The following is a 72,089-nucleotide window of genomic DNA, read 5'->3' as shown; positions in this document are numbered from 1 at the left end:
TGACAAGTGCCTTTACCCACCAAGCCATCTCACCAGCCCATGGTTTCCTACTTAACAATAAAACAGTGGACAAATCTGTGATGCTCACAGAAGTGGTCCTGTAGTAGCATGGAGGCCAGAAGGCGAGAAGTTGGAGTGTGCCGTGGTGAGGTTGCTGTGTGACCACAGCATCATGCTGTCGCTGGAAGGTAGTGCCCAGGTGAGGTACAATGTATAGTGTAAAAATAAAATAATTACATATGCACATTCATGCACGCATGCACATGAGTGCGCTTGCACACATACACACACACACACACACACACACACACGGGGTGACAGAATTTTAACTAATAAGCCAACAAAACAGGTGGATGAGAATACAAAAAACGCAGGAAAAAGAAGGGATCTATAAAAAAAATACTAAAATAAGTAAGACCAGAGTAGTAATGCATTCTTATAATCCTGATAGTTAACAGGCAGAGACAGGAGCATCACAGGTGTAAGTGGAACCCGGACTACACATTGAGACCTTATATCAAAACTTGAGATGGGAGGAGGGGAAGCATGGTGTAGGAGGTCCTTCTGTCTTTGTGTTGCTTTCATTGGTTAATAAAGAAACTGCTTTGGGCCTGGTGATAGGGCAGAACTTAGGGAGGTGGGAAGAAGGAACTGAATTCTGGGAGGAAGAAAGCAGAGTCAGGGAGACACCATGGATCCTCCGCCTGAGACGGATGCAGGTTAGAATCTTTCCCCATAAGCCACTGCTACATGGTGATATACAGATTACTAGAAATGAGTTAAATCAAGATGTGAGAGTTAGCCAATAAAAGGCTAATGGGTCAAACAGTGATTTAATTAATATTGTTTCTGTGTGGTTATTTTGGGTGTAAGCTAGCCAGGCAGCCGGGATAAACAAGCAGGCCCACACCTTACAACAGAAGCAGAGAGGAGAAAGGAGGGAGAAAGGGGTAGGAAGGGGAATAAAAGAGGGGAGAGTTGAAAGAGAAGAAGAAAATTAAGAAAATGTTTGAATAAGCAAACAAAGAGCAAAGGGAAGCTTTAAATCCAATTGTATAAATAGCTCCATTAAATATAAAAAGATGTGAATAATACTAATTAGAGGCCAGGATTGGCTGGTTGGAGAAGGAAGGAAGCAGGAAGGGAACAAAAGAGAGGAAAGAAGGAAAGGCAGAGGAGGGAGGAGACACAGAAACCCACTGTAAACATGCAAGCAAATTATCAGTAAAAAGATACCATGAATATACGCTATGCTCAGACAGAGAGAGTGGTTTTGTTTTTAAAGAAAGGTTACCATATTTGGGGTTCACTTACGATCCAAAAAGGGAGAATCTGGAATGTTTGCTGGGAGTCCAGTGGAAAAGAATGGTGATTCTCTTGAAGACCAAACACAGGCAGTGTGGCTGGGTTTTCTGAGGCTCCAGCCAACAGTCTTAGTCATCTGCAGCACACAAGAGTGCGCGCAACCAGTCAGTGCCTTGTGGAGAACCCAACACTGAGTGTGGCTTAAATACACCATCCCTAAATACACCATCCCTAGCAAACGAATGGGCAGCCGCCCTCTGTGCTGCCTCGTGGGGTCATCTAGGAACAGAGAGCCCCCACTGAGAAAATGTCCCCACCAGATCGACCTATGTTGCATTTTCTTGATTGGTGGTTCATGTGGGGTACCCAGGTAACTGTGGGTGGTGCCACCTCTGGGCAATGGGTCCCAGGTGCTATATATAAGAAAGCAAACCGAGCCAGCAAGAAAGAACAAGCCAGTCGGTGACATTCCGCGTGGTCTCTTCATCGCCTCCTGCCTCCAGGCTTCTACCATTGAGTTCCTGCCTTGAAATCCCCTGACAAGGAACTGTGATGTGAGACAAAATCAACCCTTTCTTCCCCAAGTTGATTTTGTCATGGTCTTTTATCATAGCAACAGAAACCCTAACTAAGACAGCTACCATGCCATGCCCACAACACAGATTCACAATGTTATTGCTTTAAGCCACTGAGCTTTGGGGTGATTCCTCCACTCCCACCCCCAATAATTTATACTGCATAGATTTATAGCACACAGCTCAAAACCGGGTAAGGAAATGAACAGTTAAATGAGGAAATGGAGGTAAATAAGGCTTAAGTAGTTGTCCCTCAGCAGTCCCCCACCAAATCTTTAATATAATTCAAATTGAAAATTCTCTGTCATGTTCTCTAATTACCCTCTTTAAACGCCAGGCTACAGGATATGGTGTGGTAAGACTGCCTGGGCTTAAATCCCAGGGGTGGCATCTTGTTCTGGGGGACAAGCAGCTTCCCGATACCAAGCAGGGACTGCATTAAAGGATCACAAACACACGTCGTTGTCACAGCTCCTGGAACCTAGTAAATAGGTGTTACATGTAGGGTTAGCGCAGTTATCATTGTACTTTAGACACCAGCGTCAACGCCCTGGCTTTGTGACCTGTGTGTTCATTTACTCTGGTGATTCTGTCATGCATGTCTGTCACCACTCCTTGCCACCCCGTTCACACATGTAATGCCTGACACAGTTTTAACACAGAAACTGCGGTGGAGCTAAAGACAGGTGCCTTCAGCAAGACTTAGAGTGAGATCCAGAGCAGCATGTCATCCAGACAGCACGGTGCAGGAAGGAAGGCCTGTAAGCAGGCCTGCGGGTCATCCGTTCCTTCAAATGGGAGCTTGCTGTAAATGTAGAAGGCAAGAGGTGGCGTTCTAGAAACACGCATCACCAGACAAGCCTGCTGCTCCCTCCTTACCCAGGGTTACTTCCTTCTACTTCTCACTTATTACTCTAAAAGTGATTACGGGTATGAGAAATTTTCAAAGATAAGGCGATCTGGTCTGTGATGGCACACACTGTCCAATCCAGCATTGGGAGGCAGAGGCAGGTGCGTTTCTGTGAGGTTGAAATCAGCCTTCTCTATGTTGAGAGTTCCAGGCCAGCCAGGACTACAGAGCCAATAAATAAATAAATAAATAAATAAATAAAACTAAAGATGAGTATTTTATTCCTTCCAAACCTTCCTCACTCACTGATCAGCCCAGCAGAGGCAGGGTTTGTGCCTACCAGGAAGAGAAAATGGTGGGGTTTGTGTCGTGGTGTAGTTTCATCGTTCCGGAAACCATGGAATACACATACATTTAGATTGAGCATGGAATGAAATCTGTGTGACTCTGGTGCCTCTGCATGTGGAGCAGATGCTCTTGTATTCGCATTGCGCTACATAAAGATGAACTGCACATCTCCTGCCAGCAGCTAAAGGTCTTAAATCTTTCTCTACTTAGAATGGAATCAAACAACATTGTTCCGAAGCACTGTGGCAAGTCAGAAAAGGCTGGCAACAAGGGAGGAAATAATATTTCAGTGTCTACCTTTGAAGAGATGATTCTTCTGGTTTTTGAACAGAGTCCCACATTTTATTTTGTCCTGGCTCCCACACATTAAATGGCCCTGAGAAATGAAGTCTATTCTGTAATGATGAAATAATTGCCATAACTGTAATTCTTAAGAAACCACACATTCAAAGGATGCATGAGGAGCTGGAAAGATGGCTCAGAGGTTAAGAGCACTGCCTGCTCTTCCAGAGGTCCTGAGTTCAATTCCCAGCAACCACATTGTGGCTTACAACCATCTATAATGAGATCTGGCACCCTCTTCTTGCCTGAAGGCTACATGGAGGCAGAGCACTGTACACATAATAAATAAATAAGTCTTAAAAAAAGAATGCTTTTAGAAATAGTTGCTCCAATTGAAATAAAAAGTTACAGACTAGAGAGCTGCAGACCCACCTAGGACCATTTGCTGTGAGACCTCCTCTAATATGGAGGGGGTTAGATAAGTGGACTGGGTGTGTACACACACCTTCAATCCCAGCACTCTGGAGGCAGAGACGGGCAAGTTGGAGGCCAGCCTGGCCCACATAGCAAGGTCTAGGCCAGCCAGAGTTACATAATGAGACCTTTACCAAAACGTAATTAATTAATTTAAAAAGTTTAAAGCTATGAGCATGTGACTCTAGTATCTTGATGTCATCCAGTAAGCCATGAATGATGGCACACACAAGTTAGCTCGGTGCTTCGAAGGCAGAGACAGGCAGAGCCTTGCACTTGGTGGCCAGCCAGCCCACCCCAATCAGTGAGCTTCAGGTCTTGGCAAAAGATCCCATGTCAAAATAAAAAATATATGAAAACCACCAAGGTTTGTAACTACCAAGGAATGATATGTAAGGTTAACGGGTTGACCACACAGGTGCATATAACATGCATGCATCTTCATACACATGAACACACACGCCCCCCCCCCCCACACACACACCATGTAGCAAATCCAGTGTTGAATGTGAAGGAGACACCCGCACGACAGGGGTTCCCTCCCGCACCCCAGATTCAGCACAAGCCACACCCAAACACCTGTTTTCACAGAGAGCTCCTTTACTAATCAGGAAGAAGCTGAAGCAGCCGCTGTGTGACTCGGGAAGAAAATGGCCTTGCAGGCGTAATGTTTAAGAGGGGACAAGGGGGAGGTCTGTGTTAGAAGGGGCTACGACATGGTGGCATATTTTAATCGGGCATGTTAATTAAGTGAACCAAAAGGGGCTTTTGATAGCTGGGCTTTGAGAGCGGAACTTTGGTAGCTGGACCTGGGTAGTCAACCTCAAGAGGAGGAAGTGGCCAAATAAGGGGCTAGACCTTAGGGGCTAGCTTTAGGAATGTAAGCTAATGTTTTAGCAAGGGGACAGAAGGCCAGGTCTGCCAGAGCCTGGCTTGCCACGTCACATTCTAGCTGGCCAGAGTCCCTTCAGAATGCACCTGGTTTGTTCAGAAGGAGTGGGCTTTCTATTGCCACTGGCACCATCTGAGTCAGACGAAGCTGATTAGCAGTTCATCTGTTGTTACAGGAAGCAAAGCCGGAAACAGTTCCAACACAGCGACTCCTTTGAGCCTTGCTTCCTGGCTCTGCAGGGGCTACTTCCTCTCTGCTGTGTACTCCCTCTGAAGACAGCTCTGTCATCTGCCTCTCTGCGGAATGCAACCCAAGCTCCTGAAATAACACATCACTTCCATCCAGTTCTTATCATGCAGCACTGAAAGAAGTGTCTATAATTATGATATTACACTTCAAGATCATGACAGATTGAAATTGTCAAGTACTGTGAACCTAGACATCAAGGTGCCACAGAGAGAACAGCAACCTACAAACATGTAGGAGCTACAATCCTCTTCCCTCAAGTTAAAAAACAGAAGATACTTTGCCAAGTCAAATAAGTGTACCCAAGCAATTTATCTGAGGTGTCTAGAGCCTGGGATTTTGATCAGTTCTTACAAGGCTCTGAACTCACGGGGGCAGAATTAAACCGTGTATACAAATCCCTTGATTCCTGGTTGAGAGCCCTTTGACACTCCAGTAAAACACTCTCTGTGAAAGGATTCCTCAAGTGACCATTTCCAAAGGAGAGTCCGGGTCACTGAAAAGAAAGTTCTGGAGTCTTCCTCTCATGAACTGAATGTGAAATGAAGCAGCTCTTTGCCTCAGAAGAAGGTCAAACTGGTACGGCTAGCCACAGAATCTGAGAACTGGAGGTGGCGGCACACACCTGTAATCCCAGCACTAGGAAGTGGAGGTCAGGAGTTCAAGGTCATTATGCTGGTTTGAAAGAAAAAGGTCCCCAAAGGGAATGGCACTATTAGAAGGTGTGGCCTTGTTGGAGTAGGTGTGGTCTTGCTGGAGGAAGTGCGCCACTGTGGGGGCGGGCTTTGAGGTGTTTTTCCTAAGCTTCACTCTGTGTGACAGTCAGTTGACTTCCTGTTGCCTTCTGGTCAAGATGTAGCACTCTCAGCTCCAGCACTGTATCTACCTGCACTCTGCCATGTCCCCCTTGTTAAACCTCTGAACTGTAAGCAAGTCATCCCAATTAAATGTTTTCTTTATAAGAATTGCCGTGGTCATGATGTCTCTTCACAGCCATAAAAACCAAACTAAGACAACCCTCCTTGGCTATATAGCAAGTTCTAGACTCTGTCTAAATAAATAAACCAACCAACCAACCAACAGGCAAATAAATAAACAGACAAACGAATGTTGGGGAGAGATGGCTCAACAGTTAAGCAGGCCAGGTACTCTTCCAGAGGACCCAGATTCAATTCTTAACACCAACACACCCACACATTAGGTCACAAACATCTGTAATTCCAATTCTAGGGGATCTCATGCCCTCTTCTGACGTCTGTAGGCACCAGGCACACATGTGGCACCCAGACACACACACAGGCCAAACGCCCATACCCATAACAATAGAAACAAATAAATCACCACTTTGGGTCTCTGTTCATGCTTTGATCTCTCAGCCCACCTCCCAGCTATCTTTCCCACAAGCATGGCATCTCAGTTGCCCTCAGAGCACCTGTAACTGCCCACGCAGGCCCATCATGAGGTCAAGCATATTCAGATTTCTCCCAGGTATGGGAGGGGGCGACCAGCATCCCCTCATCTGAATTCTAGCCACTCACTCATTCCTGACATCTCCTCCTTGAGTTGTGTGTAATCTTACTCCAGTTTCAGCTTCTTGCTTCGGGTGCTTCAACCGTAAGGTTGACCTGGGTAGGGACTCCTTTGATTTGGCTCTTGTGAGTTGTCACCATGTGGGGTGGAGTGTTTGGTTAACACCGTTGCCTGAGAGTCGTTCATGCTCTCCTAAGCAACCCAACAACCTCTAGTTGGACTCGGATAGGATCCTTTCTGTGGTGTGTTAGTGTCCTACCTGGAGGAATAGGCATGGCTGTGCATCGCCCAGGAAAAGGAACACATGTCAGCCTTGTGGCAATGCAGGATAACCTTCATTTTCAGCTTTCTAAGCTTGACAAATTATACCAGAACTAGAACTAGCAAGTCCCTTTCTTCATGGTACTTCCGACATCTTATGCTCAGTTAAGTGGTATGCAGCAAACCCTAGCATGGGCATGTGTGTTCAGTCTTCTGGATGAAAACTTGACCTTCGTTGTGAGTTGGCTCTACAATGAGTATTCGCAGTACGGCTAGTCATGTCCTAATTCCCATCCAACCTCTGAGCTAAGAGCAAAGGTATTTACAGCAAAGCCAGGAAGACACACAATGGGGTAGCCAATAATTAGATTTTCTCCTCTGTGAGCAAAACCTGACAGAGACAAATTAGTGGGGGGGGTATTTATTTATTTTGTATCACAGCCTTAGAGGTGTGAGTCCGCTGTGGCAGGTTGGACATGGTGGGGCAGAGCACTCCACCAGTCGCCAGGAAGCAGAAAAGGAGAATTCCCTTTCATCTTCTCGGAACCTTGCAGCGATGGCATGGTGCTATCCACGTGCAGAGTAGATGTTTCCTACTCAGTTAATCCTTGCTGGAAACACCCTCACTGACACTCCCCGAAGTGTCCCTCCCAATTTCCTAGGTGGCTCTAAATCGAGCTGCATTGACTAGGAAATTAATTTCGCAAGGCTTCCCCTCTTTCTGACACTTCCGATTAGACGTTATCCAGCTGTTGATAGCCTCATTCTCGCCACTGGGTATAAAGCCCCGGTTTTCAGTCAAGCATCTGGTTCTCGTACATCTGTCTCCATTGTCTTTAGGAAACCTTTACAACAATCCTGAACAAAATCCCCTTTATTATTTTAACAAGTGTCACAAGTTCGCTTTTCTTTTCCTAAAAAATTAATTGGTAGTGATTTTTCTTTTTAATTTTTAAAGTTTTACTTCCACAGAATGTTGTACTGCAGATGCCGTTCCCACCCTGTCCTCTCCGTTTCTATCTGGAACCGTCCCTAGCCAGCTCTTCTCAGGGTCATTTCCCACCCCCACTAGTCCCTCTAAGATCCATGACCTCTTCTTTTTAAAGTATTATTGTTTAATACACATGTGTGGGGGTGAGTGGGTGGATGTGTGTGGCGTATAAATACAACCTGCTGAGTCCACTGAATGTGTTTGGGGATTGTGTAACCTGCCAGGCACTCGTTCCTAGGGAAGAAGGGTGGAGTCTCCTTTGTGCCACCACGAACTGCCTGTAGCTCTCGTCTAGGTGTGGCCCTTGTAAGATTTCCTCCATCTCTGCCCCTCTTTAAGAGTGGCCCCTGAGCCTTAGGTTCAGGGTTGTACTATAAATGTCACAATGGGCATGGGTGACTGGTGAGATCATGGACTCGTTAGGAGACCCTACTACTCCCTCTTTCCTAAACCATGTGATTCCCAACTGCATCCTAAATTCTTTCACATTGCTTTCAAAAGCATCAACTCCTGGGAATCCTTTTACCTCTTAATCAAGACTTAGAGTAACGGTTTTTAGACTAATTTGTTACATTATCATGGTCAGTTGTGAATTAAGAGGCGAATGATTTCAAACAAATAATTCCTATGTTTTTGTACTTTGTGAATGGTTTACCTTAAACGCTGAATTGGAAAGGATCCAAGGTCATCCCTCCAATGCCATTTTGAGTCAGATGGTTTGGGCTGCCCTCTTGAATGACAAAGAAACGCACAGGCCTGTCCTCTGTACTCAGGTTCTGCGTGCAAGTGTGAATTGGGAATACCCCTTTGAGGAGCCGTATCTGTCCTGAACATACACGGGCTTTTTCTTGCACTGTTTGCTAAACAATATAGGTCAGTAACTAGTTGTATAGTGTTTACATTGGGATGATTATTAGAAGTGATCTAGCAATGATTGCAAGTACCCAGGAAGCTATGTATTAAGCTATATGTCCATACTGCTCCATTTTAGACAAAGGAGTTGAGTGTTGAGATTTTCGTGTTCATGAAGAGTAGTAGGTTTTGGATAGGAAGAAATTGTTGTAGTTATGAAAGACAGTAAATACTGCCTACCGCCGTTCAGTGTTGATGCATGCCGTTAATCCCAGCACTTGGGAGGCAGAAGCAGGCAAATCTCTGTGAGTTTGAGGTCAGCCTGGTCTACAGGTTCCAGGACAGCCAAGATTGTTACACAGAGAAACCCTGTCTCAAAAGAAGAAATAAGTGTTCCATCTGACTAAAGGAAATAAAAACAGGCTCTCCAATCTCTTCTAAGTAACCAAGGAGTATGCAGCTTTTAGCCATATTCAGCACTAACTAACTACACCTAAAAATATCTACAAAAGTCAGGTGGTGGTGGTGGCACAGGCCTTTAACCCTGCACTTGGAAGACAGAGACAGGCAGATAGATCTCTGTGAGTTCAAGGCCAGCCTGGTCTACAAATCGTTTCCAGAACAGCCAGGGCTACAGAGAAACCCTGTCTCAAAAAAAAAAAAAACAAAAAAAAAAACAAAAAAAAAAACAAATATATATCCAGAATGTAAAGCTTATGTTCTACGCTCTTTATCAATAGAGATTTAAGTGTTATTTTAAAATAGAAACGGCTGAGTTGAGTCTGTTGTTACTCACTAGGAAGGGTGCAATTTAAAGACCAATGTTGACAGCTTCATAGGTATACTCAGGTCAGATATGAATACGTGTGATTCCTCTAAACTGTTTGCTTGGCTTCTCCACCCACTATTCTCCACTCTGGTCCCCAGAGATACTATGAACTGGGGGTCCCTAACTACATGAGACACTTGAACCCTTGAAAGCACACGAGACATCATAAAATGTGCATTCTTGTGACGAGGTGGTTGAGAAAGATAACAGTTGATTAATTTGCTTAAATAAAGCTAAAAAGTTTACCTAACTTGGAGCCCACCTTTCACAGACTGGGACTACAAAAGGACCATCAGAGCTGAAAGGAGGGCTGTCGGGAGAAGTAGGAAAGAAGGCAAGAGAAGAAATATACAGACACAGATACGGCTTTACATCACTGCAATATGAATGTTGTAAAAGGCCAAGGGACACTGTAGGTGGGTCCCCTCTGTACCCCATACCCATGCTTCCCAGCAACAATCCAGACTGATGAATTCTGGGCATTTGTTCAAATTGTTGTCCTCCCCAGGAGCATGCCCCTCCCGCATTTTAAATAAAAGACATGAATTGAAGGCACCAGGTCAACTGGAAGACTATTTGAGACTTGGGCTTTGTGTCGACCCTCGGAGAGGCACCCCCAAACGCAGCCAACCTCAGCACTACTGCCCGCCTTCCTCCCACCTCAGCTTCCTTAGCTTTGTCTGGGGTAAGAATTCCTAGGATCTCTGTCTCTATCTCCATCCATCACTAGATGAAGGTTCTATGATGATATGCAAGATATTCGTCAGTATTGCTCTAGGATAGGGTCATTTCAGGTTCCCTATCCTCAACTGCCCAAGGAACTAACTGGGGACCTCGGCTTGGGCACCTGGGAGCCCCTCTAGGGTCAGGTCTCTTGCCAACCCTAAAGTGGCTCCCTTAACTAAGAATTGTGGTTCCGTGTTCCCCTGTCCAACCTTCCTTTATCCCAATCCTCCTGTTTTCCCAAGGCCCGACCTCCTTCCCTTCTAACTTTTCTCTCCCCATCTCCCCTTACCCCCATCCCACCCCACCCCCAAGATCCCAATTTTCTCCCCGGAAATTTTGTCTACTTCCCTTAGCCAAGAGGATAACTATATGTTTTTCCTTGGGTTCCCCTTCTTACTTAGCTTCTTTAGATTCACCTATTGTAGACTCCGTGACCCTTATTTATGGCTAGAAACCAATTATGAGTGAGTACATCCCATGTTCATCTTTTTGGGTCTGGGATACCTTACTCAGGATAGTGTTTTCTATTTCCATCCATTTGCATGCAAAATTCGAGAAGTCATTGTTTTTTACCGCAGCATAGTACTCTAATGTATAGATATTCCATACTTTCTTCATCCATTCTTCCATTGAAGGGCATCTAGGTTGTTTCCAGGTTCTGGCTATTACAAATAATACTGCTATGAACATAGTTGAACAAATGCTTTTGTCATATGATAGGGCATCTCTTGGGTATATTCCCAAGAGTGGTATTGCTGGGTCCAGGGGTAGGTTGATCCCGAATTTCCTGAGAAACCGAAACACTGACTTCCATAGTGGTTGCACAAGATTGCATTCCCACCAGCAATGGATGAGGGTACCCCTTCCTCCACAGCCTCTCCAGCAAAGGTTATTGTTGGTGTTTTTGACTTTAGCCATTCTGACAGGTGTAAGATGATATCTCAAAGTTGTTTTGATTTGCATTTCCCCTTCATCTGGTGATGGATGGAGATAGAGACAGAGACCCACACTGGAGCACTGGACTGAGCTCCCAAGGTCCCAATGAGGAGCAGAAGGAGGGAGAACATGAGCAAAGAAGTCGGGACCACGAGGGGTGCACCCACCCACTGAGACAGTGGAGCTGATCTATTGGGAGCTCACCAAGACCAGCTGGACTGTGACTGAAAAAGCATGGGATAAAACTGGACTCTCTGAACATGGCGAACAATGAGGGCTGATGAGACGCAAAGGACAATGGCACGGGGGTTTGATCCTACGTAATGCGATGGCTTTGTGGGAGCCTAGCCAGTTTGGATGTTCACCTTCCTAGATATGGACGGAGGGGGGAGGTCCTAGGTCTTACCACAGGGCAGAAAACCCTGACTGCTCTTTGGACTGGAGAGGGAGGGAGAAAGGAGTGGGGGGAGGGGGAGAAGGGTGGGAGGAGGGGGCGTAGGGTGGGAGGAGGGGGAGGGAAATGGGAGGCTGGGAGGAGGTGGAAACTTGTTTTTTTTTTTTTTATTTTCTCCTTTTCTCAATAAAAAAAAAAAAAGAATTCCTAGGAACAACTGCAGAAGATCTCAGGCTTCAGGGCTAACTAATGGCGTCTCTGGGACGAATCCCTCCCTAGAGTGAGGTCTGGGCCCACATCTGCTCTGGGATCCGCCCTGCCAGCCGGCTCAGGGAGTGCCATTTAAAACCTGTCCATCTCTGAAGACAGCATCTCCTCTCTGGCCAGCTGAGCCTGAGGAAGCAGGATGTTAAAGACAGAAGTGTCCTTTCTCCTGACACATGCCGAGCAGCGGGGAATGCTTGCCTTCCAGGGAAGAGGCCATGGAAGTGAGCAATGAATAACGCTGTGACCTGGCGAGCGGCAGCTTGGCAGCAACGTCTCTAAGAACACCCGGTATGGGCGTTGCCCAGAGCTGCAGCTAACACTGTTACTGCATCGACTCGGATCTCATTTCCTCCAGTGCTTTATTCTATAATTTGCTCAAACTTTTTTTTTTTTTTTAACAAAAGGAAAGTAATTTCGCATTCAGGAAGCACTATCGATCCAGGCTAATTTGGTCCATAAGGGGCCATTTCAACAGACTGTCAGGTTGCCATAGTAACATCCTGTTTTATTTATAGTAACAAATTCAAGGTATGGCTAGGAGACAACACATCTCAGTGCTGTTGTTTATGAGCTGTGCTCTGAGAAGATATGTGTTTGGGGGAAACCTTGGACGGTGGGAGGTGAACTGGGGGGCTCCGGCTTCCACGACCATTACAATTGGAACAGCCTTGACTTGATCTCTTACATTCTGTTACATTAAAATAAAAAATAATAATAATAAGTAAGACCAGAGAACTGTCTTTAAAAGCAAAGCATCAGGAATGAGAAAACTGGGTCCTAGAACCCACCCCCATTCCAAACAGGCAGAATCTAACGTTCATAGAGTTTCCTGGGATTAATGATTTAATTAATTAAAGATCCCATTGCATTCATATGCGGACCTAAGGAAGGCTTCTGCAGCATCCTAAACACCAGCTCTGGGTTGGCCTTGGCCACACAGTTGATTTCCACTTGCATCTAGACATGGTTTCTGTCCTAACCTGATTCCTAGCCTTCTCCCAGTGATACATGGAGAACCCTTCCTGGCCAGTGTTATGATTTATGGAGCAGGTGAGCCAAGGCTGCGGCGGGTGGGAAAAAGACAGATGCGCTTTGCAGAGAGAGCTTGGATACAGAGTTTATTAGTGGGTATTGGGAAGGGTATAAAGTATAAGGATAATGGGGTTATGGAGGGGAGAGAGAAAGAGGAAGAGAGAGATAGAGGGACAGACAGAGAGAGGAAAGAGGAAGAAGGAGAAGGGAGAGGTTGAGGCTGCCTCTTCAGAAGGACAGACAGAGAGAGAAAGAGGTCCCCTTGCATGCAGGAAAGGGGTAATTGGGAGTGAGCATGATCTTCTAGTGACCCTAACATGGGAGTCTTGAAATAAAGTAACACCATTTATTTATTCTACTGTAACCTAATCTCATGTGCATTGACCCCTAAGAATTGTGAACTTTTCCAAAGAAATCTCATCCTGACTCTTGGCTGAGCATATTATGACAGCCACGAGTCATCCCATGGTCCTCAACCATCACTGAGGGATAAGGCACTTCCCCACTGCTCAGCAATCTGAAAGAGGTCTCAGACAGGCTGGATTTTAAATTGCTTCCTTTAGAAGTCCTCATATATTCCTCTAGGAAGACATGGCAATCCCTCCTCAGAAAAACAGGCACTCAAGGGTTTTCAAAGGAGAGATTTATACAGGAAGCTGTTAAAATTGTTAGAAGGACGAAGAAAGCAAAGGCCAAGGAAAGATACCGCATGCTTCCAAGAAATCTAGAACTGCAAAATGACAGCTGATGATCTCAGCTTCCTCCAACAGTAAAAGAGGCCAATTGCAGGAGGGCACGTAGATGTTACTGCAGTGATCCCATATCTGCCACTGATCAAAGCCTGTATGCTTGGTGCCAGTCCCATGGGAGCAAGAACTTCTATTTTCTTCTTCCTTTGTTGCGTGAGTTGCTTTCATTGGGAAACTGCAAAACAGAGCTCTGATGCCAAGGGATTCTGGGGAGCATAATTCCAAGGTTGCTAGTCTCTGTAGTGCAAGAGAAAAAAACAGATGGAGCTTGAGATGAAATGGCTGCCAAAACAATAATTCCTATTTCAAGTTGAATTATATGCTCCTGGAGGACATGTTCAACATCTAAGCGCCTATGAAGTTATTTGGAAGTAAGCATCTCGAAGATATGATCAAGTTTAAGTGAAGTCATAATGATTTGGAGTGGACTCAGCTCAATGATTGGTGGTGTTACTCAAAAAAGAAATCCAATCATAGACCCAGAAGAAAATAAAAAGCGCCAACAGAGGCAAGGGTTAGGTGATCATCCCCAAGGCTCCAAAGGCTGAAGATCAGAAGCAAACACCAGAAACGAGAAAATCAAGGAAGGATTCTCTTTTAGAGCCATCAGTGGAGGCATAGCCCTGTTGACACCTTGGTTTTAGATGTCCAGCCTCCGGAACTGTAAAATCACTTTCTGTTGTTTTAATCCACCAGTATACAGTAGGTTGTCAGTTGGGAAACTGCTATACCACCACCACATTCACACATAAACATATACATGCACATGGACACACACCACACACCCACACACGCACACCCACACCCACACACACACACACACATGCGCACACACACACACACCCTTTGAAGTCTAATGGCCTGGTAAACCACTATTTTGAATATGAGTGTATTTGGGAACAGAGGTTGGTAGTTGGAAAATGAAGAAATGAATAGCTATGGGTTTGGATAGAGGGTCTCTACGTGTAGAAGAAAGGTGGTTTCGTATAAACAGGTCAGCACAGGATAAAAACTCTTCCAGAACAGCTATTGCCCAAGCTGGACACAACTACCTAAAAATAAACCTGGACCCACCAGGTATGGAAAGCGTGTGACCTTCTCAGCCTTGGTAATTGCTTAAGGAGCTGTGACTCTCAAACACAAATTGGCACACGGTATTTTTCATTGATTTGCTTGGTGAATAACTATGCTGATTTTACATGGCAGCTACAAAATCCATTTCTAAAATAGCAAGACTGGGCTTCTAAAAGCATATCCAATTACCAAGTTCATAGTGTTCTTGGATCAAAATGGCATTGATGGGGAAGAAGAGCCCATATCCTCTTTCTCATCTGTTCTGCAATTTGTGGGTCTGTGAGCTATTTTCACCTACTCAGACAGCTCCTGCCCAGAATATTTGGGTGTATTGTTTGCTTCAAGGCCATACTTTTCTTAGACAGGGTTTCTAAAATCCAACAGAAAGGCTTGGGAGTGGACAAGCAGGTGAAAAGAGATGGTGTTTATCTGGGTATACAGAAGGGTATAAGAGGTCAAATGATGTTACAAACCTACAAGTCCTGTGAGCTTTGTTGTAGTGCTGGGAATTGAACTCGTGGTCTGATGCTTGCAGAGAGCCTGTTGTAGCACTGAGCTATGCCCCCCAACCAAAGTACCATGATTCTTAAAACCCTGGTGCTGAACAAAACCATGTTCCTGAACTGGAATCAAGAAACTACAGTGTCTTCATTTCCCTAGGCAGCTTTTCTCCAAAAAAAGTGAATTTCAGAAACTACAAAGCGCAATAAGAAGAGCTCCTGTCCTGGTTGTCAGAGCCTAAACTAGAGTTGTGATTTGGCCATCAGAAGGAGCACCAAGAAGTAGAAGTATAAGCTGTCAGTCTGGCCTGGTTCCAAAGGTAAACCTACTTAGAGGTAGGGGACTTGAACTATGGATGCCAGGCTCCTTTCATGATGGCTAGGGTGTCTGTTGGGGGATAACAACCATTTCTTTTTTTGCCTTTAGCAGCAAGGAAGTCTACACACTTGACAGCACTCCCTCCAAGTCTCGTAACTGGACCAGTCAAAGGCATTCATGTCCCGGCAGAAAATTTCACTGCCTCTTCCAATGATAGAACTTCACGTCAAAAGACTGTCAGAGGTAAGGCTTTTAGATGCCGAATTTCTCTACTAAGGTCTTGCAAGGCCAGGCCCATGCTTATTTTTAACCCACTTCAGCCTGTCTCCGGAGGCCTGGCCAAGAAAGGCAGAGTAACCGTGAGTTCAATGTCACTGACAAGGTCTGCCCTAGGCCTGCCTCCTAGCTAGTACAGCTTCAGGGCTCAGCTTTGCATTTCCGACCTTGGGTCTCCTTTCGGACATGATCCCAAGAAAAGGCAGAGGCAGTAGCCAGGCAGCAACGGCACATTTGTGGGTTCTGCCAGCCCTGATTTCCTCTCCCTCATCAAAATTCATTACCACGAAGATGGTAGCTTTTCTCATTAATAACTGCGACAGTGACCAGCCTTCCTCGTTTATCAACTTATTGCTCATGCAAAAAATGGCAAGCGATCTAATACGATTAAGAGCTGTGTACAAGCATCCCCTCTCTCCGCCGCCTTCTGGACAATACAGGAGACAGCCTGCATCTCCCCTTACATGAAACGGAGTAATTGCTACAGAATCTTCACAGGAGTGAGGAATCAGAAGGCACAGAGGGAACTCAAGAAGTCAGTCGGCTTGTTCTGACTCTAAACACAATCAAATGCAAGCCATTTAGGATAGCAGTCAGATCTACCCCACGCCCACAGCTGAGGGGGTTTATACAGACATAACTAACGGAGGTGTGCCCTGGTACCTTCCATGTCGTGGAGGCATCATAACTACTGATGGAGGAAGTATTACTCCCAACTCACAGATGGATAAAGGACCGTCAGAGAAGTTGAGAAACTTACCCAAATAAGTTGCAATGATGAGATTTAACCTAGCATTGTTGTTGCTAGAGGATCTTAGAGACTAAAAGAATTGTAGGGATGGGATGTTATTATTTTTCTATTTGTTATTTCTTAAGACAGAAGTCTCTTGATGTAGTTCCAACTTCCTATGTAGCTCAGGCTGGCCTTGAACTCACCATCCTCCTGAGTGCTAGGATTGTAGATATGTTTCCCTACACCCAAGAAGCATAATCCATATTGTTCTGTCCACATGAACCCAGGCCATGCTTCTTGCAACATTCCAAATAGTCTGAGTACCTATAAACCATACATTCTGTAGTGATACTTAGAAAGAACTACAGTCTACAGAAATAGCCAAATGCTGAAAAACAAAATTTAAAATCCAGATCTCCCAATAGCCTCTGATGAAATCACAAGTGGCCACTGCCCAATTAAGGACTTATTTTGCATCAATAATGTGTTACACCTTAAGAGATCATTCGGCCAGGCGGTGGTAGCACATGCCTTTAATCTCAGCACTCAGGAGACAGAGGCAGGAGGATCTCTGAGAGTTCAAGGCCAGTCTGGTCTACAAAACTAGTGCCAGGACAGGCTCCAAAGCTATACAGAGAAACCCTGTCTCAAACAAACAAAGAAACAAACAAACCAAAACAGCTCATTTGAAAGATCGGTACTAAGTATGCTCTATGTGTGAGCTCCATAGCGTATTTCATCTCTTTGTTACCCTTTCTGGTTCTCCATTCTAAATGCTAATATGAAACTTAGTGATCCAAATAACAGGAGTTTTTAGGAGTTTGCTTAAAATAAGAATTTTGGAATCTCTGCGAAGTTCTGGAAACGCTGACTTATTGCCCCTGAATCTCGAAGAGTAGGAAATTGTCAGGGATTTGAAAACACTGAGCAATTTGCCTCTTTCCACTGTGTGATTCTGAAGTGTATTCTTGTTGCTGAATGAATGCGCTTTAGACACTTCCACCCTCCCCACTTCTTTTAATCAATTAGATCTTGGCTTTTCTCACCCCCTTTTACAAGCAAGTTCTTCCTCAAAAGTCTATTTTTGATGCCTTTCATTGCAGGTCGTGTCCGTTCTCCCTCGTGTGGACTCCAGAGAAAGAACAGATACTTCATACTGTTTTACATGGTTAAAAAAAATTACTGACTAAGTGTGTGTGTGTGTGTGTGAGAGAGAGAGAGAGAGAGAGAGAGAGAGAGAGAGAGAGAGAAGATGCAGAGAGAGACACAGAGAGAGAGAGGTGTCTAACCACAGAAAGGAAGTGAGACAGTTCAGTTCATCTTTCCATCAGCAGCCCAGGGCAAATCTGTCAACTTCTTTTCATATTCAGGTTGTTCTGGTTACATGAAGTGTCATAGGCAAAACTGAAAGACTTTAAATGACCTCCATAAAATACCAAGGACACTTCTTGCCTTATGAATAAACACTTTATACTACGTGTGGCCTGTGATTCGTAGCCCAGACTAATCAAAGTAGATGGTAATCAAAGCATACCATCCAAGCAATAAGTAATGGAGACTTACGGAAAGCTCAGAGATCCATTTGTCTCTGAAAATGTCTTCCAGAAATTACCTGAATTAACTTCATCAAAAACAGCCACAAACCAGGCTTTGAGGGCAGAAGACTTCTAAATAGAGAACTCATTTCTTAACTCCTGCTTCAAAGTCAGAGACGTTTATAAGAGGAAAACACAGCTTTGAATGATGGTGTGGAAGTGTTGTTTTGTTATATTTATTTATTTAGTGGGGTGTGTGTTTACATGTATGTGTGTGTGTGTGTGCGTGCGTGCATGCGTGCCTGCCTGCCTGCCTGCCTATACAGCTTCATGAAGATCAGAGTTCAGTTTGCAGGACTCGGTTCTTCCACCATGTGGACCCCAACAATCAAAATTCTCACTGTCAGGCTTTGCAACAAGGGCCTTTACTCACCAAGTCACCCCCAGACTCTGGATTTTTCTTAGTTTATATATTTTAAACAACCTATAGTTACAGTGTGCAGTATGATGTTTTTGTGTAAAGGTTCATTGAGAATTTATTAAACCAAACCAGTTAATATAACCATCACCCCTCATGATTATTTCTTGTAGTATGAACATTTAATCTACACACTTAGCCACTTTCGAATACACAGTACGTCGTTACTAACGGTAGCTACCACGCTACACAATAGTTCAGAACATATTCCTTCTGCGATGACTCTGATCTTTAATTTGTTTAAATTATTTGGTTAACTGCATGTTTTGAGAGAGACCCCTGGAGTAATAGCTAATTAAATGTTTATGGCCTCTAAAGGCTCTACATCATTAGCATTAGCAATCCACTAAGTCCTCTTACTGGCTCTAATTTCTCTTCCAAACACTGACACATCTGAGAAGGCCCCACAGGCCAAGAGTATGTTCATCTCCAGATCCCAGATGCAGGACATTGGGATGTTTGTCCCATCAATGACTAAAGTTGTCCCTCTGAACACCTGCTGTCTCCTACAGCCCTGAGACTCAAGCAGGAGGCGGCCTATCATCTTCAGGGACCCATTCAGCCAGGCATTTTAAGGCCTTTGCCCTCCTGATCATTGCTAGTACTCATCAGAAGAGTGGCCACCAGGTTTGGAGACACCAAGACAACTTCTAAGGCATTAGAACTTCAGGCCATAGAATCTGTATTCCCCCTCTCCTTCCCTTTGGTGATTTTGATGACCAACTAGGTATGGGAAACTTTGGATAATGGTGGTCTAGACATTGCAGGTCCTAAATAGATGGCAACCTGGGTTGACAGGCCACGACAAGGTTGTCTCAAAGAACAGGAAAATGAAGAAAGCCAGGACTGGTTGTAGTCTCAACTCGGATGAGAATTACTCAACCTAGAGCAGGTTCGGGGGTGGACATGAACCCACCCATGTGGTCAGGAAATGTTGCGTAGTGTGGAGTGGGTATGGAGCCACTGGCTGGGCATTCTGGCTCTGCCAGATGTAGGAATTACATAACCCCAGTCAGTCTCACTTTCCTTACTTCTCAAAGGGGATAAAATAGCTACTACATAGCGATGCTGGGAAGAAGAAAGACCTTCAGCTCAGCACATTGCCTGATTTTGTTTGTCTCTTCACTGTGACCAAGGGCAGAACAGGTATGAATAAACTGTTGAATTATTGAAGAGGGAAACCTTTCTCTAAGCTCTTGACTTTAGTAAATGGAATTCTGCAAAATTAAGTGTCAAGAGACAGATTAAAAGAAGAAGAGGGCTACAAATGTGTAAAAGGAGCGGCAGGCTGCGTCCCTGCCACCCGGCTAGCTTGTGCCTGAAATAATCACATGGAGATCTGTATTAGTTAAATTACTGCCTGACCCATTAGCTCTAGCCTCTTCTTGGCTAACTCTCACATCTTAATTAACCCATTTCTATTAATCTGTATATCACCATGTGACTATGGCTTACTCGGATGAGTCTAACCTACGTCCGTCTCAGAGAGGAGAGCCATGGCGTCTGCCTGACTCTGCTTTCTTCCTCCCAGAATTCCGTTCTGTCTACTCTGTCTAAGCTGCTGTCCTATCAAAAGGCCAAGGCAGTTTCTTTATTTGTTCAATGAAAGTAACATATAGACAGAAGGCCCTCCTACTCCACAAATGTGTTAGTATTACTATGCATTGTACCTGGCTGAGTGCGACTTAGGTCACCCGGGTCCCTGAAGATAAAACGTTCCCTCTTTCGTGAGTCTCAGGGCTGTAGAAAACAGAATGTGTTCCAAAGGACCATGTACGTTTACACACTTAATGATATTGTGTGTGAATGAATGTGTGTGATGAGTGTGTGAGTGTGTGTATGTGTGTCCTTCAGGTTTCAACGGAGGAGAAAGTGTTTGGGTTCCAGTGGGGATCAATTGTGTGGTAATGCTGAGAACACTTGGGGGCAGGAATGGAAAGCGAGTGTGATTTCAATGGTTTGTCCTCCACAGACTCATCCTGGTGCACACTGTCCCCTGAGTGATGAGCCTCACCTGGTTCAGAAGATCATGTCATAGGCAGTCTGAATCAGAAACATGGGCGATAGCATTTGTGTCTTTGTGCAATGTCAGAATGTATTAAATGATAATGCATTCAACGGCAACAATTTGCCAGCTACTTCTGCTTTCCTTGGTTATCCCATCTGAGACAGACACAGGTTGTTATTGTAAAGTTAATTACTAGTATTAACTCTCAGACCATTCTACATCACAGGGTAAAAATATCCATATGCCTATTTATATTCAGGCTACCCAAGGGCAATAAAGAGTTAAGAGGCCTCAGTAGACTTCAAGAGGCTTCAGAAACTGGTTCCTAGAAACATCAATGGAGTCTGTATACACACAATAAAAACTGAACTGAGATGCAGGGGGAATGCTGGAAAAGCTGGAGGCTGCATGTATCAGGTTTTCAAGTGAAACTGAAGGATTGGGTCCAGCTACAGAGGAAAATGAAGTGAAAATTCAAGTGAACATGAAGGACCAGATGTAGATGAAGGGACATGGACAGACAGATGGCAGCTCCAGACAGGGAAACAGGAGTGAATGCAGATGGAGATTCAACTAGACTGAGTTGGGAGTTCCCTGCCTGTCCGTCCTTGACATACACTCTGGGTGGTCACATGACAGGTCAGTTTGGAGGCCTTCACCCTCACAGAGCTATATGCCCCCCTCTTCATAGGCTCCACATGAGGGATTTTATAAGATTTGAATATGCCGTGTGCCTTTACAGTCTCAGTTTATAGAGCGACATCCTCCCTACTCTCAGTAACAAGTCATTTTTTGGTCTGTGCTGTGTGACTGGCTCCAGAGACAGACGATGCCATTCATGTGTCCACCCTGCATCCTTACAAGGGCGTCAAAGGCTGTTTGTTTTACACACTATGGAGTGGCCTTGGCCTGACCTCAACAAAGGGGAATGGGTATTACCTTCCCAAAGGGAAACCATGCCCAGGCAGGCAAAAGGAACTCTTTCTATCTGTCCATTCTCGAGTACCCCTCACCTCTAAATTCTTCTTATGCCAAAGTGGTGCAATTAGGGCTGCAAAACCAAACATTTTCAACATGAGGGACCTGGACCTGCCCAACTCTTTCACAAGAACCCAATGGGCCAAGCCGTCACCTGGACATGAAGTGGCTGGGTCGTGGTGGAGAGAAATTTGGGAAAGCGCTGTGCTCTAAAGGAACTGGAATTTATCTGTAAGCACTTTAGAATCTCCCTTGCATGTGCACAAAATATGGGAGGGAAGTCTGCAGCTGTGTATTGTCATGAACTGAAGTTCCTAGGGGAAACGCCACAAAAGATTCTACAAAGCTGATCAACTGATGGTTTAGAATTTAGGGATCACCAAGAGTTGAAATGTTACAGACTGTGGCAATTTAAATGTAATTGGCCCCCATAATCTCATAGGGAGTGGCACTATTAGGAGGTGTGACTTTATGGAGTAGGTAAGGCCTTATCGGAGGAAGTGTGTCACTGTGGGGATGGACTTTGAGGTTTCCTATGCTCAAGATACCACTCAGTTGTCTCAGTCAACTTCCTGTTACCTGCAAGATATAGGACTCATCACTACGTCTCCAGCACAATGTCTGCCTTCACACCACCATGTTCCCCACCATGATGATAATGGACTGAACCTCTGAAATGGTCAGCAAGCCACCCCAATTAAATGTTTTCCTTTATAAGAGTTGTTGTGGTCATGGATTCTCTTCACAGAAATAGAAACCCTAACTAAGACACAGAACCAAATCCTCTGAGGCTATCTTTAGCCCCCTTAGTAGTCTGACCTGGCATTGCTATGGCTACCATATAAAACCTTTTAAGATGTATTAACTCAACAGGCCACACGCTTCTGGCAACCCACACATGGAGGTTGTAATTAGGACATCTGAGGCCCAAATCAGAGAGTTTCCTGCTTTGCTCTAAGCAATCTACCTGGTATTTCCAACAAAGTGAAAAAGTACCTTGATTTATGACATTCTTTGTTCTGTAACCACAAATTTCATGAAGCAGTTATCAGTTGGTGATATTTGGATCATAATAAGATAGTTGGGTTAGACTGGATCCATGTTCCCAGGTCACTGGAATTCATATTTGGCTCCAGAATAAACCCTCTCTTCTTGTATGTGAGGTGAAAGATGTATTTTGTGCCCATGTCATTGACAGATTCCCAGCACAGGGGGAGACACATCTGAATCATATGGCAAGGGTGTGGAATTGTAGGCCCTCCGCGGTCCTGCGTGTCTGTCACAGAGGAGTGCTGTGAGAAGCACGGACCATCCCATGCTTCCACACACCACTGTTCCATCTCATTGCCTCACGTGGACCCCTTAAACAGGAACTCCAGAGGCCAGGAAGTAGGCTTTGCATCTCGAGTTCCTCATAACTAACACAAGACAGGGACCGGCTGAACTTTGCCTTAGTTACTGTTGCACTGGGAATTTTATCTGTGTGTTGCGTTTCATAGGGAAGAGGAAAGGAAAAGGAGAGATGAAATATTCACAAACAGCAAATGGGCTTTTCCTGAGCAGAGAGAGTGACCAGGGACGCAGCAGACAGAGGCCCAGATTCCATTCTGCCTCTTTTACCCCTCCTTGCCCTCCCTAAGGAAGAGTCCCGGCCCTGGGCCAACCCAGCCACCAGAGGGCCGGCTCTGAACTATTTATAATGCCGAGCCTTGGGCAGACCTCTTCCAATGTTGATATTTCTAGGTCTTTCTAATTCAAAGCAGCCCCTGACAGCCCTGGGCCATAACAGTGTGTGTTTAAGTGCTTTTACATATCAATATCCCAGGTCTCAAAGGATGCATAGATTAAACAGCATTGGTAACCCTGGTTCACTCCACTGAGTGAAACGAATCGGCCAGTACCCTCTATGATCCCCTTTGAAGGATGACTGGGCTTTCCTGTCCTAGAAAAATATCCAATCTCTAGACTTTGGCTGGACTTATTTTAGTCACGTTTTTAAAATTTCTCTTCTGCCATATATGGATTCCAAGATCACAGTGTCTCTTCTTCCCCATTTACTCTGCAGTGTGAGCGACAGACACCTCATCAATCAAGGCTACCATTCACTGATCCACCACAGCCAGCTTAGACAGTATCCCGGAGACTTGGCTCCTCAGTGACTCACTCCAGCCGTTAAGAATCATCACTTGGTGAGATTGGGTAGGCTCGCTACTCTATCTGTGGGCTATCACCAAAGACAAAACAGAAAGAGAGAACTGATGGGACCAAGCATGTGAGGCTCTTACATGCTCGATCCTTTAGGGGATGCAGAGGAGATGGTACAAATATGTTTTATACTCAAATATGCAGCTAACAAAATAGAATTACTACTCTATGTTATGATATTAACCTATTATAAACCTTTGCCTAGAAGCTATAGGATTGTGTAGAAGAAGAGTAAGTTAAAGTTTTACTAAGGTGTGCTGTTTCTGCCCACTAGTAAAAACCCCTTCCTTTCTTTTATTTTAGAAAGACAAACCCCGGGGGGAGGGGGGGGAGGGAAACCTGAAGGAATAATTACCACAGCCATCTGGTCAAGGGTCATACTACAGAATTTTCTTTTGCTGGAAACCACTATAGGTAAATGTTTGAATGTTCGAATTGCTACCCACAAATGTTTGGTCCTGTAAATGCTACTTAACTATGGCCACTGGAGGCATGCCTGGAAGAGGACATTGGAACCCCATCTACTCTGTCTTCCTTCTTCTTTCTTTCTGCCCCTCTTTCATGGTCATCATGAGGTGGACAATTTCTTCTGTCACTTTTTTTATTTAAATTTTCTTTCATTTTATATACCAACCCCAATTCCCCTCCATCCCCTTCTCCAGCCTTTCACCTTCCCCCATCCCACCCCCATACACTCTTCAGAGGGGGTAAGACTTCCTTTGGGGAGTCAATAAAGTCTGGAATACCAAGTTGAGGCAGGACTAAGCCCATCACCCAAAATCAAGGCTGAGAAAGGTATCCCGCTTTAGGGAATGGGTTCCAAAAAGTCAGTTCAGGCACCTGGGAACCCCCTAAACAGACATATAACTGTCACCTACATTTAGAGGGCCTAGTTCGAGCCCATACAGGTCCATCTGTCAATAAAGAGTTCATGAGTTCCCACTAGCTCAGGTCAGTTGACTTTGTGGTTCTCCTCATCATGATCTTGACACCACCCCCCCCCCCCCGCTCATATGACCCCTCCTCCATCTCTTCAAATGAAGTCCAGGAGCTCAGCCCAGTGCTCAGCTGTGGGTCACTGCATCTGCTTCCATCAGTTATGGATGCAGGTTCTATGACGACCATTAAGGCAGTCACCAATCTGATTACAGGGGAAGGCCAGTTCAGGCACCCTCTCCACTACTGCTGGGAGTTAGCCAGGGCCATCCTATTCTTCCCACCATGATGCTCTGCCTTGACAAAATCCCAAAAGCAACAGAGCCAACAGACCATGATGCAGTCATGTGTCTAGGCTCAATGGACTGCCCTGCTCAGAACTCACTTAGGAGTGAGTCATAAAATAGAGACGCTCTGTCACTGTTTCCCAGCTAGTTCCCAGTACCCAAACTCACTGACGGGATTAGCTCTATTTTCCACTGAAATATGTAAGGAAACTTTCTTAAATACCAATTTTTAAATATATATACCAATTTTTAAATAAATATATATGTATGTGTGTATAAACATACATATATATGTGTGTAAGGTCCATTTATGTTTATACATAATGTTTATACATAAACACATATGTGTGTGTAAGGTCCATTTATGAGCACTTAAAGCTTTTCTACCTTTTTTGTCTATTTCTCCACCAGTAGAAGTACTTAAGCTCTGTTGACGTTTTAGATGTGTTTTGGCATCCGGTGGAGACAGACCGCCCACTAAAATCATTTCAACAACTTATTTTCTCTATTCTCATTGTCTTATTTGCCCAGATTAACCACAGGGTCATTTTTTAAATTAAAAATAATGTTTGGGTTTTGATTAAAATTGTGTTATAAAATTTAAATTAATTTAGGAAGAATTACTATCACATCGACAGCAAGACTGGTTGCCCAGAGACCCATTCTCCCTGTGCAGTGTTTTGGATACTTTGCAGTCCCCTGTAAAGCAGTTTGGCTCCTCACCATCTCTTCACCCCCAATTATCTTATATTTTGAACAACTAGTGTAAAAATGTTAGAAAAGGTAATTGATTGGGAGCATTTGACTGAATTCTCGTTTTGATTTTGAAGAATTTTTTTGTTGTTGTGTTTTGTTTTTTAGATTTCCCCCTGCCAGGTGATCAGTTATATGATCCACAGATAATGATAATTTTCTCTCTTCTTTCTCAATATTTGATTAATTTTTCATGGCTAATCACTTTTTATAATTTTTAAAATGATGACGAATAGTAATAGTTAATTTCGTGCTTGTTTTTTTTTTTCCATTTTAACAGGAATGCTGAGAGCAAGGAGCCTTAAAAGGGTTGTGATGTGTGAGGTGCCATTCCCAGCAGATTAGAATATTAACCCTTTGAAGCGACATAGTGTTTTTCTGAGGCAGGTACTACCATTCTCTCTGTTTTATACAGAAAAAAACTAAGACACAAAGTCATTGAGTAAATCATGGCAAGATTGGGCTGGAAGTAACTGGCAGAATCAGGATTAGAACAAATCAATCTTCATGACCTGATGACTTTTTCTGGTCATGGATTTGGCTAGAATATGGGTTGAAGGGTTTTAGTGGCCTGAGCAGTATCACTAGCATCTCAGGCTGTTGATTTAGCCAACAGACATAGCCACTCCAGGGGTCTCCAGTATCCACGGAGATGGTGACTTTCCAGAACAGAAGCCAGGTAGTTAACCATGAGTGGCAAGAGGGAGAGGCATAATTGCCATAATGAGAGACCAGGTCACAGTAGGTGCTGGGGTTCGCTCTGTATTCCCAAGAGCAAGATGAACAAACAACCAATATGTATATTGCTCAGAACATATGAGCACAGACATTGAAAGTGAGTGAGTTGAACAGTGGCATCGGCTACCACAGTGGACAGTCATGATAACCCCTCCAACTTCTGCCTCAACTAGTTCTCAGATCCAGAACCAACCAAGTGAAGGAGTCCCATTGTAGAGAACTCTGTAAGACTGTTGCAAACTGTCCCCAAGTGGAAAGTCCACCAATCCTCCCCAAAGCGGGCAGAGCCAACTACCTAAGTAATTGAACACAAAACCAGAAGACTGTTCATGAGATTTTTCAAGGACTAGAGTAAACACAGACATTCGCATTATAAAGAGGACACTGACATTGGTCCAGGCAGCAGTGGTGCACTCCTTTAATCCCAGCACTTGGGAGGCAAAAGCAGATGGATCTCTGTGAGTTTGAAGCCAGCCTGGTCTAGAGCGAGTGCCAGGACAGCCAAGGCTACATAGAGAAATCTTGTTTCAAAAAAAAAAAAAAAAAAAAAAAAAAAAAAAAAAAAAAGAGGACATTGGAAGCATCTGACCAGTGGAGTCTGAACTCAAGTCTGTGACAGATTTAATGTGTTTGTAAATGCACCCTGTGTTCATTTCTGAGTATAAAATGGAGAAATATGGGCCAATAGGATTTTGTACTGACTTTTGGCTTGTGGAATCAGAGCTCCATGCTGGTCCTTAAGCTTTTGTGTCTCATCTTCAACTTGTCCAGGTCCTGACTCCACCCCACCTCACCCCCATTTCTCACCCCATCCCTGCTACCCTATCACCACCACCCTCATATTGATGCTCTGCTCTGTGATGCTCGTGATGAATGCAGGAACTTGGGCTTCTCTTTGCTGTGTGATGCTGTAAGCATTGCCTGGGCTGTAGGGATAAGTCCCGCCCCTTAAGGGGCGTGTTCGCCTCGGGCTAATGTCTGCCTATAAATTTGGCGAGCAAGCTCCGAGCTTCTCGCTTCTGCTTTCCTGGTCTCCGCGGGAACGGTGGTTCTGTAAGTCTATTTCTACATTAAAGCTATATATATATTTTTACACTCTGTCTGCATTCATTTACGCCGTTACATTTTGGCGTCCAACGTCGGGCTATTTTGCCCCCGACTCAAGTGGGTAGCCCGCTAGCTAACACAGTACCCTCCCGGGTGCTGTTTTTCAGTTCGTGACTCCGGCCCCAGTGCCGAGTCCGAGACACACTCGGTGACACAGGCCCATTCTGCCTGCCTTGGCTAAGTTTTGCAGCGGAACCCCACTGCCTGAATTAGCAGAAGCTCAAGTAATTGCGGTTTTGCAACAAAAGCTGCCACAGCATCAGATTTGGTCTGTTACAAAGTTACTTGGCCGGTTGTGGTGGCCCACGCCGGTAGGATTTGCTGAAGGAGGCAGAGGCAGGAGGATCACAAGTTTGAGGCCGGCCAGGCAGTGGTAGAGCACGCCTTTAATCCCAGCACTTGGGAAGCAGAGGCAGGCAGATCTCTGTGAGTTTGAGGCCTGGAAGGCCTTGGTAGTGCACGCCTTCAATCCCGGCACTTGGGAGGCAGAGACAGGCGGATCTCTGTGAGTTCAAGGCCAGCCTGGTCTACAAGAGCTAGTTCTAGGACAGGCTCCAAAAACACAGAGACCACCACAGGCAGGAACCGATCATTGCAGGTAAAAAAATTTTCTTTTATAAATAAAATGTCTGAACACATTACTGTTCAAGAATTTAATGATTTTTTTAATTGTACCATGTGGGAGATTTTACAAGAGGTGTCTATCACCCCACATATATGGATCCTTCTGGGATTCGTAGTTTTCATTGGCACCAAATGGTTTGATAATAGAAAAATGATAAAGTCTTTACGAGACGAATCCAGGATTCTTAAGGTAGAGATTGAACGCTTAAAAACAATTGAGAATGACAACAATCTTCTCAAGAATCAGTTTGAAGTTCTCCAGGCTGATAACAATCTTCTCAAGAATCAGGTTGAAGTTCTCCAGACTGATAACAATCTTTTCGAGAATCAGTTTGAACTTCTCCAGGCTGATAACAATCTTCTCAAGAATCAGGTTGAAGTTCTTCAGGCTGATGTTAAGGAGAAATTCATTACTATAGAAGAGGGAACAGCTGATCTGGACCATAAGATTCAGTCCCTTTCTGTAGGAAATGAAACATTAACTGAAAGAATCAAAACTGCTGAATGTGACAATCGGATTTTGTCTAAAGCTTATGACAGATTGACGGAAAGATTGTCAATACAAGAAGGCACGGTTTATGCCATAAAAATTATGTCCAAAGATGAGATGTTATCTCTAACGGACAAACTTCATACATTAGAATCCTCAATGAAGGCTTTGGAACATAATTCTGGACAGGAGATTCAGACATTGCAGAAGGCAATGGTGAATAGAATTGAAAAGATTGAGGAATTTCTAAATTCTGATGAAGAAGAGCAAAGGGTAGAAAGGAAAATTTTAACTACATCTGTGGGTAAGTCTCTCCGGGACAATTTCCACAAAGCTCTACCTACAGCTCTACCTGCCTTTCCCGTAATAACAACAGAGAAGGTGATTGGTTCCAAAAACCCTAGGGTCATCAAGGAGGATACATGGGAGCCTGTGCGTATGAATGATCTCAAGGAAATAAAACAGGCTGTCATGACTTTTGGGATGCAAGCCTCTTTTGTTAAAGAGATGCTAAAATCTTGGGCCACGACAAGCAGAGCAACCCCCTCGGACTGGCTCCAGCTGAGCTCTGCGGTACTCGAGAGTGGACCGCAATTGAAATGGAAATGCTTATTCAGGCAAGAGGCTAGACTCTTAGAACAGCAGGAAAAAACGAAGGGAATTGACATTTCCCTAGATCAAATTCTAGGTGAAGGGCCCTTTTCCGATCCTCAGGAACAAGCTAATTTGGATGAAAACACACTCTCCATGTGTACTACAGCAGCCTTAAGGGCTTGGGACAGGGTACAAGACCCAGGACAGAGAATGGAATCATTTGTCAGAGTTAAACAGGGTCAGAGAGAACCCTTTAGTGACTTTTTACAAAGATTAACTAAGGCTGTACAAATAGGAATATCTGACCCAGAAGCAAGACGTATAATGATTGAGTCTTTGGCTTATGAAAATGCAAATGTGGAATGCAAAAGGATTTTGGGTCCTTTAAAGCTCAGATCAGCGCCATTGGAAGAATGGGTCTTGCATACACTCAATGTTGATACATTTGATTATGGCACTGAAGCATGGGTAGAAGAAGCAATTTCCAATGGTAAAAGGAGACACCAGAATACCAAATGTTTTAATTGTGGAAAAATGGGTCATATTAAAAGGAATTGTAGACAACGGATTTTCAGAAATAATAATAATAATAATAATAATAATAATAATAATGCATCTTTCAGAAATAATAATAATGCATCTTATAGAAATAACAGAAATAGGAGGACTCAGCCTTCAGGTTTATGTAGAAGATGTGGAAAGGGGAGACATTGGACGAATGAATGCAGGTCTACAAGAGATAGACAAGGCAACCTGATACAGTCGGGAAACGTGAGAGGGGGGGCCTCACAGGCCCCCATGGCAAACATGGTTCAGTCATATCCAGTTTCTGCAGAGAACGTGCCTCATCAGGACAATTAGGAAGCCCCATGCCTACTGTTACAAGCAATAATGATCAGAAAGATAAGTTACGTGTGTTTTGGCAAACTTCTATAAATGATCAAAGACCTAAACTGAGAGTGTGTGTAAATGGCATTTTTATTACTGGCCTGCTGGACACAGGTGCTGATGTAAGTATCATTACCCCAGAATCTTGGCATCCGTATTGGCCTCTTCAGAATGTAAATGTTCAGCTCCTGGGAATTGGAACCCTATCTCGAGTAAGGCAGAGCACGAGATGGGTTGAATGTATAGGGCCAGAGGGACAAATAGGAAAATTAAAGCCATATGTAGCCAATATCGCAATGAATTTATGGGGTCGTGACCTATTACAACAATGGAATACTGAAATTAACATTCCTGCTAAATCTAGAGCCTATATTTCTGAGAATAATATTAAAAGATATTACAAACGGAGAAAACCGGCCATTCGGGCTGTACAAGAACAAGCAATTGATGTCCCTTCAGAGATACCAACAGCCTTGCCTCTAAAATGGTTGACTGAGAAACCAATATGGACAAAGCAATGGCCTTTAGCTGAGGAAAAGTTACAGGCTTTAGAACAGCTGGTACAAGAACAATTAGATGCTGGACATATAGAAGAATCTACCAGCCCTTGGAATTCTCCTGTATTTGTGGTTAAGAAAAAATCAGGTAAATGGAGAATGGTGACAGATCTCAGGGCCATCAACAAGGTTATTCAACCTATGGGCCCTCTGCAATCTGGAATTCCTTTGCCCTCTTTATTACCAAAAGGATGGCCTCTCATAGTTATTGATTTAAAGGATTGTTTTTTCACTATACCTTTGCAAAAAGAAGATAGAGAAAAATTTGCCTTCACAGTGCCTAGTTATAACAATTCTCAACCTTCGAGGAGGTACCACTGGACCGTTCTCCCCCAGGGTATGTTAAATAGCCCCTCCCTGTGCCAATATTTTGTGAACCAACCATTGCAAATAATACGCAAGAAATTTCCCAAATCTATAGTATACCATTACATGGACGACATCTTGTTATCCGATTCAAACATGGATACCTTGAACAGACTGTTTGAAGAAATAAAGATACTTTTACCTAAATGGGGATTGCAAATAGCTCCTGAAAAGATTCAGAAGGGAGATTCTGTTAATTATTTAGGTTATAAAATAGGTTTGCAAAAAATTAAGACACAAAAAGCACAAATTAGGAGAGATCGCCTACGGACTCTTAATGACTTTCAAAGACTGTTAGGAGACATTTCCAGTCTACGACCAGCTATTGGAATAACACCTGATCTAATAATTCATTTGAACAAAACCTTGGATGGTGATAAGGATTTAAACAGTCCCAGAGAATTAACAGCTGAAGCAGAAAAGGAACTGACAATGATTGAGGAAAAATTACAACAGGCACATGTGGACAGGGTGAATCCAGAGCTCGATTGTATTCTCGTCATACTACCATCAAAAATTTCTCCTACAGGAATTTTAATGCAGAGAGATGATATTATTTTGGAATGGATCTTTTTACCACATAAACCAAGTAAGAAACTGAAAACTTATGTGGAAAAAGTCTCTGAGTTAATTATAAAAGGCAAGCTGAGACTTCGTCAACTAGCAGGCATAGACCCAGCAGAAATTATAGTGCCTTTCACTGCTGATGAACTAAAGAAATTATGGGAAGATAATGAACCATGGCAAAGAGCTTGTGCTAATTTTTTGGGAGACATTAATAACAACTATCCAAAAAGCAAGCGGCTTAACTTCATAAAGAGAACCTCTTGGATTCTTCCTCGAATCGTCCGTGATGCTCCAATAACTGGAGCCCGTACATTCTATACTGATGCCAATAAATCAGGGAAGGCAGGTTACAAATCAGAAGACTTGGATAAGGTGGAACAAAGTCCGTATAATTCTGTCCAGAAGGCGGAATTATATGCCATTCTTATGGTGCTAAGGGATTTTAAAGAACCTATTAATATAGTTACAGATTCACAATACGCAGAAAGAGTTATTTTACATATTGAAACTGCTGAATTTATACCTGATGATACTGAACTAACCTCATTGTTCCTCCAGGTTCAAGATTTGATCAGGAACAGGCTTTGCCCTATGTACATAACACACATCCGATCCCATACGGGTCTGCCAGGTCCTCTAGCACAAGGTAATGCAGAAATTGATCAATTATTGATTGGTAGTGTGCTACAAGCCTCTGAATTTCATAAAAAACATCATGTTAATAGCAAAGGTTTGAAGAAAGAGTTTTCAATTACATGGCAACAAGCTAAGGAGATTGTAAAGAAATGCCCTACTTGCTCTTTCTATAACCAAACGCCACTGCCTGCAGGGGCTAATCCAAAGGGCACCCAAAGGAATGAAATCTGGCAGATGGATGTGTTCCACTTTGCAGAATTTGGCAAATTAAAATATGTACACCACACCATAGACACGTATTCAGGTTTTCAATGGGCTACTGCCCTGAGCTCAGAAAAGGCTGATTCAGTAATCACACATTTATTGGAAGTTATGGCCATCATGGGTATACCTGCGCAAATAAAGACAGATAATGGTCCAGCATATGTATCTAAGAAAATGAAATGCTTTTTTGAATATTATAATATAAAACACATTACAGGTATACCAAATAATCCTACAGGTCAGGCAGTTATAGAAAGATCAAATCGTACTATAAAGGATATGCTGAACAAACAGAAAGGGACCGAAAATACCCCCAGAAATAGATTACATAATGCTTTATTAACCTTGAATTTTCTTAACGCTAATGAGAAAGGAACGACAGCAGCAGAAAGACATTGGATAATGGAAAAGTCTGCTGAACTAAATCAACCGATTTATTTCAAAGATGTGCTGACCTCTCAGTGGAAGCCAGGAGATGTGCTACGTTGGGGAAGGGGTTTTGCTCTTGTTTCCACAGGAGAAGAAAAATTGTGGATACCATCAAAATTAATAAAGTTTCGATTTGAAGAGGAGAAACCTCTTGGAAAGGAGAAATGACAACTCATCCACAACGATGATATTCATACAGGTGGTAAGAAAAACATATAAAATGGGGGCAGGGTTCTGTTCTTATCTCCACAGGGAAACACTCATCTTTGAGAAATTCAAGGAACCCTGGTTGTTTGGATACTGACAGATGGAAAAATACCTGCCCAATAGGAAATATCAAGACAACTGAATGGGTTGTGTAAGTAATATTAAACCATATTTCTAAATTTATAAAGCTGGTTTTGAAGTTGGACTCTGGCTCAGTCCCTCTCCAATTCCAAGCCTGTTGGTAAGAGAAAAACCCAGAGTTTCTGGAATTTCTGTCTCATGTCAAGAGCCATGATATGGGACAGAAAGAAATATGAGTTTAGAAAACATCTTTGCATTTCTTCATATCTATCATACTTTTCATTGAATATATCTATCATGTCTTTCATTGAATATATATATATATATGTCTATATGATTAATGTTTAAGTTTTTTATAATGAACAATGAGTTTTTCCTGAAGTGACATTTGAAGTTTCCAGGAAGAAGATGGGGCCCCATAACAACAACTCCACCTGGTTGATATGACGTCATGATACTGATAGCGCTACTACAAGACCTGCTTTTGATACCAGCTGCACAAGACAGTTCCAACTTGGTTAGCTGAAATGGTGCACATCTTATACAACATTTTGGCCAGACCTGCACGAAAATACTCAGAGACTATTTGCAATTTTAAAAGACATTATCTTGAAATTTAACCATCATTTTACTTTCACAGGATCCCCCAGAAAGAACGTCGCCCCTATGACAGCAGGAAGTAATTCTAGAGAACGACGTCCCCTCTCCCAGTAAAGTTTGCCCTTGGGTTTAGGGACATCATTTAGGGGTTGATTATAATTAGTATATGATTGAGGGTTGGGAGAGGAATTTTATAAGCTCAAGGATCATTTTGAAAAAAAAAAAAAGAGGGAATGATGGGATAATAGATTTATAATTGTGAGTTACTGCTTTTAGACAAATATATTGGTATCAATTCTTGTATAATGAAACAAAGTTAAATTATATGGACTATTGTACGCATGCATGTTTCTACCTCTGTTTAAAACATTCTTATGTATTGACATATATTGTATTGATATATATATATATTGTATATATTTACCATATTGCAGTGTACATTTCTACCTCTGATTAAGACACTTATATAATATTTGTGTATTGATATATATTTACCTACTGCAATGTATATTTGTACATTGTTTATATTTGGAGGTCATTGTCCTCATTTGTTTCACAGTTGTTTATTGTCTTATTCTTTAAGTTAGATAGATATTGAGAATTATATAGACTAATTGTCATCTAAGTTTGTCATTTATAATTAGACTAATCAGGTTCTTTAGATATATAGAGATTATACTCAGTATAGATAGATAATCTTCAACCTCTTCAAAGAGCTGTAGAAAATGGCCTTTAATCTAACTCAGAGTTTCGTGATAGTGAGACACAATTGCTCCTGGCAACACCGCTCTATTCCCGAGAGAATGTTGAGCACCAAAAACACTCCATCTGGAGCCTTTCTATTTGGCAGAACTGGCCTTTGGGCAAAGAAATGCCCATACCTCAACCACTGACACAGATACAGAGCGTGCATCAATGGATAAAACAGGACTGTCATATCCTGCCAAGACAGGGTAAGATAGTTTTGAAAAGTTCCTTGCCTTTAATAATGGTATGTCAGTTATGTTAGGCCTTAGCCAAAATTGGTTGACTCAACGTTGCAAACGAGACTTTGGGTGATTGCCCAGGTAGTCAGTTGTCTCTGTCAATTGTTGCACATTTTGGATATATCTCGTTTGTTGAGTAGTGTTTATTCCCTTCTCAGATCTTTGACTGAGTTGAAGATTATATAATTGTAGTTACTCTTTACATTATTTGGACTTCTTGAGATAGAATGTTTAGCAAAGCTTTTGTTCTCAATATTGTTTGTTGTATTTATTATTTGTTGTTATTGTATGTAGTTGTATTTGGTTTAGTTCTGTCTTATTTAGACAAAAAGGGGAGATGTAGGGATAAGTCCCGCCCCTTAAGGGGCGTGTTCGCCTCGGGCTAATGTCTGCCTATAAATTTGGCGAGCAAGCTCCGAGCTTCTCGCTTCTGCTTTCCTGGTCTCCGCGGGAACGGTGGTTCTGTAAGTCTATTTCTACATTAAAGCTATATATATATTTTTACACTCTGTCTGCATTCATTTACGCCGTTACACTGGGCCTCACTTCTCACCCAGGGCCGAGCAATGGGTTGCAGTCATAGCACCAGCTCTTGCAAGACCCAGATCACAATAACTCTTGAAACACCAGCAATGGCTAGCAAAGCCTCCTTAGAGTTCTGAAATCCCACGATCCCCGTTTCTTCTGAGAGGCACCAGAATAAGTGGAGGGGTGACCCCCTTCAGAAGCTTGAGATTTGGCTCATATCCGAAGCTCCTGCCCTCCAGTAATTCCAACTTCTTCCTGATTCTTCCACCCCCACCTTCGACAGTCACTGTCTTCCGTTCCCATGTCTTTCCAGTTTAGGAACTAACAATGCTTTGTGTTACGTTTTCTCTTTAGATAACCTATGTGGCATTTGCCTCCTGACATATATGTTAGAGGGAAAGCCAGAGGATACTAAAATGAAAGAAAATTGGAAATTAGGAAGAAAGACAGAAGTGATAGCCAAAGCAGTGGCCTTAAGGAGATCAGATGGTGGTCCCTGCCATGCTGGTATTAGGTCACTTGCCTAGAAGGCAAGTATGTTGTATTCTGTGGGTACAAAGCCTGGTCTTGGCTTTTAGACATAAAGCAAAGAAAAACCAGCCTACATTTCACAATCCCAGATAACCTAGACAACAAAAGGGACCCTAAGAGAGACATACATGGATCTAATCTACATGAGAAGTAGAAAAAAGACAAGATCTCCTGAGTAAATTGGGAGCATGGGGACCATGGGAGAGGGTAGGAGGGGAGGGGAGAGGCAGGGAGGGGAGTGGAGAAAAATATAGAGAGCAATAAAAACAATAAAAAACAAAGCCTGGTCTCTGCATACAGAGTGAAGAGCAGAAGGTGTATTGTTACCCCACGTCTTTCGCGCGCCGCTCTTAGATAATCTAAAAGCGGGGTGTGCCATGGAGTGATCCTCGTATCAGCTTCTTAGATTCGAGCAGCAGTTCTGCCAGGATCTGCATCTGTTGTCCATTAGCCTTTCTCACGGGTCACCATAAACTTCCACATCGGCTCTGCCTTTGTCTTTCATGTCATCAGAGTTATTTTAACGACAGCTGAATACGGCTGCATGGTGGAGGCAGCGAGCCATAGGGTGCTTTGATCTGAACTCTGCAGTATTCCATCTTGAGCAGCAGAAGGTAGGGTTCCTGGGGGCTCACATGGGCAGTCTTCCCATGTAAAGCCACAGTGGAGGCGATGAGCAAGCAGTCATGAGCTCCACCACTGAAAGAAGTCTTCATCAATGCAGCCCTTCCAATGAGCCCAGGAGAGAGAGAGGAGGGATGGACAAAGGGAAGGGAAGGGGATGGAGAGGTAAGAGAGGAAGAGGAGGAGGAGATAGAGACTTCAGAGACCTTAAGTCATAATTATTTCTCCCGGGACCTAATAAACAGCCATTCAATAATGCTTGGAATATTTTGAGAAGAATTTAAAAAACTATTTCTTTTTATAGTCAGCATTACAAGCTATTTCATCCTGCAAGTGACATTTTAATGACCAAACAATCGCTGGGCTGCAATAAATCCTGGAAGGCTAGGGGGTGATTTTCATTTGGGGCTAGGTCATGATTTAAGTGATTTTTCATGGGTTAAATTCCATTATGATCTGGGTGACACTTCTTGTAATCATAACCTCACTGTGTGTGCCCCCTTGTCATATTTATCTTCCCTGAGCAGCTGCCACTCACACCATGTCCCCGGGATGGTGGCAGCTAGCTCTGACCTTTGCAGTTAGGAAACCAGAAGGCATTAATGAGCTACCAAGCCACCCTCACCCTAATTAGCTGTCTTCTGCAGCTGCAGGGGGAATCTTTCTACACTGGGATTTGAGAGGAAATTAGTCTCTGCAAAGAAAAAACAAGACAAACAAGGAAAGAACGGTGGCAAGCCCAAGGAGCTACTGAGTCGAGTTGTACATGAAGAACCTCCAAGACCTGCGGCCTGAGTCTGAACACTTCCTGTGGGGATGGTGACACTGGTTAAGGGGTCCCAGCACACAGTCAGTGCAACACACCCCAAGAGGTGTTCAGCAGCAAGCAGTTACGAGACCAGATAAAAGATATGTCTAGCAAATTATATGTAGTATATGTGTGAAGATAAAACATTTGGGTCCCCCAGATATCTAACAATGAATTTTGAATTAGTGTCTGCAAATTTTCTCCTTGAATTACACGTGTGTCCCATGGTACATACACAAATGCACACACACACATGAACACACAAACAAATGGAATAAAAACATGTCACACTCAACAATAAAAAATCCTATGGAACTATATCTCTGTTGGGGTGTATGTGTGTAAGTGTGTGTGTGCGTGTGTGTTTGTGTATTAATGCTCACATGTGTGTGCTTGCATGTGGAGATCAGATAAGACATGGCCTTTCACTGAACCTGACTCCATTACTGGGGCATAGACTCTGCTGCACCCATCTTTTCACACGGGTCTTGGTGATCCGAACTCAGGCCTTCCTATTTGCAAAGCAAGCAGATTACCCACGGAGTCTTCTCCCCAGAAGCTGTAATGAGTACCTACAGGAGAGAGGTCATCTCAAACCACAGCCTGAGCTCCTTACTCGGATCCTACGGTCATGACCTGAGAATCTACACTACGAACAAACACGGACCAAGTTTTTCCTGGATTCTGACTTCTAAAAAGTCCAAATGGATAAAGGTCAAAACTAAGAACTGTGGTGGCAAAACCCTAAGTTCACCCTGATTTACTTCGGTGATGATCCAAGCACAGCACATTCTAGACTCCGTGCAGATGAAGCATTAGTGTGGCCTGGAAGTCCTGTGGCTGTTGCAGTTTTGATCGCGTTCCTCAACCAGCCTTTTCGTTTCCAAGTGGCTTGTGATCTCTAGGATGAAAAAAGGCCAGCTTTCTCAGTGAGTTCCCAATTTGCTTAGAAATGGCCTCGTAATTTCAGAGAAGTCAGAAGTAAGAGCTATGGCCTCTATTCTCAGAGAAATAAAAGAGAGTATTTACATCTACCCTGTGGAGTCAGAAGCAAACACATTTTAAATTGGTCTCCGACCTTGAGAAGAAAGAGATCTGAGCAAGTCGCAGCGCCTGGAGAAGGCTGCATGGGGGAATGTGGGTATTACACTGAAATTTGGCTCAGGGAAAAAAATTGGACTGGACTGGGAAAAAAGAAAAAGAGTTGGAACAATGACATGGTATCTGGAAGGAACCAGCATGTCAGAAGCCAAAGGCTTTGGTCCAACAAAATATTAGATTTCTACGTGGATCTTGGGTTTCACTCAGCTTAGAACTCACAAGCGTTGGGAAATGGGCCCAGACTGCAACTTTCTGGGTAATTTCTGTTGGTAAAACAAGTGGAGGTTGAACAAAGACTGGGTTCCACGCTTGGGTCTGCCATTTCCTGCCAAGACGCGAGCATCCTTTCAATGTGCTCTGGGTGTCTCTCTGTCATCTCCCTGTTCCTTCTTGATGGGACCAATACTGCTCACCTCAGCAGGGTCTCCTGGAGAACAAGAGAAGTACACGACCCACTAATTAGAAGGAAGTTTGAGAATTTACAGAAACAAGCAGTGAAGGCAGGCGGTAACCAGGGGAACTTCTCAGGCAGGCTGAACTACGATTGCAGGCTTCAACTACAGGGGAGAAAGTTAAAGCCTCATTCTGAACTAACCAGAGAAAGAAAGCACCCTGGGCACCCAGGGCCATGACTCTAGTGTTCACAGAAGAAATCAATCCTTGTTTGAACAAAAGACACCTGAGGATCACCTCAAAGAAGAGATGGGTTGTGTTTGGTTGCAGGTAGTTAGAAAACAGTACTCTGTCAGCTTCCAGTTTCCCCCAGAGCCAGGGAGAACCGAGGAGAGGAGGCTCACATGACACTCCATCGATGTCAGGTGACCCTTATCCCTATTTCACTCCCTCCCTGAGAAAACCAAGTCCATAGGAAGGCCTGTGACTGGGAGGACAAAGAAGATCATTCTTGACTCCATGAGGGCAAAGAGGGCTCCCCCTCTGTACATCTCAAAAGGAGGGTTTCAGAGATGTTCTCATTCTCACACTGATTTTTCCTTTGAGTTTAAAACCTCATTTTAAAGCCTTTTTGTTTCTCCTTTTTAAAATGTGGAGGAAACACCACAGGCATCGAGTAACACAGTGACATCTGAGTTACTCCAAAGCAGGTGACTTCTTTGAATCACTCAATTGAGTGATTTTCACCAGGTGAACAGTAGCACTAGAGTTAATGATATTTTATGGCCGAGGTGTAGACATAAGCTTTCACTAATGCTTATAAACCCCACCTGCATGGAGGTCCATCAGTGGTAGTTTGACAAGCTCTTGCAATGTGTGGACCCCCAACTGTCTGTTTTAGGATGGAGCCAGAGACTCAAGCTTCCACCAATAAATCACCCACAGATTGTCAATTAGCTGACTGCTAAGCCCAAACTCAGAGTGCTGAAACTTTTTGAACATTCACCTAACAGATGTCAACCAGTCTGTCCATTTCAGGGTCAGGAGAAGAGGTCTCTACACTGGTGACTATGTCAACTCAGTCGTTTCCTTGACCATTCATCTGAGCCTGCGTGGACAGGTGCTTGGTGTTCGGTGTGAGAAAATGTATAGAAATAAATCCACTATGGTATACCAGATAGTCTAAAAGCTGCCCAGGTATGAGGAACCATGAAAGAATTTCAGTCTGAGCATGCATTTCTTCTGTTTGATTTTATTTTACTTTTGAGATGGGGTTTCATATACCCTAGGCCATCCTCAAACTCACTCTGTAACCTTGAGTTTCTGATCCCCCTGCCTCTGCCTCCAGAGTGTTAGGATTTTAGGCACGTAGCCATGACCAGTACTGAAGATTGAACCCAAGGATTCCCACATGCTAGGCTAATTACCAACTAAGCTATGTTCTCAGCCTCTGGATCTTCACTGAAAAATTTCATCTGAAAGCAGTGTGGAGACAGGATGACAGGACAGAGCTGCCCTCCATACGTAGCACATGGCACAGAGGAGGTTTAGGAGTGCAGACAGTCCCAGCCACCCTTACTGCCGACCTTCATATCCTCCCCAGAGGCCCTTGATTTTACAGTGTATACTGCAGCCAAAGTCACTAGCATATCAATGAACAGCAGCCTTAATACTAAATCACAACTATTTTTATTATACAAAACAGTTCTGTGATGGTTGTATAATCAAAATAGTTGTGAGATAGAGTAAATTGTACCGTCTACAAACTCCTACATTGAGTTCCCAACTGCCAATACAATTGTCCATAGAGAGATGCTAATGTAAACACACACACACCTAAAAACCAAAGACAAACTCACAACAGTAGAATCTTATTCTGGCATGACCTGTGTTCTTGTAGGAAGCTGGGGCTGGAGAGATGGCTCAGCAGTTAAGAGCACTTACTCTCTTGTAGATCTCTAGGTTCAGTACCCAAGACCCACATGGTAACTCCAGTTCCAGAAATCTGACACCCTCTTTTGGCCTCTATGAACTTTTGCATCCACATAGTGCACATAAACTCATGCAGAAACATATACAAAATAAATATGCCTTTAACAAGGAAGATAGAGAATACTCAGGAAGCAGACACATATGCACGGGTATTATGCACAGAAGAGAAGCCTTGTGAGAACAGAGAAAAGGCAGCTAGTACAAGTCAAGAAGACTCATCAAGCGCCAACCCAGACCACATCCTCTAGAACTGTGAGAAAATGAATTTAAGTCATCCAGACTGGGTTACAGTTATCCCTGGATATCCAGGGGTTTTGGTTCTGGGATCTTCTCAGATGCCAAAGTCCTCAGATGCTCAAATCCCATATTTAAATGTCATCTATTAGCTTATGACAATGTACATCCTCCCACTGCAGTTAGTCATCTCTAGATCACTTATAATGCCTTGGTTAGATGTAAACACTGGGCAAATAGTTATTGGGTTGTACTATTCAAGGAATCATGGCAAGAGAAAAAGCCCATGCATGCACAGCACAGATGCAATCTTTAAAAGAAAAAATACTTTCAATGTGCAATGGGTTGAACTGGTGTGTGCCATACTGACAGTTACAGAACAGCAGCTACATTTTGCTATGGCGACCATGGAACATTAATGTGGTTCTCCTCTGAGAAAATTGCAAAAGCCTTCTATTATCCATTTCTCATAGTTATAAATACTGTTCCCGAGTTTCCCTTATGATAAAAGGACTGGAAAGGCTAGATGTTTAATTTTCAAGAGCTGTAGGGTCCTTTCTAAAGATTGCCATCGTGATTTCAGTCATTGAAATCTCTTCTGAGATTATCCATGACCCACCGAAGCTGAATCCTCCCTCTGATGGAGAACTTCAGATATTGTTATATTGAGTTTGAGTTAAGAAAAAAATCAGCCATTTTATAGGATTAGACAGATGTGTCTGAAACAAATATGTTTCCTTTTATTTTCTATTTTCTTTCGTTGTTCTAGGTAGTTGTCCTAATTTGCTTTTTATTGCTATGATAAAAACTGTCACCAAAGCAACTTGGGGGGAAAAAGGTTTATTTCATCTTACACCTCCCAGGCTACCATCCATCACGAAGGGAAGTCAGGGCAGGAAGGCAGGCAGGAACTGAAGCAGAGCCCATGAGAAAGTCTGCTTCCTGGCTTGTTCTCCAAGGCTCACTTTTTGAGCTTATGCAACACAAAAACATCTGCCAAGGGATGGCGTCACCCACAATGGACTGGGTCCTCCCATGTCAATCATTAAGCAAGAAATGCCCCCACGGACTGCCTACAGGCCAGTATGATGAGAGCATTTTCTGAATTGAAGTTTCCTCTTCCCAGGTGATCCTGGCTGGTGTCAAGTTTACAAAACTCTAAAAAGAACAGTAATAAACATTTAATTCCACCTATTTAGTTTCTAAAAGTTCAGGGATCTTCAGGGATCAAAGGAATCAACAGTCAGCAGTGAGAAAGAGGCTAAGCGTCATAACTTTCAGCTGTAGAAGTCTTAGTTGTGGGCCGGTGAAGTGGCTCAGCAGGTAAAGGCTCTTGCTGCCAAGCCTGATAACCTGAATTTGATCTCCAGAACCACAAGGTAGAAAGAGAGAATGGACCATACTCATAACACAGAGCTAGTGCATGTAGACACACACACACACACACACATGGGGGGGGGGGAGAAGGAGGGAGGGAGGGAGGAAGGGAGAGGGAGGGAGCGCAAGAGAGATACACACTGAAATAAAAGTTATAAAAAGAAGTTCTTGTTGTAAAAGCACTAGGAGCCATGATCATAGGAAGTAGGAGGTAATATTGGCACAAAAGACCTCATATTTGTCAGAATGAGTTAGATTATGATGCAGTAACAAAAATCTCAGTGAAGTATTCCCAACTGTATTGGTTACTTTTTTATTGCTATAACTGACAAAAGCCATTTCTGGAAGGAAGGGCTTGTTTGTTTGTTTCCTTGTTTATTTATGTGTTTGGGGGGATCACTGTTTAAGAAGATTTAAGGCCAATCACAGTAGACAAAACATAGCATTGGGATCATGAGTTGGCATTTCTGTGTTCCCACAGCCAGGAAGGAGATATCAGGAAAGGAAGTGAGGCTATGCTGTAAAACTTCAAGACCTACCCCTACACTTATATCACAACACCAGCCACACAGCTTAACTCTCACTCACAGAGTCCTCTGCAGAATTGGCTCACCAGACATCTCCCGTCCAAGACCGACTAGAAGTCCATCATCTGGGAGAGGTCTGCACAGTCACTAGAATAGAGAAAAAGAAACACATGAATCCAAATGGATTTCCTTGCCACCTCAGGCAGGCTGGGATGCTCCAGTCCACCTGGCCAGCACTAGCCAAGGGCCATCAGGTTTCACCTGAGTGGAGAAATATAGTTTCCCACGTGCCCAGAGAAGGCTGCCTGGAAATGGGCTTGAAAACACCATCTTTTCTCTGTTACAGTCACTCAACAGTAAAAACTATTAGATTGGAAAATAAACATTCCCGATTATCTGTCCCCAAAATTGAGTCTCGAGTGGAGCCTTTCTTCAGTGTGTGGCTACTGAGATGGAATGAAACTTGCCCTCCTTCCCCTGGCAATGTGGCAGAAACCACTAGCTGAGCAAAAATGCAAGCCATTAAACTCTACAAAATTTGGAGAGAAAGCACACCTCAGGCTGAAATGGCCTTCTGTCTTCCTAACTCTTTTTTTCTTTATCCGAGATCTTGGGAAAGACAGAACAGTCCACCCAAGAGCAGCATGGACAGGGACAGCAGGCCTGACTCACCCACTTGGATAAAGACCCAACAGAAAGAACTGGGAAGATCACCAGCTCTATAGGAGGGGATGTCACAGGGCAGAAACGGAGGGGAACACCCTGCACTGAGCACAGATGGCAGCAAGTCAGTGTGGGGCAGGACTGTGCCTTAAGGCACACTAACCCTGCCCAGAGGTAAATATAGCTCAGAGAAAAGTCCCGGGCACTGAACAATCAGGTTGGTAACTATGGAGACCAACTAAAGGGGGAATGATCCCAGAAGCCCTCTCTACATCACTTCTGTCAAGAAAGGGGAAGAAGGGTACTCTTCTCTGAGAAAAGGTCAGCATAAAGGAAGAGAGAGAGAGAGAGAGAGAGAGAGAGAGAGAATGAGTTAGATTATGTTCGATAGTCTCTCTTATTTAAATGGCAGCAGGGTTCCAGTGCTCATTGCTCTAGACCAAGGCTCCCCAACACTCTGCCTCCCTTTGCCATCAGTGTAGCAGGCTTGATAATCAAAGTCTGGCCCTGCAGAGACAGACACTGTGGCCTCCATTTGCAATCCAAGGACTGCACACTTAGGGGTCAAAAGGAGGAAGATGAAGATTGGTTCTCAAGCCTTTCCGTCTCGCTGTCTCCAGCACTTAGTGACCAGGATGTAAGCTAGGTGGTCAGTAACGCAGGGTCTGAATGAATGGAGGCCCAAAGACAGAATTAGTTCTCTCTAGGCACCACCGTCTGCAGGGGATGAATGACAGCTGACCCAATAGCAAAGTAAACTGAGAATTACATCCTAAGATAATCCTCCTGGGCTGTACTTATGGTCGTCCAGGGTCCCTCTCAGCTAACCTTTGTGATCAGGGTATTTAGGGTTGGGACATAATGGCAAGAGGAGAATTTTAAATCCCATATCACCCCACGGCATCTTGTGCACCCCTTTCCAGAAAGCCTTCTGTGACTAATGGGGTCTCGGCAATCTTTGAGCTCTGTTATCCCTGATCTCTCCTTTGAGCTGTAATTATATTTTGCCTATGATCATTGTCATGCGTGACATACATTCACATTGTCATGTTCCTAATTCTCTCAAACACACTTAGTATATGTTGGGGTATCTTTCACAGTACATAAATGATGGTAGACATTTAATACATGTTGGTTGGTAATATGACCAACATTAACCTGTGTTACTTTCTATATGTCAAGACCAAAAAAACAAATATTTATTCTACAATTTCATTCTCCCAATATGATTAGTATGATTGCCCCCATTCTAAAGGTAAAGAAACCGAGGATCAAAGATGAGTCTCACCAGGGTGAGGCTAAGACTTAAGCCAGACCTGTGAGACCAGAGCTCACAGTCCTAGCCAATGTTTGATGGGTGGTTGGAAGGAAAGATGGCCTCCCCAACATATTCTTACATGTTTGGTTTTTCCTAGCAAGGTGTGCATCAGTTCTATAAGAAATCATTGCTTTCATATGCCATGAGAAGATATCCACAGACACCATAAGAAGAGCCATGCTGAGTGACAGTTAATACAACAGCTGCTGGACTCCATTTGTAACATAAGCCCTCTTTGGTACTCAGACCAGCCAAAGGTCAGCCTGAGCAGTAACCCTCAGAAGGGCAGCTTCTCATTCCCAACCTAGCAGTCGAAGATAATTACTTCCAAAGCCCCAAATCTTTGCAATCAGCGGAACCATTATCTGATAGGAACTGTGAAACAAAATACCATCAGAAGAGACCTTCCGTTTTATCTCCCTTCGCAGCTAATTTTAGCCTGTTTCCTCCCCTTCTGACTTACTCACCCCTCTGCCTCCAGAGTTAATTGGCAGGCGGCTGGAAATTGAGGTAGCAGCCGCCCACATCTCTCCTATGGTGACAAGTACTGGCTCAATGGTGATGGATGAATTTGTCCCTTCAGTGAGCAGGAAGGGCCATCCCAGAGTTCCCTTTCCCAAGGGTAAACGAAATCACCTAAGAAGCAGGAACTTCCAGCTGAGGGGGCTGGCTACAGGCCTCCTGACCTCTTGCTGAACATCTCCTGGGCCTCCATTATAAAAGCTGAGTCTCTTCCTACAGTGGCCTCTCAACCCAAGGTGGCACTGTTTCTGCCCTAAAATGCTTGTTTACATGGGGACAACTTTTCACTGACATTCACCTGGTTCAAAACCAATCAGGCCCTACCCTCCATAGGGAAATCTGCAAGAATTCAGAAACCTGAGTAAAAGAAGCTCTGAGTCATGCTGGCCCATCTCTGAGCTGCTTCTCAAATGGATTCCTAGCAAAATCAAATTAGCCTAGGATTCGTCATCCGCTCGGCTAGACACATCTATTCAGCCTGGGAAGAGAGAGGATTCTTTTTAAAAAATGGCAATAGAAGTGGGTTGTTTTGGTTTCCTGAGCAATTATCCTTTAAAGAGAAAAGTCGCCGTCTGCACCCTGAAATGTACTAGGCTTACCCCGGGCAGCAGATCTGGTGACTCATCAGATCCAGGCAGACCCGAGGTGACTGATGACGTGTGTAACTCCCACTTCGAGGCTGAGCGCTGGTCCAGACGTGATTCCAACATAGAATAAAACATGATTACTTGATAAAGTTTAGCTCAGGACAGAGCTAGGATTTTTTTTTAAAAAAAATAGCTTTTCTAGTAACAAACCATAGAAATGATCCCTGAAAGTTAGCTGGACGGTAGTGGCACACATCTTTAATCCCAGAGCATTTGGGACAGAGGTAGGCGAATCTCTGTAAGTTTGAGGTCAGCCTGGTCTACAGAGCAAGTTCTAGGACAACTAGGGCTGTTACACAGAGAAACCCTGTCTCGAAAATCCAAGATAGATAGATAGATAGATAGATAGATAGATAGATAGATAGATGACAGGTAGAGATAGATAGATAGATAGATAGATAGATAGATAGATAGATAGATAGATAGATAGATAATAGATGAATAGATGATAGATAGAAGATAGATAGATAGATAGATGATAGATAGATAGATAGATAGATAGATAGATAGATAGATAGATGATAGATAGATAGATAGATAGATAGATAGATAGATAGATAGAAGATAGATAGATAGATAGATGATAGATAGATAGATGATAGATAGATAGAAGATAGATAGAAGATAGATAATAGATGATAGATAGATAGATAGATAGATAGATAGATAGATAGATAGAAGATAGATAGATAGAAGATAGATAGATAGAAGATAGATAGATAGATAGATAGATAGATAGATAGATAGATAGATAGATGATAATAGATAAATAGGTAGCTTTTGACAAAGCTTATGCCAGTACCTACCTTTTATTCCAAACTCGAAAGGTCTGCTCAGCTTTTGATTAAGGAACAGTTGCTATTTCTCATGATAAGAAGCAAGTATCAAAACTCCAAATTTTTTTTCAAATAAGAATCTGAGTTCAAGGACATGGCCAAAGTCGAATTAAAAAGGTTGATTCTATGGAGGACCTTTCCAATTCCTTCAAGTCTTTTTTATTTGAAATGCCCTGTGTATACTGACCCTCTCTTATCTCTGCTGGCCCTCAAACAACTTTTAATCTGCTTGGCCCTCTGTGGCCCTCTGACCTCAGTTTAAACATCATCTCCTTTATTATATGCTTTCTGACAACAGCCTGCCTATTTTCATAGCAGTTGCCAAACTTAAAACTACATGTGTATTGTTGCGGTATTTGATCAACGTCTGTTACTTCCATGGGCTGTGAGCTATGGCAGAGCTGAGACAGAGTGAGTCTGCTCTTGCTCATCACTGCATCCCAAATTCCCAGCATGCTGTGCACCTGCCTCTCAAAGGACTCAATGAGTTTGTGTTGATGATGGACTGGTTCTCTGTGAAGCCCGCGATTTTGCATGGGAGACCACTGTATTTGACACTGCTATAATACTTATCAAAAAGTTAAGCTTAGTTGTCTAGCCTTGATGTGAAAGCGAAAATAATGATCTCAGAAATAAAAGCCAAGATTACCTCCCTTAGCAACACCTACTGATCACTTGCCACTTTGTCACCACCGCAAAAGAGCCTTTTGTTAACGGAGAAGGATTGCTTTGTATCCAGGCATGAACACACAGTGTTTATCCACACAGGCTGTCACTGCAGAGTCAAACCATAGAAGTTAATTGGCTAAGTTTCGAATTCTTCAGCACTATCTACAATCACCGTTTCTAGGGACAGAGCAGCCATGCTGTGCCAAGATGTGACAGGTTCTCCCAAGTAAGGGACCATCTCTGAGGCTGGCTGGTCCCTTACAGACATGGAGCATGCCCTGACACTGCAGTTTGTAATGGTAAAATCCAAAGATCGCCAGTGACAATGCATGTCCACCAGGTAAACAAGGCCTCAGCAGGGAATGCCCAGGAAGAATTTGTAACGAAAGCAGAAATGTGAATTTGGGGATTAGTCTTTTGTGTTCCCCTTCGATGCAGAATTTCCTATACAAATTCTGAGCAAGCAAGAAAAGCACATGAAATTTGCCATAGATTCTCTCTCATCCTTTTCAGCAACTGTTTTCTTTCTTTTTAAATTTTTTAGATTTGCTTATTTTATTCTTTGTATAGGTATGATGACTATCTTGCCTTCATGTATGTGTGTGTATTATATAGGTGCCTTGTGCCTGGGTCTCAAATCTCCTACAACTGGAGTTACAGACAGTTGTGAGCCGCCATGTGGGTGCTGGGAATTGAATCTGGGTCCTCTTCAAGAGCAACAAGTGCTCTTAGTTGCTTAGTCAGCTCTCTGGCCCTGCAACTGTTTGCTGTACCATCTTATTATCTGGCTCCATGCGCAGCCTCTCACGCCCTTGCTCATCTCACTCCCCCTCCCATTTGGCTCCCACCCATAAGTAAGGCATGCTCTCTCCGTCAATGCCCGTGAGTATTATAGTCAGGAGTAGGATCGCTCTCAAAAAGTGGGTTCATGATGGGTAGGACATCAGGCATCCACTCTGAGATGTCACATATCCCAAAAATCAGAACAAGTGCTGTGGAGATGGCCAATGGGTCACGTGCTTGCTGCACACACATAAAAACCTGCATTCATCTCTCTGGCGTCCATGTAAAACCCTGGTACGGCAGTATGTGTCTGGAATTCCCCCGCTGGGGAGGCAATGAGAGGCAGACCCCCAGATTTTGAGACCAGCCAACCTAGCCAATTTATGAGCTCCAGATATAGTGAGAGATCCTGGCTCAAAAAATATAAGACAAAGAGTGACTGAAGAAGATGCTTGACATCAGCCTTAGGCTTCCAAATGCATATGTACACACTCACACAAATACAACACTTATCGGGCTGGAGAGATGGCTCAGTGGTTAAGAGGATTGATTGCTCTTCCAAAGGTCCTGAGTTCAATTCCCAGCAACCACATGGTGGCTCACAACCATCTGTAATGAGATCTGGTGCCCTCTTCTGACCTTCAGGCATATACACAGACAGAACATTGTATACATAATAAATAATTTAAAAAAAAATACAACACTTATCTATACCATGTACCACACTATCACACACATGCGCGCGCACATACATACACACACAAAAGATGTGATTTCATCTTCCTACTCATAAGACAACTTCATTTCCCAGAGAAAATTCAGTCTGGCCCAGCAAAGGACCCACGAGGCTAGAATTGAGTCATTGTTTTACTTCTGCAATTCCCAAGTGTCTTTTTATAGCCCTGAATACCCTGAGACGACCTCGCCAAAAAATAAGGAAAAGGAACAATAAACTCCGTCTGTGTCCTCAGTAACCCCCTGACACTACCATTTATCAGTGTGCACTATTTAACATTGAAGGGGTGCTTTTCATTTTTATCACCGTAATATACCCCTGGGCTGCAAGGGGACAACACAGCAAACAAATGGAGCCAATAATTCAGTGTGCAACCAGTCGGCAGTCAGCATTATGCCTTCCGGAAAAGCAAGTTACTGCTGCTAGTCGCCGAGTGTGCTTCTTCATCAGCTTGTGGCAACTTTGAAAGTGAAGGTCATTCCAGACAACAGCTAACAGGTTCGTGCAAGGTCAGACGAACATTTTCTCCTGCCAGTGGTGACAGAACAGAGAGCCCCAGCTATCGCCATCAGAGGGGCAGTTAGAAAGCCTGTTGTTCTTTCTGTCTTCTGTTCCCTTGGTCAAGATGACTGCAATGCAACAACCACATCCATGTTGATATAGGCATGGAAACCGTGCTAACACCACTGCCAGAAATCCCATGCCAAGCTGAGAACCATCCCAACAGTTAACCACCAGCATGAGCGCTCTACATCCAAAGGTGATCATGGCCAGCAAAGGAGCTAGAATATTAAAGCAAATATCTACTTGCCAGTTGAATGAACACGTGAATGTAGGCATTCTTGCACCAAACCCTCAGAGCCTTCTCAGTGAAGATAAATATTTAGTTTTATTTCTCACATCTTTGTTGAGCTGGTACTGGTGGTGGGGTTGGGGTTGGGGTTGACATGATGTGGGAGTGTCATATATCAATCTGTTGATTTCATTGGTTAAGTAATAAAGAAACTGCTTGGTCTCATAGGTTAAAACATAGGTGGGAGGAGTAAACAGAACAGAATGATGGGAGGAAGAGGAAGTGAGCTCAGAGACGCCATGCTTTCCCGGGCAGACACACGCGATGAAGCTCTGACCCAGGATGGACATAGGCTAGAATCTTCCCGGTAAGCGCACCTAGCGGTGCTACACAGATGATTAGAAATGGGCTAAATTAATATGTGAGAATTAGCCTAGAAGAGGCTAGATAGAAATGGGCCAAGCAGTGTTTAAATAATACAGTTTGTGTGTTGTTATTTCTGGCATAAGCTAGCAGGCGGCCGGGGTGCTGGGGACACAGCCCCGCCGCTCCTATTACTACATTGACATTTTGAACTACCTATTCACAATAACTGCATTGAGGTTTACATCACCAAAATAGCATGCAAAACAGGAATCCTTACACAGCAGGGTAAGGCTCAGACAAGTTATGTGGGCTGGGGTAGTGTTGGTTACCAGATACAGATCTGAGATGGGGTAAAGTTACCTGTTGTAGCTAGTACATGGGCAGAAGAAAGTGAGGGGGAGCGAAAGAAGGACAGCGAGGGAGGGAAGGAGAAATGTATGCTATGAATATATTTTATTACCATTGGTTAATAAATAAGCTGCTATGGCCTATGGCAGGGCAGAATATAGGTAGGTGGGAAAAACTAAACTGTACACAGGAAGAAAGAAGGCAGAGTTAGGAGATGCCATGTAGCTGCCGAAGGAGAAAGGCATCAGAACCTTACCGGTAAATCACAACCTCATGGTGATATGCAAATTACTATAAATCGGTTAATTTAAGATATAAAGCTAGCTAGGAATATGCCTGAGCCATTGGCCAAATTATGTTGTAATTAATATAGTTTTTGTGTGATTATTCAAGTCTGGGTGGCCAGGAAATGAAAAAGTAGTCTCTGTTTACAGAGAAAGAAATAGAAAGAAGAGGAGGGAGAAGAAAATAAAAAAGGAAAAGAACAAATTAACAGCCAGTCCCCACTGGGGAAGCTGAAGCGAGAGGACTCTTGAGTTTGAACCCAGCCTGAGCTACACAGCAAGTTTGAGACTAGCCTGGACTTTACAGCAAGATCCTTTCTCAAGAAACAAAAGCTAAAACAGGCCACACATCCTCATTGTTCAAATTTCCCTTGAATCAAAACAAGTCCACAGTGAGAAACCTTTTCATCCCGGTCTCCTCTTCAGCTGCTTTCACCACTCTGCAACAGCTGTTAGGATTTTCTCAGCATTATTTCCTGATGCTGCTATTTTACACCTCTCTGTGTGTGTCTCTGCCTCCCTCTTCTTTCTCTCTCTCTCCCTCTCTTTCTCTCTCTCTCTCTTACACACACACACACACACACACACACACAGACACGTAAAATCACTGTCATTTTTAAAGAAAAAAATAGAATACTCTGTAATTTGCTCTGTTCTCCACTGCCCCCCACCTTCCCATTTGGGTTTTTGAGACAGGGTTTCTCTGTGTTACACTGGCTGTCCTGGAACTCGCTCTGTAGACCAGGCTGGCCTTGAACTCACAGAGATCGACTACCCTCAGCCACCCAAGTGCTGAGATTAAAGGTGTGTGCCACCACTGCCCATTTTGTGTGTTTGTTTATTTGAGTGGGTGTGTGTACTCTCCTCTTTTATAGTCACATGATATTTTGGGCAGATTGTGCAGCCAGCTCCGTATTACCACTCGTGTTATTCAAATCTTTCTTTATTACAACGGCTCTGCGGTGAATGAGCTTGTACACAATTCCCTTTGCACCCGTACAAGCGTTTCTAAAGGATGTGTCCACGGAAGTGCAATAGCTGTGTCCTTGTTTATGATACAAGGTGAACCATTCGCTGTTAGTGAACATGGAAACATTGGAGTCAAGAGGATTACATCCAAACATTGTCACCGACACTGAAGAGAGACAGGAAAGTACTGACCAGGGCTGGACACGAGACTGGTCAACTTGTAACTCCTATACCAACCATTTCTGAACTGTTACAGACATTGACTGGATTTGGGCCACTCAGAATTAAAGCCCTTTTAAATACGATAAAATATAAACAAATAAATAAATAATAAGGGCCTGCCTCCCTGTTTACATATCCCAGGAATAGATGTCCTTAGGCAAAACACAGCACTGACTCACAGAGTTCTTAATGGTTCCACAGAACAGGCAGATGCTGGCTGGAAGGAGGGAGAACAGTGCCGAGGAAGCAACGGGAATGGAGTGCATTGGGGATGAAGTGCCCGGATAAATGCTTCAGACTCTGCTCCAGAAATAAGACTGAGTGAGTGTGTCTCACCAGAGGCAGGGGTGTGAGGGGGCCGCTAACAATCCATGTGTCCTGTGCATGATGCGAAAGTCAGTGCAAGCCTATAAAAGAAGGGGAGAGACCGAGGCGTATTAAACCGTCAACCTTACCAAGATGCCAGCTATCAGATTAGCCCAAAAAGATTAACACCTTTGAAAGTCCTATTGTGAGGGACAGTTTGGGTTTGTTTGGGTTGGTTTTTGGAAGGCGCACATGTGTTAGAACTACAAAGGAGAGGAATAGAAATATTAACTTATGACTCACCCCTATGGATGTTCTCACATAGGGACTGTGGAGAGGGATCTTCAAAGGTGCTGGTGATCCTGGATCCATTGGTGGCTGAGGGGAACCTGTGCAGGCAGCACTAGACTATGTGTGCAGGCACCATTTTACAACTTTTTCAAATGTAAAAGGAGCCAAAAAAAAGTTAGAAAGGAATAATGATCAATTGCTTGACTTCCTAGATAGGATTTATGACTTACAAAAATGTTTTGATAATGATATAAGTAGAAAGAGACAGAAAAGTAAAACATGAAACCTAAATAAAGACTCCAAAAATGAACTCAAAAGTAGAATTGGAACATGATAAAGGTGGCATTTCAGATCACTAAGAAAAATACAGATTATCTAATGATGTGTTAAGACGGGCTAGGAAACATATAAATGGACGTCTGACTCATTCTTATGCCAAACTAAATTCTAAATGAATCACAGGCTTAGTTATAATCAAATGATTGCATAAAGAACAAAAACATAACCGTCCTAGAAAAAAGTTTAGATGCATAAAAGAGAGTAGGAAAGAAAGTCTTTACAATAAAGAGGCAAAGGAGACTACAAAGAAAAATCAGCTAACCGACAATATTAACAAAATCAGAAATGAAAAAGGGGACATAAGAACAGATGTGGAGAATCATCAACAGAGAATGATCAGGTCATATTTCAAAAACCTGTACTCCACAAAATTGGAAAACTTAAAGGAAATGGACAACTTTCTGGATAAATATAACTTACCAAAATTAAATCAAGACCAGATAAGCAAATTAAACACACCTATAACAACTGCTAAAGAAATAGAAATAGTCATCAAAAGTCTCCCAACCAAAAAAAGCCCAGGACCAGATGGTTTCAGCTCAGAATTCTACGAGATTTTCAAAGAAGAACTAATACCAATACTCTTTAAATTGCTCCACACAATAGAAACAGAAGGACTATTGCCAAACCCTTTTCATGAGACTACAATTACCCTGATACCAAAACCACATAAAGGCATTACTAAGAAAGAGAATAACAGACCAATCTCACTCACATGAACAATGATGCAAAAATACTAAATATAATACTGGCAAATTGAATCCAAGAACACATCAGAACCATCATCTACCATGATCAAGTCAACTCCATCCCAGAGATGCAGGGATGGTTCAGCATACAAAAATCTGTCAATATAATCTGCCATACAAACAAACTGAAAACCACATGATTATCTCATTAGATACTAAAAAAGCTTTCAACAAAATCCAACATCCCTTTATGACAAAGGTCTTGGAGAGAGCAGGGATACAAGCAAAATACCTAAACACAACAAAGGCATTATACAGCAAGCCAACAGCCAACATCAAACTAAATGGAGAGAAACTCCCAGCAATTCCACTGAAATCAGGAACAAGACAAGGTTGTTTACTCTCTCCATATCTATTCAATATAGTTCTTGAGGTCCTAACTAGAGCAATAAGACACTAAAAGGAGATCAAGGGGATACAAATTGGAAAAGAAGAAGTCAAAATCTCACTATTTGCTGATGATATAATAGTTTACCTAAGTGATCCCAAAAATTCTACCAAGGAACTTCTACAATTCATAAACACTTTCAGTAATGTAGCAGGATACAATATTAACTCGAAAAAAGCAGCAACCCTCCTATACACAGATAATAAATGAGCTGAGAAAGAAATCAGAGAAACATCACCTCTCACAATATCCACAAATAGCATAAAATATCTCTGAGTAACTCTAATCAAACAAGTGGAAGAGTTGTATGACAAGAACTTTAAATCTTTGAAGAAAAAAATTAAAGAAGACACCAGAAAGTAGAAAGATCTCCCATGCTCTTGGGAAGGTAGAATTAACATAGTAAAAATAGCAGTCTTACCAAAATCAATCTACAAATTCAATGCAATGCTCATCAAAATTCCATCAAAATTCTTCACAGACCTTGAAAGAACAATACTTAACTTCTTATGGAAAAGCAAAAAAAACAAGGAGAGTCAAAACAATCCTGTACAATAAGAGAATTTCTGGAGGCATCACAATCCCTGACTTCAAACTCTACTGGTGTAGGAGAATTGTCTGTATTCTGTCAATCATATTTTAAATAAATGCTGATTGGCCAATAGCCAGGCAAGAAGTATAGGCAGGTCAACCAGACATGAGAGGCGGAGTGATGAGAACAGGAGTATTCTAGGAAAAAGAAAGCTCTTCCAGGAGTCCTGCCCAGATCACCGAAGTAGCAGGATGTGACCTGTCCCGCTGAAAAAGGTACTGAGTCATGTGGCTAACATATATAAGAATAATGGGTTAATATAAGTTATAAGAGTTAATAAGAAGGCTGAGGTAATGGGCCAATCAGATTATAATCTTATGGAGACCTCTGTGTGATTTTCTTTGGGGCTAAACGGCAGTGGGAACTGGGCAGGACTGGGGAAGGAGCTTCCTTCTTCTCAGAATACTCCTGTTCTCATTACCCTGCCTCTACTTCCTGTTTGGTTGACCCGCCTATACTTCCTGCCTGGCCAATCAGCATTTATTTAAAACATGATTGACAGAATACAGACAGTTCTCCCATACCACTCTACTACAGAGCTACAGTACTGAAAACAGCCTGGTACTGGCATAAAAACAGACAGGAGGACCAATGGAACCAAATCAAAGACCCAGATATCCAAACACCTGATTTTTGACAAAGAAGCAAAAAATATCAAATGGAAAAAACAAAGCATATCTAACAAATGGTGCTGGCATAACTGAATATCAACATGTAAAAGAATGAAAATAGATCCATATCTGTCACCATGCACAAAACTCAAGTACAAATGGACCTCAACATAAAGCTAGCCACACTGAACCTCATAGAAGAGAAAGTGGGAAGTATACTTGAACGTATTGGCACAGGAGACCACTTCCTAAATATAACCCCAGTAGCACAGACACTGAGAGAAACAATTAATAAATAGGACCTCCTGAAACTGAAAATCTTCTGTAAAGCAAAGGACACGCTCAGCAAGATAAAACAACAGCCTACAGAATGGGAAAAGATCTTCACCATCTTACATCAGACAGAGGTCTGATCTCCAAAATATACAAAGGACTCTAGAAATTGGTCATCAAAAGAACAAATAATCCCATAAAAAATGGAGTACAGACCTACACAGAGAACTCTCAACAGAGGAATCTAAAATGGCTGAAAGACACTTAAGGAAATGCTCAACATTCTTAGTCATCAGAGAAATGCAAATCAAAACAACTCTGAGATTCCATTTTACACCCGTAAGAATGGCCAAGATCAAAAACACTGATGACAACTTATGCTGGAGAGGCTGTGGGGAAAAGGGAACACTTCTGCATTGCTGGTGGGAGTGTAAGCTGGAACAGCCCCTTTGGATGTCAGTGTGGTGATTTCTCAGAAAATTAGGAAACAACCTTCCTCAAGACCCAGTAATACCACTTTTGGGTATATATCCAAAGGATGCTCAATCGTGCCACAAAGACATGTGCTCAACTATGTTCATAGCAGCTTTGTTTGCATAGCCAGAACCCGGAAACAACCTAAATACCCCTTTACCGAGGAATGGATAAGAAAAATGTGGTACATTTACACAATGGAGTAAGCAGAAAAAAATAATGACATCTTGAATTTTGCAGGCAAATGGATGGAGTTGGAAAACATCATTTTGAGTGAGGTAACCTAGACACAGAAAGACAATTATCACATGTACTCACTCATAAGTGGTTTTTAAACATAAATCAAAGAAAACAATTCAAAATCCCAGAGAACTTAGACAACAATGAAAACTCTAAGAGAGACATACATCATCCAATCTACATGGGAAGTAGGAAAAGACAAGATCTCCTGAGTAAATTGGGAGCATGGGGACCTTGGGAGAGGGTTGAAGGGGAGGGGAGAAGCAGGGAGGGGAGCAGAGAAAAATGTAGAGCTTAATAAAAAGCAATAAAATTTTAAAACACGTAAGGAATTGTTGGAAAAGGACTGGAGAGATGGTTTAGCAGTTAAGAGTGCATACCGCTCTTCCAGAGGATCCAGCTTGAGTTCCTAGCAGCCATTGTGATTTCAGGGGGATCGCTGGTAGTTTTTCTCCATTTAGTTTGATGTTGGCTGTTGGCTTGCTGTATGTTGCCTTTATTATGTTTAGGTATGTTCCTTATATCCCTGCTCTCTCTAAGACCTTTATCATAAAGGGATGTTGTATTTTGTCGAAAGCTTTTTTAGCATCTAATGAGATGATCATGTGGTTTTTATTTTTCAGTTTGTTTATGTGGTGGATTAGCCTAGCAGATATACTTTTGAACTCCAGGTCTCCAGAACAGGAAAGAATGAAGATGTACTGCTTAAAGTCACAGAGTTTGTGATGATTGGTTTATATAACAACAACAATAATAGGAAACTAATACATCCTGTAATTCTAAAACAACAGAAATACGGTTATAGCCCTGGTAGGATCATAGTCTTTTTTTTATGCTAATGAAAAACAGAGAAGCTACCTTGATAGAAATACAAGCAACACTAACAATTTGCAAAAGAAGAAACATCAATTGGTGCTTACAGATATAAAGAGGGATTTGTCATTACTAATCAATTTATTCATAGATTGACACAGAGGTAAAGAAATGCTAACATTTCATTTTCACGAGTGTGATGGGAAATGGGTACCCGTGTGCTCTGTGGATGGGAAGAGAAGCTCACACAACATCCGTGAGTAACATTTACTCAAAATATTTCAATATTTATCCTTTTACATTTTGACTATTTTATACTTCGACTCTATTTTCAGAGACTGATCCTGAATTAAAATTTACAAAAATTGATGAAAGATATAATTGTAAAAATATTCATTTCAGTATTACTTGTAGAAATTCAAAAATCATGAAAAATCAAAATGTCCATAAATAGGAAATTCATTAAATAAGGTATTGTATGTCCATAACTAGAATCTATTGCAGACATTAAAACACATGTACATATATATAAATGAAAAATATCCAATTTATTTTAAGTAAATTGGTGTACAAAATAGTATACATACTATCATACCATTATCCAAATATATACTTTAGATAAAAATCTTGGTTTTGAATTTTATAAAGCTATATTGTTTATATTGTCTCCTCCTGTTGTCTTCATCTTCCCCTTGCCCTGTGACCTTGCAGTACACCAGGGCAGGAAGAGTATTCTTTCCATAACCGCTAACTGTGGGTTTGGCCATCGGACTTGTTTAGTCAAGGAAGCATAGGCGAAAGTGACAATCTGTCAGTTCCAAGCCAAGCCCTTGAGAGGTATTATGTGGGTCTGCTTACACACTCGCATTCCTGCCAACCCCACAAGAAAAATAAGTCCTTGGAAGCTGCTGACCCAAGAGGAATGTAAAGGCAAGTGGGGTGGAACAAAACCAAGTGCAACCTTCAACCAAGCCAGCCAAACCACAGCATACGAGAAGACATTCCAGCCAAGTCCCAGACCCAGGAGAAAGAAGGGCAAATTGTATTAGACGCCACTGAACGTTAGTAGGCTTGTTTGTGTCAGAAACTAAGACGTGTTGTTTAAATATATACTAACAAGTGGAACCTGAAGAAGAAATTACTAGAATGTTAACCTTGGCTAACTCTAAGCCTACTCTTGGTAGGGTTTGATGTTATTTATTATTCTTTGGATAACCCCATCAAGTCCTTGTCTACATGCAACAGCTCAGCCCAGCCTCACTCCCCCACTCCAGTTCCAAGCGTCCAACTCTCTATTCAACATCTGCATTTCAAGGTCTTAATTGCAACGTGCCCACAACGGAAGCACTGATACCTCCCTCACTCCGTCATTCCCATCACATTTGGTGGCAAATGCATTCTCCCAGTTGCTCTGTCTAGAAGACTTGGGGCCATCTTTTTACTCTCCTCTGGATATCAACACCAAGTCTAGCAGCAACCCTGAGAGCCCTGATTGGCATGGTCCAAGATGCTAGTACCTCTCAGCTCCCTATACTGCTGCCAACCTGGTCCAAACCACAGTCTTCTCTCACTTGGTTCACTGTGAGAGTCTTCTTTCTGGTATCACTACTCCCCCCTACAACAATTTAATCTTTATATTAATCTTTAAAATGCTAGAATAAGCATCTTAAAATGTAAAGCGAGGTTCTCTGCTATCCCTGCTGGAAACCTTCCAGGAGAGACCCTTGTTCCCTTCATGCTCTCACTGCCATTGCCTCTCTGACCTCTTCATTGTGTGCTGTCTCCCTGGCTCACCTGGTCCTTGGGAATGGGAGCGCTTTCTCACCATGGAGCTGGTGTGGTGGTCAGACTCTGGCATATTTTACCTAACTGTATCTAAAGTCTCTTCCTGTTCAGGTGCTATCTTTCTGAAGAAGTCTATGCTAACCACCTTCTCCTAGACCTCAGCCCCATCCACATTGCCTCGACTCACTTTCCTCCTTACCCTGTGCCACTTTTTCCCACAGCACTTACCATGTTCTCACACATCAGTTGTATGCGTCAAACAATTGTTATATTATCACCTGCCTTGCTGCCAAAATTTAAGCATCTGAAGGGCAGCTGACTATCTGTCTTACTCTTGTTGAGTCCCAAGTACCTAAACCATAGCTGACACACAATAAGCTCTTAAGCTGTATTTATGGGATAATGGAGGAATTTATTTGTAACTTTTTTATATCGTATTATTTTCATAGTAAATTTTTTTTCCAAATGATTGAGGGTTTTTCTCTTTAATCAACTCTTTTCAGAACCTGATTAATCCAACAACAAAAAAGAATCTTTCCTTGAACTTGAGTAGGATTAAATCCCTGTGACTCCTAACTTGACATTCACCCTCAAAGTTGATATACAACATTGTGCCCACCAGCTGTTCTGATGCTGAAATCTAGTCAGTTGATTTTCTTTCAGCCAAATCATCTCTTCAGTCTACTTAAATTGTTAGAACAGGAAGAGGGGCGGTCTTAATCAGCCTTTCTAATGTTTCTAAGCAGGGCAAATCTGGTGTCCTCTGAATCCCTTATAGGTCTCACTTTGTGACAAAGAGGCAATTGCACGATGGTTGACATGCTAGGAGTCACCAGCACAGCCTGGGCACACTCTCAGCAAGCTCTCTACCACTGGCTCCCTTGCAGCTAGCCTTCGCTGCTTTGATACAGTGGGTCCGTTCTATTATTCAAACACCAGACAACAGAGCACAGACACTTAGCTCTTCTCTCTGCTTTTATCAGCAGTAACTCCAGCAGATCTCCGTGCCCTGGCAGATTTGTTTGGATTCATTCTGTCTCCAGCTACACACTAAACCCTCTGCATTGGAAGCTAGAAGCTTTATTCAAGTATCTTAGAAATGGCTTCTATTGCTGTGATAAAAACACCATCACAAAATCAACTTAGGAAGGAAAAGGTTTGTTTCCGTTTATTCCTTGTAATCTATCATCCAGGGCAGTCAGGACAGGAACCTGGATGCAGGAACTGATGCAGGCCATGGAGGAATGCTGCTTACTAGCTTGCTCATCATGTGTTGCTCAGACTGCTTTTGTATAGCACTCAGGACCTCAAGGCCAGAGGTGGCACTTCCCACAATGCATTGGATGCTCCCATGTCAATCATCAACCAAGAAAATGTACCATGGACCAGTCTGGTGGAGGCATTTTCTCAGTTGAGTCTTTCTCTTTCAAAATGACTCTAGCTTGAGTCAAGCTGACATAAAAAACTAGGAAGCACAAGTAACTTGACTGCTCACACCTACACGAGCTTCCCCAGAGAAGTACAAAATCTAAGTCGCAGACAATATGCTCGCAGTTGAGAGACAGGGACGTCCAGTGGTCAAGTGCATGGATTATGAGTCAAGCTAGGCCTGTTCCACTCTATTTCTGCAGGGCCGGATCAAGGTTAGAGTGTCTGTGCTGAAACTCAGACCAGTGAAGTTCACAGGGTAACGAATTTTACCCTGTGATTTAAAAAGCAGGGCTTTCCCGAGGATTAAATGACTCATGCTTTGCACAAACTAAATCTCTAAGAAGTTTATTATGCAAGCTCAGCCGCACAACAAATCCCTTTGAACAAGATTGCCACCCCCAAGTCCCTTCTACCCAGAAAGTGTGGAAGAGTCCCTGATTTAGACTTGGTTGTAAAGCATTCCTTGGCTTTCCAAGTCCATTGGTTCCCAGCTCTGAACACAGTTTGTTCCCAGGCATGCCATCTGCTAGGTACTCGGTACTCGCAGAGAGCAAGCAGGCAGCAAAGACCCAAAGAAGAGGGAACCCAGGTCCTGCCACCCTGCAAGGCAAGTTTTCTAGTGCCTAGGAAGGGAAAACCTAGCATTTTCAGAATCAGCCTGGTGCCCATTAGAAGTCAGTTGCTTTCAGGTCTAGACACCCAGGATCATTTCCGTCCCACGCTTCTGCGATCCAAATATGACTCACCCCCATTGTGATTCGATAAAACCCATCAAAGCATACAATCGTAATTAAGGCTTGAAACATCTCCCATTTCCATGTGAGTTAAAGGTACCAGTGCCAAGCAACTTCTTGAAAGAAAAAAAAATCAGTTTCCAGAACTCCATGACCAAAATGCTATAAACTGAAGGAAACCTCAGAAGATCCTAACTCCATACAAGCTGCTCAGGTTTCCAGCACTTAACCAAGTGGTCCCATTTGGCAAGAAAGAAAATCCCAGTTCTTAAAGAATTAGATTATGTCCCACGTGGATTAAACGAGAATTGTGACCGGGTTGGGGAGATACCATTTCATCTGGGCCATGAAGAGTCCTCCTTGGCCCATGAGAATTTGTTTTAGGAAGAGAAAGTGGCCAGTGAGCTGAGGTTGGGATTGCTTTGTGAAGGGACCTGAAGGCACAATGGAGCTGTTCTACGTAGACATACACTGGAGCTTGCCAATTAAAAACCATTTCTCAAGACAGGCTCAGAGAAAGAATTATTACAAGAACATATTTAGAGACCCGCGTAGCTGGTGAGTAGATTCCCTCCATCAACCTAGGCTGAGGGATTGAGGTGCCCTCCTAACGACACTGGGCAGAAGAGAGGATGGCTCAGCCAGTCTAAGAGCTTGCTCTGGATGTCTGACGAACTGAGTCCCATCGTCAGAACCCATGTGAAGGAGAGAATGAACGGACTCCACAAAGTTATCCTCCGGCCTCCACATGTACTGTAGCACCATGCTTGTTCATACATACACACACAAAAACTGCTACTACTACTAATAATAATTAACATAAATAAAAATTTAATTAAATAAAATACGGGGCTCATTGAGGATTGAAGAATGTCAATCTAGAATTTCAATTATTACCCAAATTATTTTATGAAATTCTGTTCCTATCACTCTGTGGATCTTCTGAATAGCGAGGGATTTGAGCCAGGGTATCTCCGGGTTAGTATGTCAGATCCGGGAAATGGAAGCCACCCTTTCACTGAGGCTCTTTGTTGTGGAATTCCTTGTCACTGACCCTGTGGGCTCCCTATAAATACAATCTTTAGAAATTAGCATTTTATTGATTTTGACACGTGCTGTCATTGATGCTCTGTTTTATGTGTTTTAATTAAATATTATTAGTTGTTCCTGCATCCTGAGGCAAGTCCTGGAGGGGAGTGAGGTTTCATAAATCAGACCTGGAGCTCGAGTTAGGAGTCCATCAACTTTTCTCAGCATGTCACTGGAATTATTTGCCCCAGATCGATAGAGAATCACCGATGTCGTCTTCCCTTCGGAGGAAAGGCGTCTTTCCATTAACGCCCCCACCATGTCATAAATTCACAGAGCCCTCTCCAAATCCCACCCTCCCCTGACTGATAGAAAACCCAGCTTTCTGTTATGTTTTCAGAGCCAGGGCTGTCAAAGCCACCTCATCTGGGGACTTCAGGTTGGTTTCATGATGCTCTATGTTGGAACCAGTTTTTGTCTGGTTTGCTCCACCTCCCCAGTCCCCCACCGTGTTCTGTTTTGGTTTCTTTTGTTGCTTATGCTGCACAACAGTTCTGGGTCCCTGTGAATTTCAAACTCCTTCTTGATGCATGTGTCGCCAGGATGTCATTTTTATTGTCCTCTCTCCCCTGTATGTCTGGTTGATGCACAGTTCATGCTCAGTGCCTGTTGGATAAAAATGAATGAAGAGTAGGAGGAATTTGCACGTCTCTCAACCAGAAATACTCCTGAGCCAACTGAAACCCACTCCAGGGTCTGGACCCCATCTGGGACATCAAAGGCCACGGTTAGAGGAAGAAGAGATTGTGAGATTGTTTTTTAAGCATCACCCTGCATGCCAAGTCCAACCAGCACTGATGTGTTAAATACGAGTATCTGTTATGTATAGTAAATTCCTAGACTCTTTGGAGATCAAGATGGAAAAGATCATTTATTAATTCTCCTTTGCTCATATTCAATAAATATTTTCCTTTCAACATTTTTATTAATATTTAATTAGCATGCAAAATGATAGGGTGTATAATGACACTGTCATATGTATCACCCCCATTACCATTTCTTATTTCCCTGCTGAGCTCCTTCCTTCCCAAAATTGTCCCTTTCTGCTTTAGGTTTTAAATATAATAAATATACACACAGAGTTGAATCTAGATTCTACATATGAGAGAAATCATGATGGATTTGTCTTTCCCCATTGACTTCCTTTGCTTCCCTTTCTCTTCATAGACCCTTTTGTCCCCCTACATTAGTCTCCCTTCTACTTCCATAATGTGTCTGTGAGAGAGAGGGAGAAGGAGGGAAGGAGGGAGGGAGGGAGGAAGGAGGGACTTGAATCAAGAAACTGGAAGAGGACTTAGTGTTTTAATAAGAATGGCCCCCATAGGATCATATATTTAAATGTTTAGGGAGTGGCACTATTTGAAAGGATTAGAGGGTGTGGCTTTGTTGGAGGAGTGTGTCACTAGGGGTGGACTTTGAGGTTTCAAAAGCCAGCCAGGCCCAATGGCTCTCTCTCTCTTCTTGCTGCCTGTGGATCCAGATGTGGAACTCTCGGTCACCATACCTGCCTGTATGCTGCCCCGCTTCCCACCATGCTGGCAGTATGAAACTGTAAGCCAGACCCAATTAAATGCTTTCCTTCATAAGAGTTGCTGTGATCATGGGGTCTCTTCACAGCAACAGAGCACTAAGCAGAGGGTGAGCTGTATGTGGTGGTACACACTTCAGCAACCCCTGCACTGGCTAAGTAGTAAGGCCTTGTCTCAGAAAGGCAAAAAATATTTTTTAAGAAATAAATAGGAAAAAAGAACATCTCCCTGACAAAAGAAAGGGAGAAAATTTAAATGTATAAGTGACAAGAATTTGCTATTATTTATCATTTAATTGCTATATTACAGGCACTGACACAATAATCAATTGTTGGATGGAAAAATAAATCAGCATTTCTTGAGCAAATATCTGCAGAGTCCTTGGGCCCAGAGCAAAGACAAGTGTCCCCTCGGACTTGCCTGCCACCTTAACCCAAATCCACCTTCCTCCCATAAGCAGCTTTTTCCTGCTAGCATTTTCATTGTCTGAATTCCATTATTCTGGGGTCTGCTGGATTCCTTAGCAAACACTCATGGAGCACTGTGAGTAGGGCATTCTAAGCAGGCCACACGACTCCTCTAGCCTACACAGCAAGCTGTTGCTGTCCTCACAGTGGCTGTTGCTCCTGAAGTATCCTCTCCAACTGCTGATGAGGAAACTCTGGTATGAAAGAAGTAACTACATGGCCTAGTTCACAGAGTGGGGGCTAGAGTCAATGCGTCACGGCCCAGCATGCCCCCCTTTTGTTTTTTGTTTTTTCAAGACAGGGTTCCTCTGTGCAGCCCTGGCTGTCCTGAAACTCATTCTGTAGACCAAGTTGGCCTTGAACTGAGAGATCTGCCTTCTTCTGCTTCTTGAGTTCTGGGATTAAAGTCATGCACCAAGACCACCTAGCCAGAGCCTGTCTCTTTAAGCCCTGGACTACCTGTCTTTGCCATACATCAGTGGTTCTCAACCTGTGGGTCCAGCCAAGCCCCCTTTGGAGATCAATGACTACCCTTACACAGGGGTCGCCTAAGACCATCAGATAATACAGATTTTTGTATTATGATTCACAACAGTAGCAAAAATACAGTTATGAAGCAGCAATGAATATGGGTAGGGCCCACCACAACATGAGGAACTGTATTAAAGGATCATAGCATTAGGAAGGTTAAGAATCACTACCACAGATAGCTCTTCCATATTCAAAGCTCTAGGTATCTGAGGCTCAGGCATCCAAGGCTCTAGGTTCCCAAGGCTCTCCAAGAGTACCTTAAGCCTGCCCAGAGTCGTCACACTTAGAAAACATTTACTCTCTGACACATGGCTGATGGTGTGTCTGAACTAGCCTAACCAGATGCACAGAACCCCATGTGTAGCTTACATTCTAAAGATAACAAACAGGAAAATAGCCAAGAAAACTAACCAACGCGACAACTGAGAAGTCATTTAAAGTGAGACAAAGGAAATAAAACAGACTAAGGTGCTCTGGGGGAGCAGTCACGGGGCAGGGGGTGGGGCTTAAATTCTGGGGTGAGGCAGAGCTTCCGAAGTGAAAACCTGCCATATAGTGGGGGCTTTGTGGGGAAGGTACTTGTGTTAGGGTCTTTCTTTCACTATGCTAAAACACCATGACCAAAAGCAGCTCAAGAAAGGTAAGATGGCTCAGAGGATAAGAGCACTGGCTGCTCTTCCAGAGGTCCTGAGTTCAATTCCCAGCAACCACACGGTGGCTCACAACCATCTCTAGTGAGATCTGATGTCTTCTTTTGTTCCACAGGGATACATGCAGGTAGAATATTTTATATACAATAAATAAATAAATCTTTTTAAAAAGAAAGAAAGAAGAAAGAAAGAAAGAAAGAAAGAAAGAAAGAAGAAAGAAAGAAAGAAAGAAAGAAAGAAAGGGCTTGGCTTACAGGTCCAGAGGGCTAAAGTCTGTCACAGTGCCTAAGGTGAGGCACTGTGAAAGGAACCCTGGTGATAGGAATGGGACATCAGCAGGGGGGGACAAACAGGAAGTGGGGTGAGGCTATAAACCACCAAGGCCCACCCCCAGTAACATACTTCCTCCAGCAAGGCTCCACTGCTTAAAGATTCCACAACTCTCCAAACAGCACCACCAACTTTGGACCTGAGCTTATGGGAGACGCTCCTCATTCAAATTACCACAGAACTCCAGTCAGGGATCAATAGGCGCAGATGAAATACTGATAGCAAGTTCCTGAAAGAGAAAGACCCCTGGATAGTAACAACCTAGAAGAGGAGATAGGGAACAGAGCTCAAATCTCACAGAACTGAAGTTTTCCTTCTACTGTCTCAGCAGGAAGCCACCAGACTTCACAGTGCTAATTCCCAGAAAACACTACATGGGCCCTTTGCCTTTGTCCCTGAATGTCTCTGAACAGGCCATTCTATCTGGGGCTTCTGAGCACTGTCCCCAGGGTGCTCTTTGTGGGGTGCTGGCCAGCCATGTGAGCATCTTCCCCAGCTTACAAGTCAAGTGACTTTAGACAGATTATCAACCCTAAACTTCCATTTTCTGGCCTAAAAATTGGGTCACCAGAGGCGGCTTTCCTCTTCATGCTAAACTTGATGGGATCTAGAGTCACACTGAAGACAATCTCTGGGCATGCTTGTGAGGGGTTTTCTAGATGAGGCTAACTGAGGTAGAAAGACGCACCCTAAATGAGAGCGATACCAGTCCATGGGCTGTGGGTACAATGTATGCAGACACCACTGCCCTGACACCATGACTTCTCCATTGTGGCCATTTGGACCCCTCTGGAACTGTAGGTCAGCGAAAACCCTTCCTTACGCTGCTTTTTCCAGGTATCCAACCTAACAACAAATAACAAATATGGTTACTTACATGAGATCACCTCCGTGTCAGCACAGCCCAGGGCTGGAAAAAGCAAACGTGCATAGGCAGTTCTCATGAAACGGTGAGTATTTTTATGGCTCATATCAGGAATTGATGCTTCAGGTTTAAATACTTCCTAGCAGAAAGTACCAGAACCCCTGGCATCAGCTGTGTGGTTTTCTAGGCTAATAACAATGGATTACTGGAAAGAGTCTGAAAGGCAATAGAGAAGTGACGTGATCTGAAGGGTCTACCATTTCCCAAATAATATTATCGCTTCTGTTTATTTTTTTTTTTATGCAGCATACTGGAAATTTCTAATCTTAGTCATCTGAAGTCCCTCTCTACTCTATTCTGCTTCGTGTCAGCTTTAGCAGGAAGACATCAGCAGCATGACCTTCGGATGGAGAGGCAATAACTGCATGCACGACCAGAAACTCAGTTCTCGGCCAGATGAAAAGAGAAGAATTAGGTAACCCACGGAATGCCGCAGCAGGCTGTCTAAAGAAATAGAGACTCTGGAAGGGCTGGGGGAGGGGGGCTCCACCCTGTCTCTCTCGGCGTTTTTAGCTTGCTGCTGAAGGGCTTTGTTAAGGACCAAGCCCTAGCGCCATCTCCTGGTAGAATTGAGAACTGGAAAAGAGGCTTTTCATGCAAGGACCCTCCCTGGCCTTAACAGAAATTAAGTTCAGGAGGAAAACCTGGTGATTTCGTCAGAACAGCTGTGTTTTCAAGCTCCTATTAAATATCTAAACGGAGAAGAGCAGATAGCAAGAGTCTTGGCCACTTACAGTCCACACAGGGATGGCCCCTGCTATGCCGTCACTTCCTTTGTTTCATCGTCAGGCAGAGAGAGCCGCCAGTCACCAGAGGCAATTTGTGACAGCCCCACTCCCACCCACATACCCATCTTACCAGCGGATTCCCCTCTGCCCAAATTAGCATCCTCAAACACTTCTGCTCTCCAGAAATTCTTTACACAAAGATATCATATTGGAATCTGTGTCCAGAGTTGGACGGCTGCAAGGCCACGTTCACTTCCGGACCCAGAATTCCATGGTAAGGATCTATTTGGTATCTTGTTTCCCCCCAACACCCCGCCCTCATGGATGCTTTCACTTTCTGAGTCCCAGGTGAGACTGGGAAGTCTAGATCAAGTGGCCACTCCATTCAGGTCCTTTTATACCTTCAAGTCAGGTGACTTGACTTCATCGGACAGAGATTCCAAAATAGCTAAAAAAAATTAACCCAAGGAACAAACCACATTCCAAGAAATCCTGGCTTATGATTCCTTAGGAGAAATGCGCAGGTCAGTTTAACACAGGAGCTCTTCTGGCTGGCTCCTTCAGGCTCTGCTCGGCGTTGTATGTGCGCTTGTGTTAGATGCAGTGTCCTGGGTCCTTCCTGTTTGCTAGGCAATATGGCCAGGACTTTGCCAGCCGTTCCTCTTCACCTAGGTAATGGCCCATGCAATTGGTGCGTGTGTGTTTTCACTTAACAGACAAAAAAAAAAAAAAAAAAGAGTAACTTGCCCAATTAATGGAAGAGACAGAACTCAAACTTGCACTTCTAGTTCCTCTCGATCACTATGAAGTATCTTTCAGAGACCCGGGTTGGGGTTTCCTGCGGCAGGAGCTTTCCTTATAGTCTCAGCACGAATGAAATGGAGATAATTGTCTGCAGCTGGAGGTGCTGTTCAAGGCCCCGGACTGCTCGTGGAAAGAGCGAGCCTGGGGCTGTCGTCACACCGCACACTGCCATCTCTTCTTGAACTGGATGTGCCCATCCGAGCCTTCTGCCAGTCTTCTCTCAGCACACCGACTGACCATGGTCCTTATCCGAAGCCTGTGTCTTTTAGGGCCCTGCTAGTGATTTTCTCAGTGTCCATGCCTGATGATTGATTTCCCATGGCTATTTGCAAAAGCACAAATACAAATACTATTAACTGGCAATAAAACCAGCGGGCCGATTCTAAAAGCCGTTGCTGGCAACTATTCCACGGTCTTCGGGGACCTTTGGTTTGCCAGGTCCTGCTAACACAGACATTTCTTTTGATGCCAAGATGCCAAGGGTTGTACCCTTGTCTTCTGCTCAAAATTTATAGAAAGATGATGTCTGACTGAATGGAGAGAAGATACTTTCGTAAGAATCACAGAGAACCTCTGGAGTTCCTAATGCCAGAACTACCCATCCTGGCTCAACATATAGATTGCTTTCTTTTTTTCAAGTAAAATTACTTTTTATTATTTTTTATTAAAAAAACAAAGACATTTAGTCAGCATTCTTTTTGTTGTTGTTGCTTGTTTTCGTTGTTTTGAGACAGGGTTTCTCTGTAGCTTTGGAGCCCGTCCTAGAACTAGCTCTGTAGACCAGGCTGGCCTCGAACTCAAAGAGATCTGCCTGTCAAGTGCTGGGATTAAAGACACGCGCCACTGCCGCCCGGCTTAGTTAGCATTCTTAAACTATCTGTTGGATTCCTGCACTGGACCACAGACATCAAAGATGTCCAGATACACAGACAAACCTCTTCAAGGCACTCACAGTCTAGTGACAGGACACAGCTTACACACGCCACAGCCAGGGAAGCAGAGCCAGCAGCCACAGGCAGCGTGAGATGGAGGCTACAAACCACAGCGGCTCTTCGTGCTCGGGAGGGAAAAGGACTGTGGGAAACAGAAAGCCTGCAGTTATGTGGTTGCTGCGCCTGCTTTCCCTGTCCCCCTGGCCTTTTAGCTGATCTGGAAAACCCTTTTTCTCTTTTTAAGAATTCTACACATTTCAGCTGCCACATTCTCACTGTACATGGAGTGGGCTTCAGAGAACGTTTTCACGCAAGTACATAACTACTTCAAGCAAATACCTGCCCAGCCCCTCTAGCTTCTCTCTCCCTTCCTAGCCCCTCTCATTAGTCCCCTTTGTTCTCCTAGACACTTGTGATTTATGTATCTAGATAAAATCTAGGACACAAAAATGAGAGCGAACACACCATGTCTACCTTCCTGAGTCTGACTAAATTCACTTAACATTATCTCTTGCTGTCTCCATTTCCCTACAAATGGCATAATTTTATTCTTTAGGGTTGAAATTTTTCCATTATGTGCACACGCACACCACGTCTTTATCCATCCCTCTGCTGCTGGACATCTAAGTGGCTTCCATAACTTAACTATTATTTTAGATGATAATAAAATTACATCATCTCTTTCTTCCTCCAAACCTTCCCATGCCCCTGCCCCTTGCTCTCTCAAGGCCACGGCATCTTTGGCTTTCATTTTTGACGCATGCGCTCATGCACACATACCCTGCTCGGTCTGTATAATATTACTTACATGTATCTGCTTGCAGGCTGACCATTTAACTATTCTTTTAACACAAGTCTCTGAGTGCTGACTATGAATCAGGCAACACCGTGGTTGCAAGGGTGCAATGTTGGACCATGCAGTGGCTTTGTCTGGTGGATGTTATAGTGTGGTGGGAAGGGAAAGGAGACAGACAGCAAGAAGTAAATGGACAAATAAACCGTATGTTAGGTAAAGACAAGAGCAGCGAGGAAGAAAAGCCAGTCAAGGTAAAGGGCTTACAAGTGGTGTGGCGTTGGGTCTGTGCAAGGGTAACTTGAGAAACTGTCATTGGTGAAATGTTACTAAACTAGGGCTGTGGAGTAAGCGAAGCCGCTCAGGGACAGCGAGCAGGTGTGCTTGGTTGATCACTGTGGGTGTGGCCAGCACTGGAAGGCCAGAGCGGAGCACGAAGCTCTGAGGCTTAAGAAGGCAAAACCCATAATTCATCAGTTTCTCATGAGGCCCAATCAGGGGCAAGGGTACATCCTGACCTATCTCCTGTTCACCCGTGATCAGGCACAACAGTGCAGACGGGGCAAACAAACTTGTTTAGGGGAATGAAAACGCATGGCTTGTTATCTCCCATAAACAATAGCCTCCAGCATTTCAGGAACTGTCTGTCCTAGGGCAAGGGGCTTGCAAGTCGGAGGTATTTTTGTTTCACGTCTTTTAGGCATAGTTACTAAACCTTAAAATGTGACTTTGGCTCTCACAGTGCCACCAATGTTAAATAAATGCAGCTATAAATAATAAAAATAATAAAAGTTCATTGAATTTCCTGGAAGTCTGCTGAGGTAGAGCAGAGCAAATAGTGGGAGGTGAGAAACTCGGCTGGGGATTCGTGCTTTGTCATAAAATTCATGTAAATGCTGCCTTCTCTTCCAGACCCCTCTGTAAGAACTTAGCAGCAATGGTTTGTCTTCTTCCGATGGGTGAAGACGGTCATCTTGTGAAAACAGGAGGCGTGGCCAGTCTGAGCTGGGTTACTGCTGCAGTCGGGAGATCTTTTGCCCCTTAACCCTCTGAGCATCAGCAGACTTGACCGTGGGCCGCAGAGTCAAAGCCATTGCACGTGTCTGGGTAACCTCCCTCCGTGTCGCATGCCCTTAGAAGGCGCTGTCGTTGGAAAGAAAAAGAAAGCGACCACAGGAAACGGGTATTTCTGCTCCCCGGACAGCCTTCCCAGCATCCTTGAGCAGCCATGTTCCTGATATTCTGTTTGTTTAATGTCTGACAATTCCTTGGCTTGTACCACAGTGGGTTTAATTACTTGGGCATACACAGTTACCCACACAGATAAGAGAATGTGTTTATTTGGATGAGGATGAGAGAAACTGAAGCATCCATGCATCCAAAACGGAAGCATCAATACCACTGTGACTACAAAATGCGCTATTAAAAATGTTTGGGGGATTTTGCTGTCTTTCCTTCCAATTCAAAGCTGGTACAATCACAGGCTTTTTGGCTGACAGGAGAAGGAAAGGAGCCAGCCATATCTGAAGCTATTGATACTGGAGGTTGAGCAGGCTGCTGCTGCCCTGCAGTGGGGATTGCTGGAACAGCAGCCAGAGGGGAGGATTTACCAGCTGCCCGCCAGGGAGGAAACAGAAAACATTGACTGTCTACAATTCCTATTTTCGATTTGCTCTCGTGAACAACAGAACAAACAGTGAGTGTGGGCCGCCTTCTCCTATTCCAGCTGTGCTGTGCGGTGCAAGTGTGCGGAGAATGTTGCCAAAGGGAAATATTTCACGCGTCCTCTACCTCGTTTCCTGGATTGCTAGCTTTTGTGGGATTTAGAATAAAATCAGTCTTGAGAGCCAAATCTACTTACGGCTTCCACGTTTTTCTTATATTGTTTGCTTATTTGGGTAGTCCTAGAGATGGGCACTTGTATGATACTGGGTCACATCCACGGACTCGGGGAGATGGTTTTGTACAAGAAACTTAGTATGCCAAATCCCAAGATTTGTTGCTTTGGGGTGTAAATGAGGCTATCTCAAACAGTGATAACTTTTGTTCTTGTTTTCTGTTTGTTTGTTTGTTTTTCGAGACAGGGTTTCTCTGTGTAACAGTCCTGGCTGTCCACCTGCCTCTGCCTCCCAATTGCTGGGATTAAAGGCGTTCACTATCACTGCCCAGTGGCAACTTTTGTTCTTACAGAATTCTCCCCCCACACCCATTTTTTATTAAGCTAAACATAACTTTTATGCAGAATCCTTCTACCCAAAC

Source organism: Microtus oregoni, unplaced genomic scaffold (assembly GCF_018167655.1).
Source record: "Microtus oregoni isolate MIOR12 unplaced genomic scaffold, Mior012 000014F_ref0000157, whole genome shotgun sequence".
NCBI classification, from domain to species: Eukaryota; Metazoa; Chordata; class Mammalia; order Rodentia; family Cricetidae; genus Microtus; species Microtus oregoni.
This window is presented reverse-complemented; position numbering follows the sequence as displayed.